The sequence below is a fragment of the Zingiber officinale genome, chromosome 8B (genome assembly GCF_018446385.1).
Source record: "Zingiber officinale cultivar Zhangliang chromosome 8B, Zo_v1.1, whole genome shotgun sequence".
Classification (NCBI taxonomy): Eukaryota; Viridiplantae; Streptophyta; class Magnoliopsida; order Zingiberales; family Zingiberaceae; genus Zingiber; species Zingiber officinale.
In genome coordinates, this window is record NC_056001.1 from 83,095,876 (window position 1) to 83,167,964 (window position 72,089).

Sequence of the window (72,089 nt, forward strand, 5' to 3'; positions counted from 1 at the left end):
TGTAGTTTCAGCAAAAGAACTCAAAATGAGTCCATGACTCCACTACACTGATGGTCTAAGAATCAGCATCCTCAGCATGCTTGGGAGGGTCCTAGGTCAAGAACCGAGCCAGATTGAGCGTGGTCATGTAGAAGAGCATCTTCTGCTGCCACCTCATGAAGTTTAGTCTACTGAACTTCTCTGGCTTTTCCCTATGATTGATTGACAGAGTTTCAATCAGGGCGGAGGGGCCTACATGTGTTGAGTCTATTGCACCTCAACATTTTGTTTTGTAGCCATCTCAATAGAAGCAAATCTGTTTCAAGATTGTTAGACAAACAATCTGTCGCCGGAAATATTTGGGACTTTGTCGAATATAAATTACATGAAATTAAATCTAACTTATCTGTTGAGATGACTTGAACTGATAATGTAAGATACAGTTAATTTAATCATAAGCGTTATTGGAGAATTAACCTAATTAAAATTTTTAAGAAATTTTAGAAAATTTTCAGGATTTAAACGAAGGTCATATGACACGTTTTAGGGTAGTGTGATTAAGCTTAGAGAAAGTCTGTTTGGAATACTCATTTTTAGTTGGGAGTTGATTGGAGTATGAACTTAGGGTTTGATTGACTTACCCTAAGTTTTATTAATTAACCTATATATATAACCTCTTCACCTCCTCGTGCCACCATGGCTCGACACCGGTCGTTGGTCGCCGCACACCGCCTCTTCTCCCGATCCATTTCATCATCACCGAATCTCCTCTTCCCCTATCTCGTCAACACCCTTTTTTCTTGATCTCATTGTGTTGCCCTATACTCAATGCCACAGCCACCTCCTGATTGTAGATCCTAACCACCCTCTTGCGATCTAGTTGCCAACCATGGGAGAGCAGGGAGGGTAGCTTGCCGACAAGCACCTCTTCCTTCTTCCCCGATTCCATCTTCTACCGATCTCATGCATTTGCGTCACCTGACTCCTAACTGATCTCACTAGCGCATCACCTCTCGATCATTGATCCGTCCACTAAGTGTTGATGCGTTTGGTGGAACTAGCATTAGGGCTACCATCAGGGAGTTATTGCTTCCTCTTCTTCATTTGCAGGACCTGTGTCACCGCTGCCCAGCTCGCCATTACCTCTTGCAGCATCTACCTTGTTGTCATCTTAGAGGTAATCATTTAACCCTAATAGATGTTTGAGTGATTGATCTATGATTTAGGGTTATTTGATTTGGAGGGCAGCACCTTCACCTTGCTCCGGTCATCACTATGCGTTGGTGATCCATAGCTTGGGCCACCATTTCTGGCAACAAGACCTTTGGCCGTGAGATAACAGGGCATATTAAGGTAAGATATGTATGGATATTTAAAGGTGATTTCATTTCTACATTGGTTTGGATTAGTAGTGATGGATTGTAGAAATTGATTTAAGTTGTATTGGATTGATTAATGGATTATAGATTATGTTTGGAAAGATTGAAGGATTTGTGATGAGATTTGATTAGTGATTTATTTGTGAGAATTAAGGAATTAATCGGTGGATTAAGGATGGACTTGTTATCTAATTGGATTTGGATTATTAGGTGGAATTAAACATGGTTACCTAATCGAATTAGGATTGAGTTTTGGATTTAGCTAGTTGTATATGTGATTAGCTAAAGTGTATATCATGTGATTTGTAGGATGTTGATTTGAGATGAGCATCTCGACATGAGATTGTTTATCACGATTGACAAATAAAGGTGGGTATTTCTTTCTTGGCCTCTTTAGTTCTTTGTATTTAGTGCATGGTTATTTTTGATTGATGGATTAGGTTGCTTTCTTAAATGTATCCGTATTGTTATCCTTCTTGATACTTGTACATGACCTTTAAGATGATTTATTTATTTCAGATACAGTCTTAGCTTTTGAATATCTATACTCTGCGGTGTATATACATGTAGAGTATGTATAGTAGGTGACATCTTTTGACTAAGTCAACATGTTGATTATGCATACGTTGTTGAGTGTACACATGTTTAGTATGTGCTATAGGAGTTACCTTGTTGACTATCCATTTGCATGTTGGGTGAGTCATGTGTTTGGTATGACTATTAGAGGTTTCTTGTTAATTATACCTATGTGATTGTGTGTACATGTGTCTGATGTATACTATTGGAGGAATCATGTTGATAGTGTCTATGTTGGTGGGGTGCATAGGTGCATGTTGTGTACGTGTCTGGTATTGCTACTTATTATGTTTGTTATTCAGTAAACACCAGTTGGTTCTATCCATATCTATAAATATAGGTGTTAGATGGATCATTGTACTGGAAGTAGTTATGATGTTTTGGAGGTTTCTTTGATGAAATCATGTTGGTATCATGATTACTACATCAGGCTCATCATTGCACTGCATGTTGACGACTATTGCTCCCTTGTGGTATGAGCTAGTTGATAGTCATATATACATATGCATGATGACGACCATTGCTTCCATGTGGCATGGGTTGGTTCTTCGACCATTGCTCCCTTTCAATATGGGCTAGTTGTCAGTCATGTTAGCTACCCATTCGGCCACTATGGGAGAGTGGTAGCTTGGATTAGAGATAGTCCTGTCGTGGCACCCGACCACTCAGTGGGGAGTGATATCCGACGTTGTGAGCAGTCAGGAACCCTGATGCTATGTAGTTAGATAACTACTTAGCGAACTGCCCGTCTCGACCGCTATATAGTGGCTAGAGGGTAGTACAGTTGTCACGGACCCAAGCCTCTCAACTATATAGGGGTCGTGGTGTCTTGAGAGGTGGCGGGGTTGACCATGTGGCATGCATGCACATTTGCATATGATGCGTGGTGCATCTGTAGAGATATATTTACATTCATGTCTAGTAGAAACTAGTTACATGTGATTGTGATATGTTGCGCTTGTTTGAGCTATGATTGTTGCATATGCTTCATACATGTCATCTATTATACATATATATGTTGTTGGTTATATTGCTCAGGTGTTACGAGAAGATCTGTTGCTGATCCTTGGTGAGTTTAAGGAACGGGAGCTCAAGGCAGAGCTTAACATAACAATAGCTCAAGCATCTGATGCTCCTTTACCTGAGCCTTCTACATAACCAACGCTTGCTTCTAGTTCTCATATCACTTCTGGGGAGGCATCCACAAGTTTACCTCCGAGGGACACTGATAACCATGATTTTACTGCATTATTTTGATTCATATATGCATGGTTTGATGTTGATTTCATAGGTTAAAATCATGGTTACATCACATTTTGTGCATTGTGTGTATTTTTGGACTTAATTACAAATTACTTTATTTTTATATTATTTGATACTAATATTTGATTCTTATTTTGTAGGCATCAAAGGATCTTGAATTTGGACCTATTTGGACCGAAATTGGGCTCGAATCAGAGTTGAAACAAGAAGATCAAGCTTTGGGTCGATTTGGGCCATTCATCAAGAATAGGAGAGATCTGGACCATCCGTTGAAGATCTGGTCGATCCAACCTAATGGGGAGCAGATATGAGCCATTGATGAAGATCCAGAAGTTTTGATCCAGATCTGAGTTCATCTAGCCATTGATCCAGGGCGAAACAATATGGGCCGTTCATTGAAGACTGGGTAGATCTGGGCCATCCAGTGATGATTTGATCGATCCGACCTACGGGAGGGTAGATCCAGACCCTAGATCAACATCAGTACCTTTGGATCGGATTTTGGATGACCTTTCACCGTTGATTTAGCCCGAAATGATCTCAGCCGTCCGATCAGATCCAGATCTGTTTAAATGAGAAGCTACAGTGTTCTAGCTTCTTCGTCGATCTCCACAGCGCTGTTCTTCTTCGTCCCACGGCGTTTCTCCGGATTTCGGCCCCGATTCTTCCAACAATCAATCTATCAAGCTTCAACTTCATTGTAGAGTTTCACGGCAACTCATCCCGATCATCTGGAGCCTCCGGCGGGTGTTCCCTCCGGCGATTTCTGCGTTTCTGTCCTTCTCTGTTCCCGCGCCGATTTGGAGGTGGTCTTTCAATCGGCGACTCAGATTCCCATCAGCGACGTTCGGCGGTGGTCCCCCGACGTTCCTGAGCTCCATCCGACATCACACCAACATTCATAGCATCATTCCAGATTCAGAGTTGGGAGGTTGCAGAAATCCAGATTTTCGGCCATTCTTGGGGTTTTGGGTTGTTTTAGCTCGCCGGGGGTGGTCCGTCGGTGTAGCTGAGCCTTCCTTGAGCTGAGACGCAGCTGAGATTCTCCACTGAGGTCCGAAATTGGGTGGTTTCGATTTCGGCCTCTTGTGTGACGGCAAGAGTGTGAAACTTGTATGGATTGGTTGTGAGATTGGATTGGTTTACCTTTTTAGTTGATTTTATTACTGTTTTACAGCTTAGAACAGATTCTTTTAATGTTTTGTTATATTTTTATGCAAGTAGTTAGCATTTCTTTCCTTGTTGAAGCTTTGTTTAATTTTAATTTGTTGCTTGGTTAAGTGTTTAGAGTTTAAATTCAAGCTAGGGTTTTAATTGGTGTTGTAGATCAGATTTATTTGCATCTTGTATTTCATTCCTTAGTTTAAGAGTGTGTCAATGATTTAATCTCAATATAGGAGTGACAATGCGTTAAGGTTTGATTGTTGGCACATAGGTAGGTTTTAGTTATGCTTTAGATTAATTTCTTTACTGCTGTGTTTTCCTTTGTTAGATTTAGATTCAAAGCTTTTAAACCCCCAACTCCATTTTTATATCGAAAACCCCAAAAATAGGAATAAAAAGACAATCCTAGATTACATCATACTGTTGATTCCTCGGATCGATCCTGGGCTCGTTACTACGACATTATTGTTTAATTAAGGGGTTCAGTGGAAAATACATTTGTACAATTAGATTAGCGGATGTGACAGATTCGCCTTATCAAATTTTGGCGCCGTTGCCGGGGAAATTTTAATATTCAATGTTTGGTAATTTTAGGATTGTTTTGATTGCTTTTATGTTTATATATCCATGTGGTTGATTTTATTTGTTCCTGAGTCTTCTGATTTTATTTGCTAGTGTTTTAGTGTAAGAACAGGAAATTCTATTTGACCATGGATCCATATTATTAGTATTTTGGAGATGGGATGGAGAATTATTATTTTCAGCCTCAGACTCAATTTTATCAGCTTGGATATCATCCTACCTACCTATGGAGCAACGGAATAGGTATGAGGATGCACAAGAACAAATTGAAGAATCAATGTGGAAATGCAATGAAGTTATGCAACAAATGAGAGAGCATCAAGAGCAACAATTTGCAAGAATACAGAACATTCAGAGTCAATTAGATCAGATTGCATCATCCATTAATCAGTTACAAAAACAAAACGTCAGTGAAGAGGTGGATTGTGGAGCGCTTGTCAGGCCTGACCCTACTTCCATTTCTTCGCAAGATTTTTCTAATATTATTTGTGATGATGATGTAATTGTTCAAATTGTTGATTCTACTAATGTTGTTGCTCTAGATGTTGTGAATGATGCAGGTATTGTTGCAAAAGATGATTTAAGTGTAGGGGATTGCTTACTGGAAGCAATACCTCAAGGATCACCTGACTTTGATGATGATGATGAAGATGTAAGTGTAGGGACTTGTGCTATGGAGCCAAACACCCAAGAATCACTACATGAAGTTGAACATTCACCTGAACTGGAGTCTGAGCATTTATTTGATGAAAAAGAGGTAACAATCACCACTCCAGGTACCTCTCAAGATGACAAGGTGAGTATTTTGTGTAATTTTTCAGAGAATTTTATAGAGGTACCATTTGTTAATTTTATTAGTTGTGATTCATTTCTTAAAATATCTTTAAACCACACTGATATTCTCCTATTTTCTTTTTGCCCCACATGTGTGTGGGATGTGTTTTGTTTTATTGATGTTATAGGAGAACATAAGCTTCCGGAGTGGGTATTAAAACTGAACCGTCTACGACCTCCGGAAAAATTTTTCAAGGGAAAAAGGATGAAAGGGGAGTTGGTTCCAATTTTGTTTTCTTTTGCATTTTAATTCATGCTTTGTTAATAAATTCTTTTTATGCATTTCTTTAGTTACATACTTTGCAATTGCACTTTGTTTTTACATTTTGCATTTTATTTCCACATTTGTTTCCATACTTTGCATTTAGTTTGGTATACATAGCATGTCATTTGAATAAAATTCTCCATGAATTTTTCTAGTAATACTTTTAAGATGGTAAAAGCTTCTTAAATTTGACCATCAATTTTAGGTCATTTAACATGATTGGATGCCTTTCTTACATGATATTGGTTAAATGGTAGTGAATTCCAATTTGATTGATTTAGCTTGATTGTATGAAAATATCTAGAGAGGACCACTTCAAGCCTATACTCTATTATTTTCTTTGTGTGACATGTACTTACAACAATTGAAACTCTAGAACTTGCTTTGCTTCTTTTCAAAGTCACAAAAGCATATGTATGCGTGGTAATGAAGGATTTTGTCATTCTTGTGCAATCATAATTTCCAATTTCTTTCTCCACAATTTTCTTGAAACATTCTCATCAAGCTCTTGATAACTTTGCTTTGCCTTCATTCTATTGGGAGTGTTGGTTGAATTTTTTGATGAGTTTGATCAACAAGATGGATTAAGGTTTAAGTGTGGGGGAGGGTTGCTTATGCTTGAGGTTTATGGAAATTTCTTATTACTAATTGGCTGGAAATTCTGAAATGGTGAAATTAATTCAGAATGAATTGTGTTTCCACTGAAATTCTGTCAATTGGCGAGGCACTGGTCTATTGGAATTTGGAACTAAGTAAGGTTAATTGTTTACTAAATTGATAGGCACATTACAGTGAATATGTGTAGCTTGCTGGTGCCAATTTCTGTGGCTATTGCATTTTCTGTGTAGCAATTCCAGAATTCAGAAGTTGGTATGCATTCTAAGCTAGTTGGAAGTGGAGAATCCAGACTTGCAATTTCTGCAACATCTGCAGAAATGAAACCTAAGCATCAACAAGTTCATGTGTAGTGCAAAACCTCTATGTTGTTTTTGATTGGAAGTAGCATCATGAACTCATTATCTTGTCATTCCAGTATCAATTGATACCTTCAGCCCAGATGCATTCTATATGATTTGAATTTAAGCTACCTTAGGCTGCCAATTTTGAAACTTAAAGTTTCAATTCTGGAAATTCTAATTTCTGGTTTTATAAGCTGAAACTCTGCAATGTCATATTATGTAAAGCAAGAAAGATCTACATAATCCAAAATTCAGAATCAGATATGCAGATGCTGTTAATGAAATTTGATGCATAATCTGAATTCAGACTTGTGCTGTTTATCAAGGAATTTTGGAAGTTGATACTATGGTGATACACTCAACATCTTAGGAACTTTTTGAATGCTGTAATCTTGTTTGCAGAACTAAATGCAGGAATTGAAGCAAGTGGACTGTTACTGAATCTGTGAAAGAATGAGTGAAATTCCTCTGTAGAAGCAGTAATGTGGATCTGCTGGAAATCTACTTAGATATGCAAAGTAGTATTCTGGAACAGGAGATGTGCAAGTATGTGCCAAACTTAACCATTATTTGAGCTTGATCATGTTAAGAGCCCAATGTGAATTGGAACTGAATTCTGAATCAGAAAAATCTGCAAAAATTGCAATCTTTTACAGTATAGTCTATTCCTGAAATTGAAGTATTATCTTGGACTATTGTGAGCTATTTATATGAAATATCTGCACAAAGATAATTTCTGAATCTGAGTTTTGAATAAATGTTTCTGAATTATTAAATTGAAAGGGAGTTTGTGAACTCTAAGAGTGCAACCAAAACATCAAATTCCAGCCATAGACAGTGTTGAATTCTAAACAACCTGCACATTCGAATTCTGAAATTCAGGAATTCTGTTTGGTGAAATTTCTGTATGCTATTTTTTTGAATTATTTCTGTATGCTAGTCAAATTAAACAGAAATCTGTTTCTATGTAAAAGTAGAAACACCTTTTAAAAGATTGAGGAAACAAGAGCTAGTACAAGAGCAAGTAAGTCCAGTGAATCCACAATCTGAAAGCTTCAAATCTGTGATAGGCTGAAAGTGTGAAAAAAATCATCTATAAAGGAATCTGAATGATGATGTTGTTTCTGATATGTGGAAAAGTTGGAAACTCTGATTTCTGAAAATGGAACCCAGCAGTTTAAAAAAAAAAAAGAGCAGAATTTATTAGTGTGCTGAACTTGTCATGTGAAATTCTGTTAAGAGTTGTTCCTTGTTCTTGTGGTGCTATTGCTGAGGAAGGATATCATTCATTTGAATATCAACCTTATTCTAAATTGAAATGCAGAGAAATGAGCTATAGAAAAGGGATATCAAGTGTACCAGTCTGAAAATTCAGATTTCTGTAAAAGTTGAGGGCTGTGAAAATTCAAATAGTTTGGAATGAGTGGTGTATCAGGAATTTAGAAACAGTATCAAGTAAGGGAGAAGCTCAGAAGGTGGAATCAAAGAGCATACAAGGTGTTAATTGTTTATGCCAAATGACAAGGTGAATTCTGAATGGAGGCAGCAAGGACTCAGCTTCCTAATGTGTCATTACTAAATGAGGACTTTTGTTACATTGAATTCTTCATAATGGAAGGAGGAATTACTTTAACTTTGAATATTGAAACTAAGTCCAAGGATCTGATATATGTAAGTGGATGAAGATTAAGTGTGGGGGGGATGTTCATTCTTTGATTGAGTTCTTGTGTACTTGAATTCTGCAGAAAAGAAGAAGCAGTGGAAGTTATTGGCTGTGCGTGTGTTTTTGTTCCAATTATTGATACATTTGATTTTAAGAAGGAGTATTGGATCAGATTGGAAATCTGCAGAAATTCAAGAGATTGGAAATGGGCAGAGTTGAAATTTTGTATCAGTTTGTATCAAAATTCAGAATGCAAGATTTAAATGAGTGTAGCTTAGTTGAAATTTGAGAAGATGTTGAAACAAATGCTGCGGACTAAGCACTTGAATTGAGTATCAATTACCTTTGGTACCTTTGATGGTGAGGATAATGCTGGAATCAGTATAGAGTTTACATGATTTCAAGAGTGTGTAATCTTTTTGTTATCAGCTTTGAAACCCTTGAGAATGAATTGAAATTCCTTTATTTCTAGCAGCAAATTTTGTTTACTTCCTTTCTATTCTTTACAAATGAAAACTGAATTGTGAAGTTGCAGTAACTTGCTGAAATTCTGGATTTTCAATAACTTTATAAGTGATGTTATTGACTAAAACAAGATGGGAATTCAAGTTATCATTTGATTTAATTGTTAGTTAGAGCCCTAGAGCCAATCATTTGATGATTGTATGGACTCATGTATATCATATTCTTGTATATTAATAAAGGCATTAGTTTGGTTATTATACTTAATTGTATTAGTGTCAAATAGACTAAGTATAATAGCGTCCTTGAGTAGAAGGTCATACCTATATCAATCGATTAGTTGAATCGATAGTGAGATGATATAGGGAACACTACTATAAATCATTCCTAGTCGAGTATTAACATTCAGGGACAATGTTAATGCAATAAGACTAGCATGTAGGTCAGCTCGATGACTTGATCTCACAAGTCATGGATATGGAGATATCAAGTTGACACATGGGTATGCATTGGAGAATGTATACTGAATGACCCGCCATGAGAAAGTATCATGGATCGTTATATGAGTGTCATATACTTTCTCATGTGGCTATTAGTATGACTATTAGTCCTTAGACCTGAAGTCACCATGGATCCCTACATAAGGAGTTATGTACTTTAGCTTCGTCAAACGTCACCCGTGGACTATAAAGGCGATTACTGGGTATGTAACGAATTATGCAGAGGGATGTGAGTGATGTAGATGGGATCTATCCCTCCCATATGACGGGAGCGACATCGCTATTCTTGATAGAGTGAGACCACTAAGTGCATGGCCATGCCCAAATGAGTCAACATTAGATGTTGAGCTCATTTGATCGAGTGAGTCTACTTGGAGTTCAAGATTTAGATTGATTAGAGGATGACACGGTCTATGCCTCACATTGATCAATCTAGATGTCTAGGATAGAAGGACATTTGTCACATATTGTGAGGAGTCACAATTAGTAGTCACAAGGTGATGTTGGATCTCAACATTCTTGTAACTTGGGTAGTAATGATGTGTTGCTAGATACCACTCATTACTTATGCTCCTAAATGGGTTTAGGGCATTGCCAACGTTACAAGAACCTATAGGGTCACACACTTAGGACAATTAGATGGAGATTTGGTTCATATGATGAACCAAGAGGATTAGATTCATTTGATGAATCATATTGGATTAAGAGTAATCCAAATTGGGCTAATTGAGTTGGACTCAAGTTGATTCATGTTTAAATCAACTTAATTTAATGAATTAGATTCATTATATTAAGTTGGCTTGAATCATATGGTTGGATTAGATCAACCATGAGAGAGATTTGATCAAGTTTGACTTGATTTGAGAGGAAGAGAAAAAGTCATGTTTGACTTGACTTTTTGCCACATCACTAGTGAGTTGGCAAGATGTGGACCAATAGGATTGCTCCACATCATCAATGTGTGCCACCTCATGGAGGTTACAAGCCTCCATAGCATTTAATGTGGCCGGCCCACATTAAATGAGGAGGTTACACATGTTGCCATGTCATTTAGTGAGGTGGCAATATGTGGACCAATGGTGTTGATCCACATCATCCTAGAGTGCCACCTCATGGGGGTTACAACTCTTAATGGTTTCATATTAATTGCAATTAATGCAATTAATTTGGTGGTTTTACCATGGAGAGTGGCCGGCCACTTTGGGGGTGAAGGAGAATTTGATTTTTCATTCAAGTGTTGCATCTTCTTCCTCCTTCCTCTCAAGCTCTCCCTCTCCCTCTCCTCCTTACTTGGCCGAACCTTACCAAGGTGCTAGCACACCTTTGTGTGAGGTTTTCTCCACCTAAGTTGTCCGTGTGGATACTTCTAGAGGACCGGCGCTTGACGGTCTTGAGATCCGGCAACACCTTGGAAGAGCAGGATTTGCGTAGGGCGCGCATCAAGGGTAAACACTTTTTCCTCATAGATCTAAGTAGTAGATCAGTTTTTGAACTCGTACAAGAAATGGTTTTTCGAATTTTGTATACGAATCTTTGCACGGATCTACGGCTTTGGGTCCTTGGGGTTTCCGCGACGCGAAAAAGCGATTTTCGCGGCTCGAAGAACCCAACAGTGGTATCAGAGCCACGTGCAAAGACTTGTACGAGTTAGTTTTTGGTTTTTTGAAAACAAAAAAAGCTTCTGTGATTTTCTGTAAAAATTCAATTTTTATGTTTTTATGGGTAATTTTTCCTTATAGGCGAAGCACAAGTGTCTCGGCACTTGTAGGCTTCGGCTATCGGGAAGAATTTTCCCAAACGGCTTCGTTTCGACCCAAAATATTTTGGGACAGCGGACTCGGGTGCCTTTAGATCCCAACGGAGCAACTCACGATGGTTAGATCGTGGGTAGGGGCGCTGCCCCTAACCCCGCAAGGGGATTTGCTCCGCGATCGCACCTGAAATCGCTAAAAACGAACCCGCCGGGAAGATTTTTCCGAAACGGCAATGTCTCGGCCCAAATCGTTTTGGGACAGCGGGTTTAGGCGTTGTTGGATCGCAAAGGAACCCTCGCGATGGTTAGATCACGGGTAGGGGCGCTGCCCCTGGGCCCCGCAAGGGGATCCGTTCCGCGATTAACCGCTAAACGGGACCGCCGGGAAATTTTACTTGTAAAATTGTAAAAATTAATTTTAAAATTATATAAAATTATGAAAATATATAATTTTGAATTATATATATTAATTTGTGATAGTCATGGCCCAAATCCCAATATGATTGGTTGTGTTGTAATTCATAATACGGCCTGCGTGCCGTGATGTGTTTTCGCGTGTTGTATTTATTTTATTATTCGCGACCTGCGCGTCCTGCCTCATCTTTTATTCTTGTTGTAAATTAGATTTAGACTCGAATGTAACTCGAGTTTCAAATTGTAATGTACAAATTGGAGTGGTGGAGGGTCCACACGAGACGGAGTTCCGAGGCGGGCACGAGCAACACAAGGTGGTCAAAGGGAGGAGCTTGGAGAAGCTGTTGACCCTAGGTTGACAATTCGATCTTCTCATTGGCTTGAGAAGATCGTAGTAGGGCCATGACTAAATCACAAATAGATTAATTAATTAATTATTATGTATCTGATGCATGTTTAATAGTTAATTAATTAATTAGTGCCTTAACGATTAGATTAGATCTAAGTCGTGCACATGATGCACCCTTGCGATTAGATTAGATCTAAGTCATGCACAAGATGCATCCTTCTCGATTAGATTAGATCTAGATCGAACCAACTCTAAATGCCTAACCGTGCCGTGATACCTATCACTACCTCGATCACATGTATTGTTGAATCTGCCAAAGCAGAGCAATACATATTATCTTGGTAGGGTACGGAGGGACAATCTTGGTCCCGCCTATCAACGCATGGGTGAATACGAACTCAATTAGATTGAGTATTCCTAGTTACTCGGTTGGATCGAGTCAACTATAGGCATTATTCCAACGGTTGGAAAAGATAGGTCAAAATCACATCTATATTATCTCTCGGGCGTATTAGCCAAAGCTAACTCGAGTTTTAATATAAATGCGGATATTGATTCTATAAACAAGAGTTGCATAGAGATGTAATTGGTAATCGTTACCTACCGATCATACTAAGCCTTGATTAGCCAAAGCTAACTCAAGGGTTAGTATGATGTGGATCTTGTCCCACAAGAATTATAGAATTCAGTGGGAGCATCATTTAATTAAAAGGCCTAATTAAATGATTTTTAAAGAATATGATATTTATTTCTGCAAATTTTTCTGTTGTAGATAACCATGACGTCGAACACGAATTCCTTCTCCCTGCGATCTGTCCTTGAGAAGGACAAGCTCAACGGAGCGAATTTCCTGGACTGGTACAGGAACTTGAGAATAGTTCTCACCCAGGAGCGTAAGCTGTACGTTCTGGAGCAGCCCATTCCGGAGGCTCCTCCTGCCAATGCCCCGCAAGCCGACAAAGATGCTTACAAGAAGCATCAAGACGACGCATTAGATGTGTCCTGTCTAATGCTCGCGACCATGAACTCAGAGCTTCAGAAGCAACATGCGTTGATGGGCGCTTTTGATATGGTTGAGCATCTTCGCCAACTATATCAGGGACAAGCGAGGCATGAGAGATTTGAGATCTCGAAGGCACTGTTTCAGTGCAAGATGTCAGACGGGTCTCCTGTAGGTCCTTATGTACTCAAGATAATTGGGTACATAGAGAACCTATAAAGACTGGGGTTCCCACTTGGCCAAGAGTTGGCCACTGACTTGATCTTGCAGTCCTTGCCAGATAGCTATAGTCAATTCGTTCTGAACTATAACATGAACGAGATTGACAAGCCACTGCCCGAGCTACTTAGTATGTTACGAACTACTGAGATTAACCTTAAGAAGGTTAAGCCCATTCTGATGGTTCAGAAGCACAAGGGCAAAGGCAAGGGCAAGCCCAAAGGTAAGGGAAAGTCCCAAACCAAGGGCAAAGGCAAGGCACTGAAGCCTGAAGGAGGGGTCGCCAAGGATGCTACCTGCTTCCACTGCGGTCAGACCGGGCACTGGAAGAGGAACTGCAAGGTATACTTGGAGGATCTTAAGAAGAAGCGAAGTGACACTTCCACTTCAGGTATATATGTTATAGAAGTCAATCTATCTATTTCTACATCTTGGGTATTAGATACTGGATGTGCTTCTCACATTTGTATTGATGTGCAGGCACTGAGAAATAGCAGAGCATTGACAAAGGGCGAGGTGGACCTACGAGAAGGCAATAGAGCACGGGTTGCTGCTGTTGCTGTAGGGATTTACTTTCTATCTCTTCCCTCTGGGCTTGTACTAGAGTTAGTCGATTGTTGTTATGTGCCTGCTCTTACTAAGAACATAGTTTCAGTTTCTAGTTTAGACAAGAAAGGATACTCTTTTATAATAAAAGACAAATGTTGTTCTGTTTATTTGAAAGATATGTTCTATTGTAGTGCACCACTAATAAACGGACTCTATATTCTAGACCTTGAGAGCCCTATCTATAACATTAGTACCAATTGGTTCAAGTCAAATGACATGAACCAAATATACCTCTGGCACTATCGCTTAGGTCATATAAATGACAAGCGCTTATCCCAGCTCCATAAGGATGGTATGCTGGACTCATTTGATTTAGAATCATATGAGATATGCGAGTCATGCCTACGAGGCAAGATGACCAAGACCCCTTTAGTGGGCATAGCGAGAGAGCAACTGATTTGTTAGGACTCATACATAGTGATGTATGTGGCCCTTTCAATGTCGCTGCTAGAGGCGGTTATAGATACTTCATCACATTTACTGATGACTTCAGTAGATATGGTTATGTGTACTTGATGACACATAAGTCTGAATCCTTTGAAAAGTTCAAAGAATTCAAGAATGAAGTATAGAACCAGCTTGGCAAGAGTATTAAGATACTTCGATCAGATCGAGGTGGAGAATACCTTATCCATGAGTTTCGTGACTACCTAGCTGAGTGTGGGATTCTATCCCAACTCACTCCTCCTAGAACACCACAGTGGAATGGTGTATCCGAAAGGAGGAATCGTACCCTATTAGATATGGTACGATCTATGATGAGTCACACAGATCTTCCGACATATCTATGGGGATATGCTCTAGACATGGCAGCTTTCATACTCAACCGAGTTCCATCAAAGGTCATGATAAAGACACCATATAGGATATGGACTGGGAGAGATGCCCAGGTGTCTTTCATGAGGATTTGGGGCTGTGAGGCTTACGTACGACGTCAAGTCTCAGACAAATTAGGACCCAAATCCGACAAGTGCTATTTCATCGGATATCCCAAGGAAACTAAGGGATATTACTTCTACATTCCCAGTCAGCACAAGGTAGTTGTGGCAAAGACTGGGGTCTTTCTAGAAAGGGATTTTGTTTCTAGAAAGACTAGTGGGAGCACGTTCGATCTTGAAGAAGTTCAAGATGCGAACATTAGCAATAATGTCTCGATGGAAATTGACCTGGAACCACAAAGTGTTGTGGATGATGTTGTTCCACAAGGAGTTGAGGAACAACAACCAGTTCAAGTAGACATACCTCTTCGCAGGTCTGATAGGGTACGTCGTCAGCCTGAGAGATATTCATTTCTCGTGTCTGACCATGATGACGTTGTGCTCATAGAGGATGAGCCTAACACCTATCAGGAAGCTGTGATGAGACCAGATTCCAAGATATGGCGGATGGATATCAAAAACCACGTTTCTGATTGGAAACATACTCGAGGATGTGTACATGACACAACCTGAGGGTTTTTGTAGTTCCACAGCCATAGGATCTATCATGTATGCCATGTTATGTACTCGACCTAATGTCTCGTATGCTATGAGCATAACGAGCAGATACCAGTCAGATCCAGGTGAAAGTCACTGGATAGCGGTCAAGAATATTCTTATGTACTTGAGAAAGACTAAAGAATATTTCTTTATATATGGAGATGATGATGAGCTAGCTGTAAAGAGTTACAGTGATGCTAACTTCCAGACCGACCAGGATGATTAAAAATCGCAGTCGAGGTTCGTGTTTTGCTTGAATGGTAGTGCTATGAGCTAGCAGAGTTCACAGCAGTTCTACAACGTTTCCATCTCATTCGAGAGATTATCGATAGAGGAGATGTGAAGATTTGCGGAGTACCTACAGAGGCTAACATTGTAGATCCCTTGACCAAGGCTTTGGCAAAGAGAAAGCATGATGGTCACACTAGGTCTTTAGGCTTTAGAGCCTATACTGATTGCCACTAGTGCTAGTGGGAGATTGTTAGTTAGAGCCCTAGAGACAATCATTTAATGATTGTATGGACTCATGTATATCATATTCTTGTATATTAATAAAGGCATTTGTTTGGTTATTATACTTAATTGTATTAGTGTCAAATAGACTAAGTATAATAGTGTCCTTGAGTAGAAGGTTCATACCTATATCAATCGATTAGTTGAATCGATAGTGAGATGATATAGGGAACACTACTCTAAATCATTCCTAGTCGAGTATTAACATTCAGGGACAATGTTAATACAATAAGACTAGCATGTAGGTTAGCTCGATGACTTGATCTCACAAGTCATGGATATGGAGATATCAAGTTGACACATGGGTATGCATTGGAGAATGTATACTGAATGACCCGCCATGAGAAAGTATCATGGATCGTTATATGAGTGTCATATACTTTCTCATGTGGCTATTAGTATGACTATTAGTCCTTAGACCTGAAGTCACCATGGATCCCTACATAAGGAGTTATGTACTTTAGTTTCGTCAAACGTCACCCGTAACTGGGTGGACTATAAAGGCGATTACTGGGTATGTAACGAATTATGCAGAGGGATGTGAGTGATGTAGATGGGATCTATCCCTCCCATATGACGGGAGCGACATCGCTATTCTTGATAGAGTGAGACCACTAAGTGCATGGCCATGCCCAAATGAGTCAACATTAGATGTTGAGCTCATTTGATCGAGTGTGTCTACTTGGAGTTCAAGATTTAGATTGATTAGAGGATGACACGGTCTATGCCTCACATTGATCAATCTAGATGTCTAGGATAGAAGGACATTTGTCACATATTGTGAGGAGTCACAATTAGTAGTCACAAGGTGATGTTGGATCTCAACATTCTTATAACTTGGGTAGTAATGATGTGTTGCTAGATACCACTCATTACTTATGCTCCTAAATGGGTTTAGGGCATTGCCAACGTTACAAGAACCTATAGGGTCACACACTTAGGACAATTAGATGGAGACTTGGTTCATATGATGAACCAAGAGGATTAGATTCATTTGATGAATCATATTGGATTAAGAGTAATCCAAATTGGGCTAATTGAGTTGGACTCTAGTTGATTCATGTTTAAATCAACTTAATTTAATGAATTAGATTCATTATATTAAGTTGGCTTGAATCATATGGTTGGATTAGATCAACCATGAGAGAGATTTGATCAAGTTTGACTTGATTTGAGAGGAAGAGAAAAAGTCATGTTTGACTTGACTTTTTGCCACATCACTAGTGAGTTGGCAAGATGTGGACCAATAGGATTGCTCCACATCATCAATGTGTGCCACCTCATGGAGGTTACAAGCCTCCATAGCATTTAATGTGGCCGGCCCACATTAAATGAGGAGGTTACACATGTTGCCATGTCATTTAGTGAGGTGGCAATATGTGGACCAATGGTGTTGATCCACATCATCCTAGAGTGCCACCTCATGGGGGTTACAACTCTTAATGGTTTCATATTAATTGCAATTAATGCAATTAATTTGGTGGTTTTACCATGGAGAGTGGCCGGCCACTTTGGGGGTGAAGGAGAATTTGATTTTTCATTCAAGTGTTGCATCTTCTTCCTCCTTCCTCTCAAGCTCTCCCTCTCCCTCTCCTCCTTACTTGGCCGAACCTTACCAAGGTGCTAGCACACCTTTGTGTGAGGTTTTCTCCACCTAAGTTGTCCGTGTGGATACTTCTAGAGGACCGGCGCTTGACGGTCTTGAGATCCGGCAACACCTTGGAAGAGCGGGATTCGCGTAGGGCGCGCATCAAGGGTAAACACTTTTTCCTCGTAGATCTAAGTAGTAGATCAGTTTTTGAACTCGTACAAGAAATAGTTTTTCGAATTTTGTATACGAATCTTTGCATGGATCTACGGCTTTGGGTCCTTCGGGGTTTCCGCGACGCGAAAAAGCGGTTTTCGCGGCTCGAAGAACCCAACATTAATGATTGTTAAGTTCTTGGGAAATAAATTGTTGAAGCTTGAAGTGATAAGGCAATAACATCAGATGAGTTATTAAGTTATCAAGTTGAAATTCAGAATTCTGAGAGAAAAAAATGCAGAAATCAGCAGGAATCTGTTTTAAAAAAATTATGCAGGAATTTGTTGAAGATGCAGGATTTTGTGCCAAGGAGTATCGATTACAAGAAATTGAATTGCTGAATATTGGAACTAACTTGAATGCTAGCTGGATTAATTTCAGAGAAAATGCAACTTGAAGAAGGGAATGCTGAAAATGCTGTTATGAACAAAGTGCTCTTAAAATTGTATGCTAGATGTATCCAATTCCTGAATTTAATCATGTTAAGAGCAATCTCCAATAGCTTTGAATTTTGGATTTTGTTGCTATGGTGATACTAAATTGAAGAATGATATGGAATATTAATGCATGCAAATGTTTCCAAGCTGTTTAATCTGGAATGATGCTATGCAGTAGATTTAGAATGTGCAGAATTTGATCTGGATCCTCACTGGAAATTGCTAAACTGGAAATTGACAGAGAACAGAATGTGCAGCAGAATGTAAGTTGATACATTGGACTTGAGAATTAACTACCGAGCTATATTTTCTGGAACTTTAAGTTGATTCTGTAAACAGAATAGTTCAGATTCTGTGAGTTTCAAGAGAAGATTCTGGAATTGATTGAAGCAATGCCATGGAAGGTAGAATACAGAAGCTATCTTTGAGTTGAGTTAGACCAGGAATTTTTGTGCAGAATTTTTAGGAAAAAAAGTGAAGTAATGCAAAATAGAAACTTAAGAAGAGTTGGAAGTTGAGCTGTGAATTGGATTTGCAAACTGTTTATGCCAATTCCAATATGTGTACACTGTTTGTGCTAAGTTTAATTTCATATTTAATGCTGATTTTGAATAGGGATAATGCAGTGAGTTTGGAAATTGCAGTGCTGAATTCTATTATGAAAATGCAGTGTTGGATGATGAATTTTGAAGAGTTTGAAATTTCTTTCACTTTGTTACCTGAACCAGAATGTAGAAGCTGTTGATTTCTGGAATTTGATAGTTGCACTTCAGTAGAATTCATTTTGAATGCTGATGGAAGAAGTTTGTATTTCCCTGGTTTGTTGAAAATGAGCTAAAGATTTCAATATCTAGTTTCATTGAATCTGAGTATTAGTCATTCTTTGCTGCTTAACTTCTGCAATTTTGAATTTTTTCTACTGCAATGGTGAGAAACTTGTAACTGCAAAGCACCACAGGAACAGAGGAAGAGAAAAATCAGAACCTGCAGCAGAAGAGAAAATCATAACAGTGTTCAGAGAGTGTTAAGAATTGGAAAGCATGATATTGCCCGAGACGGCCAATGCTTTAAGTGTGGGGGAGGGTGCTAATTTCCATTAGCTAATTGATGGAGTGGAAGTGAAAAATCCAGTGAAAACAGAAGAAATTTTTGAAAAATGGCACAAGTAAGAAAGTATCAAGTGTGAAGATAGAGTATCAAGATTCTTTGTTTGCCATCAAATTGAATGAGAGGGTAGCTTGATACTTTGAATTGGTAATGACAAATGGTTTACAACTCTTTTCACATCAAAATGGTCAACTCATCAAGTATACTCCTCCAATACTCTCATCTTCTCATTTTCTTCATATTAGCCTTTTCTTTTGCCTATTTCATCCATTTCAATTGTTCTTTTTGCTTCAATTTCAATTCTTCATGATATTATCCTTTTGATTCATGTATGCTATGTTTATAGTGGTGGAGAATTAGAAAATAAGCAAGCTTATGGTAGTGAAATGTTGTGAGTTGCATTGAGTTGAACTCCACTAATATGCATGTTTGAGTGTGAGGGCTAGAATAGGTAAATCCCTTGTGAGATGCAAGTTGCTTTATTTTTCAATTGGATTGAAACTACCATACCTACTGATTATTGTTTGGATTATATTCATGATTGTTGGTGATCTTTAGATGGTCTTAGTTAAATTCTTTTTACTATCTTCTAGGTATTGCTAGGGAATTTTTATGGAGATGATTTTGAGTTTTTTTTACTTTCACGGGAGGTTCAAGACTAAGTGTGGGGGATTTGATAACCATGATTTTAATGCATTATTTTGATTCATATATGCATGGTTTGATGTTGATTTCATAGGTTAAAATCATGGTTACATCACATTTTGTGCATTGTGTGTATTTTTGGACTTAATTACAAATTACTTTATTTTTATATTATTTGATACTAATATTTGATTCTTATTTTGTAGGCATCAAAGGATCTTGAATTTGGACCTATTTGGACCGAAATTGGGCTCGAATCAGAGTTGAAACAAGAAGATCAAGTTTTGGGTCGATTTGGGTCATTCATCAAGAATAGGAGTGATCTGGACCATCCGTTGAAGATCTGGTCGATCCAACCTAATGGGGAGCAGATATGAGCCATTGATGAAGATCCAGAAGTTTTGATCCAGATCTGAGTTCATCTAGCCATTGATCCAGGCCGAAACAATATGGGCCGTTCATTGAAGACTGGGCAGATATGGGCCATCCAGTGATGATTTGATCGATCCGACCTACGGGAGGGTAGATCCAGACCTTAGATCAACATCAGTACCTTCGGATCGGATTTTGGATGACCTTTCACCGTTGATTTAGCCCGGAATGATCTCAGTCGTCCGATCAGATCCAGATCTGTTTAAATGAGAAGCTACAGTGTTCCAGCTTCTTCGTCGATCTCCACAGCGCTGTTCTTCTTCGTCCCGCGGCGTTTCTCTGGATTTCGGCCCCGATTCATCCAACAATCAATCTATCAAGCTTCAACTTCATTGTAGAGTTTCACGGCAGCTCATCCCGATCATCTGGAGCCTCCGGCGGGTGTTCCCTCCGGCGATTTCTGCGTTTCTGTCCTTCTCTGTTCCCGCACCGATTTGGAGGTGGTCTTCTAATCGGCGACTCCGATTCCCATCAGCGACGTTCGGCGGTGGTCCCCCGACGTTCCTGAGCTCCATCCGACATCACACCAACATTCATAGCATCATTCCAGATTCAGAGTTGGGAGGTTGCAGAAATCCAGATTTTCGGCCATTCTTGGGATTTTGGGTTGTTTTAGCTCGCCGGGGGTGGTCCGTCGGTGTAGCTGAGCCTTCCTTGAGCTGAGACGCAGCTGAGATTCTCCACTGAGGTCCGAAATTGGGTGGTTTCGATTTCGGCCTCTTGTGTGACGGCAAGAGTGTGAAACCTGTATGGATTGGTTGTGAGATTGGATTGGTTTACCTTTTTAGTTGATTTTTTTACTGTTTTACAGCTTAGAACAGATTCTTTTAATGTTTTGTTATATTTTTATGCAAGTAGTTAGCATTTCTTTCCTTGTTGAAGCTTAGTTTAATTTTAATTTGTTGCTTGGTTAAGTGTTTAGAGTTTAAATTCAAGCTAGGGTTTTAATTGGTGTTGTAGATCAGATTTATTTGCATCTTGTATTTCATTCCTTAGTTTAAGAGTGTGTCAATGATTTAATCTCAATGTAGGAGTGACAATGCGTTAAGGTTTGATTGTTGGCACATAGGTAGGTTTTAGTTATGCTTTAGATTAATTTCTTTACTACTGTGTTTTCCTTTGTTAGATTTAGATTCAAAGCTTTTAAACCCCCAACTCCATTTTTATATCGAAAACCCCAAAAATAGGAATAAAAAGACAATCCTAGATTACATCATACTGTTGATTCCTCGGATCGATCCTGGGCTCGTTACTACGACATTATTGTTTAATTAAGGGGTTCAGTGGAAAATACATTTGTAGAATTTGATTAGCGGATGTGACAGATTCGCCTTATCAGACACCCCTGTGGAGCTACAAGAACAGGCACCAGAAACTACTCCCACAAGAAAATGCCCTAGGCGGATGTTAATATTAGCGCCCCTCCCCAAGAAACGAGTCATATCTGCTCCTGAGGATACACCTACAGGAGATATTCCACCTCCTTCTCCGGAACCTACCCTCTCTTCTTTATACCCTATGCTTGCTTCTCCACCTATTCAACCACTAGAAGATCCTTCCCTTCCAAGTGTCGGTTTGGATCTTGAGTTCATGATGACTTTCCCAGAACCAATTCCTTAACCTAACCAAGGAACTCAGGGTCCTCCTATTCTTCTTTTCTCTCCTCCTCTTCACAGTTCCTTATCGTCTTCTTCTGCACCTTCTTCTACTCTCCCAATATTTTTTTTTTTGGGGGGGGGGGGGGGGGGGTCTTTGAACATAGTGTGGGCAGAGGTATGTAAATAACTTGAAAATCTTACCTTTGTTGTTCTAGCTAAAAGGTTTTCTTTCGAGGAAACTAAGGTAACATGCCCTTCGTCCCTTTGTTTTCCCTTATTAATGCATTCTAACCATAACTTTTCTTTGTACAGCGGTGGGTATAAATATGAGTGTGACCCGCCAATTATATGATTTATCTCAAGAAAACAACACATTCAAGCAGCAAACCCTTGGAGTGTCTTCTTCTCACTCTTCTAAAGAATTAGCGGAATTATCCAATCAGCTTCAAGAGACCCGCAAACTTCTTGAGGTAGAGTCTAAAAATTCAAGAAACCCTGCAGGTGGACTTAGTCTAACATGATGATAAGGTTGAGTGGTACTACTCTTGGACTAAGATATTAATTAAAGTGAGTTGTCAGTAACTCAATTAATTAGTGGACATTCGACATCTTAAACACAGGGAGAATAACACACTCATAATAAGAAGGAGCCCAAAATATAATTTGGGATTGGTGCGGAAGTTCAATAATAATTCTTTAGTGGTATGAATTATTATTGATGAAATTAAGTTGGGTGTTCGAGGTGAACACGGGAAGCTTAATTTCATCAGGAGACCAAAACCAATTCCTCCTCTCGGTCCCTATTATAGCCTCTTATTTATAGAGTATTATACCCATCTATACCCACCTTTCTATCCACCTTAAGGTGGCTGGCCAAGCTAGCTTGGAGCCCAAGCTAGGGCCGGCCAAAGCTAAGGGTGGAGCCAATTTAAGGTGGCCGACCACTAGAAAAATAAAAGGATTTTAATTTAAAATCTTTCTTTATGTGGATGTCATGGTTTTAAAAGAGAGTTTAAAATTTAAATTTTTTCCTTTTATAGCTTTCTACAAAAGATTAAGAAAAGATTTGATATCTTTCCTTATTTGTAGATTGAAAGGAGGATTTTAATTTTGAGAAACTTTCCTTTTTTTGTAACCATGTTCATGATTTAAAAAGAGAGTTTTAAAATTATAATTTTTTTTCTTTTATAAGTTTCTACAAAAGATTAAGAAAAGATTTGATATATTTCCTTATTTGTAGATTGAAAGGAAAATTTTAATTTTGAGAAAACTTTTCTTTTTTGTAACTATGTTCATGATTTAAAAAGAGAGTTTTAAAATTAAATATTTCCTTTTATAAGTTTCTACAAAAGATTAAGAAAAGATTTGATATCTTTCCTTATTTGTATATTGAAAGGAGATTTTAATTTTAGAGAAAACTTTCTTTTTTGTAAATCATCCACATGTTTTAATAGAGAGATTTTAATTTATAAAAATTTCCTTTTATAACCAACCATGAAGGGAAAAATTATTAGAGAAATTTTATTTTAAAAATTTCTGGAAACAAATAAGGAAGTTTTAATTTTGTGTTTAAAACTTGCCTTATTTGGAGCATGAATAGTGCCCGGCCATAGAAGGGGTTAAAAGGAATTTTAATTAAATTTTCCTTATTAACCAATGGCAAGGAAAATAAAGGGAATTTATCTAAGTCCTCCCAAAACCTTGATTTGGTAGCTTCATATAATTCTACTTGTGGTGCATATACGCTAATTATGTTCATAGTTTCTTTCGCCACTATTATCTTAAGGGCTATAATTCTATCCCCTTTTCTAACTACTCCTACAACTTCATCCTTTGCCAAACTATCTAAAATAATACCCACTCCATTTCTTGCTTTACTCTTTCCAGTGTACCATAACTTAAAACCCGAGTTCTCTATCATCTTTGCTTTCTTGCATGTCCATTTTGTCTCTTGTACACACAAAATACTAATTTTTCTCCTAATCATCATATCTACTACCTCCATTGATTTACCAGTGAGAGTTCCTATATTCCATGTTCCAAATCTTAGATTATTAGTTTTCCTATCATATTTGTTCTTATTGAACATATGGTGTGAGAACTCTTGCCTATTTAACACTACACCCAAGTACTCATGGAGATGTAGCGGTCCTTGCTGAGACGTTACAGTCGGACCCTATAACGCGAACTCTTTTATATTTATAACTACACCCGAGTTCTAGAGATGTAGCGGTCCTTGCCGAGACATTACAGTCAGACCCTGCAACGCGTTCCTACCAGGGAACAACCTAGCATTAACACAATAGTTTAATGGATTCATTCATTGAATATTTGCCATAGTTTGATGCTGGCTGGCAACCTAACGCAACCCTAGGCTTGTAAACGACTCAGAGAACAAACGAAGAATAAGGGCCCAGCCGTGTGGAGTCCACACAGCCATGTCACATTCTAGAGGAGGAGAAGGCATCGACAGTATGAACCCACACGGTTGTAACACAAAGTAGAGGCAAAGTAGACCTTGGCCGTGTGATTCCACATGGCCGTGTGGAGTTTCTAGAGAAGGAACAAACCATAGCTGTGTGGATCCACACAGCGGTGTGGATTTTCAAGAGTAAGAGTTGATCTTGGTAGTGTGAATCCACACGACCATGCCACCGGACCAGAGCCCAGGCAGACCTTGGCCGTGTGGATTCCACATGGCTATGGCACGTGCCATTCCTGGCTCGTTCCCTACCCAATTTAAGGGGGCTTCTTCCTCTTCTTCAAGGGGAGGAAGATACAAAGTCATTTTCACTTCGTTCATTTTCACTTCATGGGCGGAGTTATGTTTTGATGCATATTCATGTAATTTATTTTACGCTTGATCTATGCATATTTTTACACCTCTTATTGTATTTTCTGCATAATTACCCTTCTTTGTCAGAAATTTACTCTTTGTGTATTTTTCTATTGACATGATGCGCTTTTGGAGTGACGATGAGGCTTGTAGACGACTCAGAGAACAAACGAAGAATAAGGGCCCAGCCGTGTAGAATCCACACAGCCATGTCACATTCTAGAGGAGGAGAAGGCATTAACAGTATGAACCCACACGGTTGTACCACAAAGCAGAGGAAAAACAGACCTTGGCCGTGTGATTCCACATGGCCGTGTAGATTTTCCAGAAAAGGAACAGACCATAGCTTTGTGGATCCACACAGCGGTGTGGATTTTCCAGAGTTAGAGCCGATCTTGGTAGTGTGAATCCACACGACCATGCCACCGGACCAGAGCCCAGGCAGACCTTGGCCGTGTGGATTCCACACGGCTATGGCACGTGCCATTCCTGGCTCGTTCCCTACCCTATTTAAGGGGGCTTCTTCCTGTTCTTCAAGGGGAGGAAGATACAAAGTCATTTTCACTTCGTTCATTTTCACTTCATGGGCGGAGTTATGTTTTGATGCATATTCATGTAATTTATTTTACGCTTGATCTATGCATTTCTTTACACCTCATATTGTATTTTCTGCATAATTACTCTTCTTTGTCAGAAATTTACTCTTTGTGTATTTTTCTGTTGACATGATGCGCTTTGGAGTGACGATGAGGCTTGTAGATGACTCAGAGAACAAACGAAGAATAAGGGCCCAGCCGTGTGGAATCCACACAGCCATGTCATATTCTAGAGGAGGAGAAGGCATCGACAGTATGAACCCACACGGTTGTACCACCAAGCAGAGGCAAAGCAGACCTTGGCCGTGTGATTCCACATGGCCGTGTAGATTTTCCAAAGAAGGAATAGACCATTGCTGTGTGGATCCACACAGTGGTGTGGATTTTCCAGAGTTAGAGCCGATCTTGGTAGTGTGAATCCACACGACCATGCCACCGGACCAGAGCCCAGGCAGACCTTGGTCGTGTGGATTCCACACGGCTATGGCACGTGCCATTCTTGGCTCGTTCCCTACCCTATTTAAGGGGGCTTCTTCCTCTTCTTCAAGGGGAGGAAGATACAAAGTCATTTTCACTTCGTTCATTTTCACTTCATGGGCGGAGTTATGTTTTGATGTATATTCGTGTAATTTATTTTACACTTGATCTATGCATTTTTTTACACCTCTTATTGTATTTTCTACATAATTACCCTTCTTTGTCAGAAATTTACTCTTTGTGTATTTTTCTGTTGACATGATGCACTTTTGGAGTGACGATGAGGCTTGTAGACGACTCAGAGAACAAACAAAGAATAAGGGCCCAACCGTGTGGAATCCACACAGCCATGTCACATTCTAGAGGAGGAGAAGGCATTGACAGTATGAACCCACACGGTTGTACCACAAAGCAGAGGAAAAGCATACCTTAGACGTGTGATTCCACATGGCCGTGTAGATTTTCCAGAGAAGGAACAGACCATAGCTTTGTGGATCCACACAGCGGTGTGGATTTTCCAGAGTTAGAGTCGATCTTGGTAGTGTGAATCCACACTACCATACCACCGGACCAGAGCCCAGGCAGACCTTGGCCGTGTGGATTCCACATGGCTATGGCACGTGCCATTCCTAGCTCGTTCCCTACCCTATTTATGGGCGCTTCTTCCTCTTCTTCAAGGGGAGGAAGATACATAGTCATTTTCACTTCATTCATTTTCACTTCAAGGGGACTTTTTCCCCTTTGGGAGATCCATCTTGGTTCTGATCTACACCCTCTTTGCACTCCGTTCAACGATACAAAGTCATTTTCATCATCTCATCGACTCTGAAAGTAAAAGATTGGATCCGAAGATCACCCAATGTATCTGATAGCCTTCTCCTCCTTTCTTCTTCAAGTTTGGGTTTTGATGCTTTTAATTCCAATATCTTTAGATTCTTTCCTCCATGTTATGGAGTAGATCTATTGTTCTAGGATTAAGGGAGTAATTGTGATGTAAATTGATATAAGAATTCATGGATTTGCAAATTTCCTAATAATATGACATTGATATGCTTTGTATCTATTTAATCTTATGTGTGTGTATTGTGCTTGAGCTTAATTACCATGTTTGATTGAATGTTTGTGTTTAATGTGAACCCAACGAAAAAGATATCTCAAGAACCCACAATAAATTGAAGATGGAAAGAAGGAAGGTCTAAGACAATAAGATGGATGAAAAAAAACCTCGACCCAATGCTTAGGAAAGCACGAACCTTAGGAGGTTGATAAGTCTTTGAATGCCACAAGGAGATTCCTTGATAAGTTATAGTTCAATGAAGAACTAACAAGTGAGAGTTTCACCGTACTTTAGATTGAAAAATATATCAAAGATACATGTGTGGCCGTCATCCCCATTATTTATAGCTATAGGGTGACCAAAAAACCTAAAAGACCAAAAGAAAGCCCATTTAGTAAAGGCCTATATAGACTACTTAGTCATTTTAAACTTATGACATTATTACAACCCAAATAAAGGTAGAAATTGAGTCCAAATTGAGCCTACATATCCATACTACATAGATATGAGACTTAAATGCTAATTAACTCATCTAAGGTTTGAATTAGGTTGACTAAGTTGGATGACTTGCTCTTGGTCAAACCTTCTTCGATGGTAGCTTTAGCCTTCACATCTTCAATTAGCACATTAAGTGCTTCCTTCATATTTTTAGCCCTAGCCTTCATACTTGGGCCTCCATTGAGGCATAATGGATCATCATTAATATCTAGAGTGGGTTGAGCATGATCCATATCATAAGCTTATTGCACAACTTGTCGTTCTCTTTCTTTTACTCCATCATTCCCCCTCTCAAAAGGATTCATCCTCAAATCTTGATCACCTACATCAAAAGGAGAAAGATCAAAAACATTAAATGTAGCACTCATATTATACTCACCTGGTAAGTCAAGCTTGTATGCATTATCAGTGATTCGAGCAATGACTTGAAATGAACCATCTCCTCGTGAATGCAACTGTTAGAGTGTATACTAAAAGTCTAGCTTTTTGTATAAACATATAAGAATCACATTGGTCAAATGCCTACATTTATGCTAAGTGTAGTTGTCCATTTAATTTATATTGTTGATAACTTTGTGTGAGGAGACACACAGAAGATCATCTTATCAAATCCTTATAAATTATAAATAGTTGCTCACAACCAAGATGGAATGGGACAAACCATTGGAGTGGTTGTAGTGTAATTAGGTATTAGTTTTTCTTGACTAATAAATTATACTAGTACACTATGAGTGTATTGAGCAGGACCAATTGAGGTAATATCTTTTTATACTGATTATATAAAAGAACAATACCTCTGTTATTATGGAAGTGTAACACGGGAAGCTCAAGCTCATCGGGAGACCAAAACCAATTCCTCCTCTCGGTCCCTATTGTAGCCTCTTATTAAAGTCTTATATCCACCCAAACCCAACTTCTTACCTACCTTAAGGTGGTCGGCCAAGCCAACCTTGGAGCCCAAGCTAGGGCCGGCTAAACCAAGGTTAGATGGGTTCAAGTTGTGGCCGTCCACATTGAATTCAAAAGGAAGTTTTATTTTGTAAAATCTTTCCTTTTATAGATATCCATTAAAAGGATTTAAAAGGATGATTTTAATATAAAACATTCCTTTTTTAGATCGGTCATAAAAGGAAAGGGAGTTTTTATTTTGTTGAAAACTTTTTTTTTATGTTGGTTTTAAAAGAGAGTTTTAAATTTTAAAATCTTTCCTTTTATAGCTTTCTACAAAAGAATAAAAGAGAGATTTGAAATCTTTTCTTATTTGTAGTTATCTATAATGTGAAAGAAAGATTTTAACTTTTTGATAAAACTTTTCTTTCATGAAACCATGTTTTATTTTAAATCTTATCTTTTATAGATATCCATAAAAGGATTTAAAAGAGAGAGATTTTAATTTATAAAACACTCCTTTTTGAACTATCCACAAACAGGATTTTTAAAAGAGAGATTTTAATTTTTGTTTAAAATCTTTCCTTTCTTGGAGAATAAGCATGTGGCCGACCATGACAAGAAGAAAAGGAAGTTTTATTTTTTTTTGTTTTAAAACTTTCCTTTTTAGTCATTGGCAAGGAATATAAGAAAGTTTTAATTATGTTTAAAACTTTCCTTATTTTCCAAGACCAAGGAATATAAAAGAGAGGCTAGAGGTGCCTCACCTCACAAAAAAAAAATACATCTTCTATTCCTCTCCTCTCTTCATTGGTGGTGACCGACCTGTACTCTTTCTCTCTTCTCCTTTGTTTTCCCTCTTGGTGGCTGGCGGCATATTGGTGTGGAGATCCATTGATGGTCGGTTGCTTGAAGGAGAAGAAGAAGAGAAGGAGGTTCTCTTGTCTAGCATCCCTTGGAGGAAAGTTGGTGGTCGAACTTCATCATCTCTTGGAGAAAGTTTGTGGCGCTTGGGTGGATTCTAGTCTTGGTAGATCGTCGCCAACATGACGTCCGAGATAAGAAGAGGAATACAATAGAAGATCAAGAGGTCTATAAGTTACAAGAGTAATAACTAGTTATTAGTTTCCGCATCATAATTAGTTCATCCTTTGTATAGATCTTGAAAATCCAAACACAAGAGGTTATCGATTATAATTATCATTTTTGTTATCGATTTTCATTTCGATTTTATGTTTCAATAATATGTTTCTATTGAGGTCTCTATTGTTAAACCTTGTTTACTGTGAGAAGTTTAAATATCTGATTTCTTTGAAAGGCTTTGTCTAGGTAATGGTGGATGATCCCATATCCAAGAAGGCCTAGTGCCTTGCCACGTTTGACCTGGAAGCTGATCCTTGAAATAGATATTTGATCAACTTCTGTAATATGGTTTAACTTAGGAAGATGACATCGGTTGAACTTGAAGTAAGAATGTTAAGTTTCGTTCCCAATTCAAGTTTAACTTCTAAAGGGAAAATTTGGATTAATAATGTTAAGCATCGTTTGCAATCCAAATTTAATTTTAGTAGAACACATGGGTAGCTAGGATAGTTCTATGCTTGTACAAATTTTTGTACAGGGGAACTAGGAAGCCGAACTAAGATCGTTTGCAATCCAAATTTAAATTTTTGTACAAATTTATCAGTACCTTATAAATTATAAACAGTTGCTCACAACCAAGATAGAATGGGACAACCCATTGGAGTCGTTGTAGTGTAATTAGGTATTAGTTTATCTTGTCTAATAAATTACACTAGTACACTATGAGTGTATTGAGCAGGACCATTTGAGGTAGTATTTTTTTATACTGACTATATAAAAGAACAATACCTCTGTTATTATGGAAGTGTGTACTCTTAATCATGATATAATAACAATTGGTGGTAAAGGCGAATACGCTCGCCCCTGCCAACCCGTCCCAGGGCCAACACGAAGGAGGTAAATCATGGGCGGCAACTAGCCTTTGGAATAGTGACTAGCACATAAGGGAGGCATTTACCTCGGCTTTGCCGAGATTTGAACCCCAGACCTAATTGGTGGTAACACCTCATGTGCTAGCCACTAGACCCATCCGAGGGGACATCATGATATAATAACAAGCACATATACTTAATATTTATTTCTTTAATTTATCAAAGGGTGTGATTTAGCTTGTAAAATCAATAGGCCCGATAGCAATTTAGCTCGTAAAATCAATAGGCCCAATAAGTTGGGAAATGATATTATTTATATGGTGTGTTGTTGATTATAGAATAAAATTGTGTCCTAGTAATCTAGGTTGATGATGCCCCCTTGAAGAGCTCATAAGGATTGTCATGTAACCCCTGTAGGTGGACTTAGTCCAACATGACGATAAGGTTGAGTGGTACTACTCTTGGAGCTAGATATTAATTAAGTGAGTTGTCAGTAACTCATTTGATTAGTGAGCATTCAATATCTTAAACACAGGGAGACTAACACACTCATGATAAGAAGGAGCTCATATAGTATATGGGATTGGTGTGGTAGTATAATAATAACTCTTTAGTGGAATGAGGTATTATAGATAAACTTGAGTTGGGTGTTCAAGGCGAACACGGGAAGCTCAAGCTCATCGGGAGACCAAAACAAATTTCTCCTCTCGGTCCCTATTGTAGCCTCTTATTTATAAAGTCTTATATCCACCAAAACTCACTTTCTTACCCACCTCTAGGTAGTCGGCCAAGCCTAGCTTGGAGCCCAAGCTAGGGTCAGCCAAACCAAACAAAGAAGGGAGCCATGTTGTGGCCGGCCCTAGCTTGGAGCCCAAGGAAGGGTGGTCGGCCACATTGAAATCAAAAGGGAGTTTTAAATTTTGAAATCTTTCCTTTTGTGGAAGCCATGGTTTTAAAAGAGAGTTTTAAAATTTTAAAATCTTTCTACAAAGCATTAAGAGAAAGATTTGATATCTTTCCTTATTTGTAATTAAGAGAAAGATTTTAATTTTTGACAAAACTTTCCTTTTATGTAACCATCCATACGACGCCCAAGAGAAGTAGAGGAATACAATAGAAGATCAAGAGGTCTATAAGCTACGAAAGGTATAACTAGTTATAAGTTTCCGCATCATAACTAGTGCATCCTTTTTGTATAGATCTTGTAAAACCAAACACAAGAAGTTATCGGTTTAAGTTATCATTTTTGTTATCTATTTTATGTTTTCGATTTTATGTTTCAATAATGTGTTTCTATTGAGGTCTCTGTAGTTAAACCTAGTTTACTGTAAGAAGTTTAAATATCTGATTTCTTTGAAAGGCTTTGTCTAGACAATGGTGGATGATCCTATACCCTAGAAGGTCTAGTGCCTCGCCACGTTTGACCTGGAAGCCGATCCTGAAAATAGATATTTGATCAACTTCTGTAATATGGTTTAACTTAGGAAGATCACATCAGTTGAACTTGAAGTAAGAATGTTAAGTTTCGTTCCCAATTCAAGTTTAACTTCTAAAGGGAAAATTTGGATTATTAATGTTAAGCATTGTTTTCAATCCAAATTTAACTTTAATATAACACATGGGTAGCTAGGATAGTTCTATGCTTGTACAAATATTTGTACAAGGGAACTAGGATGGTATTCCGAGTAGCAACCAACAATTGGTATCAGAGCTAGGTTTTAACCTCTGTGTGTTTGATTTTAGTTTAATTATGCACATGTCATACATATTTTAGGCAGGATAATAGTAGGATGTGCAAATAGATTAACTCTGTGGTTGCAGGCTCCAACTATTATGGCCTATTGTGATTGTGTGTGATTGGACCCTCGGACATGTCGAGGGCATTTGATGTGTGTGTGCATGATTGTATTTATTAAATATTGCAGGAGCTTTATTGGTTTTAGGATTTTAGTTTTTGTTCGATCTAGATTACAAGTACATTCCTTTGTGGAATATAGGATCGATAAATATAAAATTCTATCTTTGTCGCGGATCGTATCTTTGCGAGGCGTAGTGCTTTTTGAGGACCAGAGGCGCAGCGGAAAAATAAGCAAGATAGATGCGACAACTAGACCCGATTGCGGTGGCTAAAGATGGCAGCAACTAGGGTTGACAGCACATTGAGGGCAGTGATGGGAAAAGGCCATAATAGTTGGAAAATTGTTTTTTCATATTTATTGCTTTTATTTGTTGTGATGTGTGTGTGTGCATGATAAAATCCTCATCTTAAATAACTAAGTGGGAGAGGGATTTATAAATAAATTCCATGGTCTTCATTACTGGTTTGTAAGTAATGCAACAAACTTGCGCGTTGGCCTTGAGTGCCTCCCTCCACATTAGATGAGTTTGTTTATGGATCACTAGATCAAATTTCCTTTATGGATGGTTATAGGAAATTGTTTAGGAGCGTGTGATCTTCTCCAACTGAACGGGCATAATCCTATTTAATGGATTTAGTATCAAGTAATGGTATACACTTAGGCGCATTTAATAGTATCCTCCACATCGGAGTCACTGCTATTATTTGTGTGACCAAAGGAATACCAACTATTAATTTTATTTGTCATAAAGTTAGGATGACAAGAATAATATTAATGGGTAAAACCTTCTCTTATAAATGTTTAAATTTGTATACGTCCACACTAACGTGGCATACAAAATTCACGGTGTTTTGAGGTGTTGGTTAATTTAAATAATATTGTTTGAGGACTCAATATTATTCTAAATTCTAAAGTCTTGACCAAAACTTATTTTGTGATTCTTAGGATGACTTTCAACCCACTGACTATTATTCTGAAAAAGAACAAACTTACTGGTCGCAATTACATACATTGGAAAAGAAACCTGGACATTGTCCTAACTGCTGAAGGCTATAAGTTTGTTCTGTTAGAGGTTTTCCCTAATGTGCCTAATAGTGATTCTAGTGAAGAGGAGATTGAGTATCATAAGAAATGGGTTAAGGAAGATGATATGGCGCGGTGTTACATTTTGGCTTAAATGTCAAATGTGCTGTAACATCAGCATCAGGACTTGCCAATTGCCTATGACATGATGAACAATCTCAAGGAACTCTTCGGACACCAGAATCGAGCTGCTAGGCAAGAGGCAATGAAAAAATTAATGATAGCCATCATGTCTGAGGGGACACCTGTAAGGGATCATATCCTTAAGATGATGGCTTACTTGAACGAGATACAAATCCTTGGAGCTGAAATCGATGGGGAAACCCAGGTCGATATTATTATCCAAACGCTACCCAAAAGTTTTGAGCAGTTCCGCCTGAACTACAATATGAATAAAAGGATTTATTTATTGGCGGAACTACTGACAGAACTTTAGGCAGCAGAAGGGATATTTCATCATAATTCTCAAATTCACTTTGCTAAAAATGTTTCTACTTCTAAGTCGAAAGGCAAGAAGAAGAAGAAGAAGAAACAAGCTGGCTCAGCAAAGAAAGTGAATCATGAATCGATCTCTAGGTACTAGACTAAAAGCAGGAGTTAAGAAGCTGAAGGGCAAGTGCTTCATTTGCAAGCAGTCTGGACATTGGAAGGCGGACTGCCCTCGTAGGAAAGAAAACAATAAAGGTATATCTTATTCTCTAGTATTTGAAACATGTTTAGCGGTGTTATCTACCAGTACTTGGTGTGTTGATACAGGAGCCACTGATGATGTCTGCAATACATTGCAGGGGTTCCAGGAAACTCGACGACTATATGAGGGAGAGATAACCGTCTACATGGGCAATGCTACGAAAGTGGCGGCGGCTGTTGCAGTGGGAGACGTATACTTATCATTCGATAGGAATAAAATTTTGATTTTGAGAAATTGTTTTTATGTACCAAGTTTTAGAAAGAATTTAATTTCATTTTCTAAACTATTTTTGGATGGATATATTGTTTCTTTTGATGACAATGTGATTGTCAAGAAAAATAGGATAATTATCTGTTCTGGTACATTAGTTGGCAATTTGTATACTCTAAATCCAATAACTCCCACAAAGCAACAAATGGAAATTAATAACGCATCCTCTAATTCTAATAAGAGAAAGGAACCTTCAAACATGAACCAAACATATCTTTGGCATCTAAGACTTGGTCATATTAACTTGAGTAGGATTCAAAGGCTAATTGCCAATGGACTTTTGGGTCCATTAGTGTTGGAAAACTTTCCAACTTGTGAATCATGCTTGGAAGGAAAAATGACCAAGAGACCTTTTAAGGCCAAGGGTATAGAACAAAAGATGTGTTGGAATTGCTTCATTCTGATTTGTGTGGACCTATAACTATCCAGGCGAGAGGTGGTTTCGAATATTTTATCTCTTTCATAGACGACTATTCGAGATATGGATATATTTACTTGTTGCGCCGCAAGTCTGAGTGCTTTAATAAGTTCAAAGAGTACAAGGCTGATGTGGAGAAACGTCACGGTAATAGTATCAAGACACTACGGTATGATCATGGTGGCGAATACCTCTCAGGAGAGTTTAAGAATTACTTATCAGAGGTTAGGATTCAATCTCAATTGTTTGCACCTGGTACACTCCAACAGAATGGTGTGGCAGAACGAAAGAATATGACTCTTATGGAAATGGTTAGATCGATGATGAGTTATTCAAAATTACTAAATTCATTCTGGGGATATGCTCTAGAAACACTAGTGTACATTTTCAACCTGGTACCTTCTAAATCAGTACCTTGTACTCCCATGGAATTATGGAATGGGCGTAAGCCTCGTCTGAGTCATATTCGGATATGGGGTAGTCCAGCACATGTGCTGAAGGGAGATACTGATAAGTTGGAATCTTGTACAGAAGTTCGCTTGTTTATAGGTTATCCCAAAGGAACAAACGGTGGTTTGTTTTATAGTCCTAAAGATCAAAAGGTCATTATTAGCACGAATGCCCGATTTTTAGAAGAGCACTATGTAATAAACCATAAGCCCATGAGTAAAATTGTTCTAAAAGAAATGAGAGAGGACACGCCTACTTTAGTACCAACAGTACAAGATGAAATATCACAAGAAACTGCAACACGTATCATAAATGATACACAACTACAAACAGTGCCTCGTCGTAATGGGAGGGTTGTGAGGCAACCTGAAAGATTCATGTTTTTGGGAGAGTCTTCAGACTTGATCCCTGATAAACATGAACCGGATCCCCGAACATATTGTTAGGATGTATACTAAAAGCCTAGCTTTTGGTACAAACATTTATCTAGAAATAAAAATCACATTGGTCAAATGTCTACATTTATGATAAATGTAGTTGTTCAATTAATTTATATTGTAGATAATATGGTGTGTGGAGTCACACACAGAGGATCATGTTATCAGTAACTTATAAATTATAAACAGTAGCTCACGACCAAGATGGAAAGGAACAAACCATTGGAAGGTCATAGTGTAATTAGACATTAGTTTATCTTAACTATATAATTACACTAGTACACTTAGAGTGTATTGAGTAGGACCATTATAGGTCGTTTCCTTTTATATTGACTTTATAAAGGAACAAAGACCTCAGTTAATATGGAAGTGTGTGCTCTTAATCCTAATATAATAACAAGCACATATATTGGATATTTATTTCTTTAATTTATCAATGGGTGAGATTTAGTTCGATAAATCAATAAGCCCGATAAGTTGGAAAATGATATCACTTATAGTGTTTGTTGTTGATTATAGAAGAAAACTGTGTCATAGTGATCTAGGTTGAAATGTCCCCAAGAGGATCTCATACGGATTGTCATGTTAAACCTTGCAGGTGGACTTAGTCCGACATGACGATGAGGTTGAGTGGTACTACTCTTGGACTAAGATATTAATTAAGTGAGTTGTCAGTAACTCATTTAATTAGTGGACATTCGACATCTTAAACACAGGGAGACTAACACACTCATAATAAGAAAGAGCCCAAAATGTAATTTGGGATTGGTGCGGTAGTTCAATAATAGTTCTTTAGTGGAATGAATTATTATTGATTAAATTAAGTTGTGTGTTCGTGGCGAACACGGGAAGCTTAATTTCATCGGGAGACCAAAACCAATTCCTCCTCTCGGTCCCTATCGTAGCCTCTTGTATATAGAGATTTATACCCACCTATACCCACTTTTCTACCCACCTTAAGGTGGCTGGCCAAGCTAGCTTGGAGCCCAAGCTAGGGCCGGCCAAAGTTATTGGTGGAGACAATTATAGGTGGCCGGCCAAAGCTTGGGTCCCAAGCTTAGGTGGTCAGCCACTAGAAAATTAAAAAAAAATTTATTAAAAATTTTTCTTATGTGGATGTCATGGTTTTAAAAGAGAGTTTAAAATTTAAATCTTTCCTTTTATAGCTTTCTACAAAAGATTAAGAAAAGACTTGAAATCCTTCCTTATTTGTAGATTGAAAGGAGATTTTAATTTTGGGAAAACTTTCCTTTTTAAACCATGTTCATGATTTAAAAGAGAGTTTAAAAATTAAATATTCTCTTTTATTAGTTTCAACAAAAGATTAAGGAAAGATTTGATATCTTTCCTTATTTGTAGATTGAAAAGAGATTTTAATTTTTAGAGATAACTTTCCTTTTTGGAAATTATCCACATGTTTAAAAGAAATATTTTAATTTATAAAATTTCCTTTTTACTAACCAATCATGAAGGGATTAAAATTATTGAAATTTTTTATAAATTTCTGGAAACAAATTAGGAAGTTTTAATTCTTGTTTTAATTAAAACTTTCCTTGTTTTGGGGAGAAAGTGGTCGACCATTGAAATTGAGAAAAGAAATTTGATTTTAATTAAGTAAATTTTTCCTTTTCATGGCAAAAGAATTAAGGAAGTTATTATTTAAATTTCCTTATTTGCCAAGACCAAGGATTATAAAAGAGGGGGTAGAGGTGCCTTCATGGCCAACGACTCTATTCTTATTCTTCCTCTCTTTTTCTTCCTTGGGGTGGCCGACCCTATTAGTTTTCTCTTCTTCATTGGCCGGATCTTGTAAACTCATGGAGCTTGAAGATGACCAGATTTTAGCATGGAGAAGAAGGAGAGAAAGGAAGCATCCCTTAGAGCTTGGTGGTGTTGGCCGAACCACATCTATTCTTGGAATATTTGTGGTGGCCGAATCTTGATTGGAGAAGAAGGTGGCTTAGGTGGATTCTCATCTCGGTAGATCGTTGCCCACACAACGTTCGAGATAAGAAGAGGAATACGGTAGAAGATCAAAAGGTCATTAAAGTTTACAAAGGAAGGTATAATTAGTAATTAATTTCCGCATCATACTAGTTGTATTTCTTTTGTATGAATTCGAAACACAAGAGGCATTAGATCTAGTATTTCGGATTTGTTTTGAAGATGTGTTTCTTTTTGTTTCATTTTTCGAATTTGTGATTCGATTGTTCTTTTTGGTTAACCTAGAGTTATTTAAGGAAATTAAATATTATCTTTCCTTAAAAGGCTTTGTCTAGGCGGTGGTGGTTGCTCCCATATCCAAGATGGCCATGTGCCTTGCCATGCAGTCTTGGAAGCCAATTTTGGAAATTAATAACATAGGTGGATTTGAATCAATAGTGTTAAGTTCCGCTTGCAATTCAAATCTAAACCATTAAGAACAAATAAGTTAAATTTGGAATCAATGATGTTAAGTTCCATCTGCGATTCCTAATTTAACTTCTAAAGAACACAATAGGTTATTTAAAGAAAGGTTCGACACTTGTACAAAAATTTTTGTATAGTGGAACTGGTACATTTTCCTAGGACTAACCAACAATTGGTATCAGAGATAGGGTTTGCCTCTGTGTGTTTAGAATTCAAATTAGGTTATGCACATGTCATACATAATTTAGGCAGGATAATAGTAGGATGTGCTAACTTTGTGGTTGCAGGCTCCAACTATTATGGCTTATAGATGTTGTGTGTGATTGGACCCTTGGACATGTCAAGGGCATTATTTTATGTGTGCATGATTGTATGTAACTAATATAGCAGGAGCTGTATTAGCCCTAGGATTTTAGAATTTTATTTTTGATCTAGATTACATGTACATTCCCTCGTGGATTATAGGATCGATATATGTAAAATTCTATTTTTGTCGCGGATCGGATTCTTGCGAGGTGTGGTACTTTTGGAGCACAGGCGCGGAAATAAGCAAGATGGATGTAGATCGACGACCGATGGCGGTGGCTAAAGATGGCGCAACTAGGGTTTGGAGAACATAGATGGAAAAGGCTAATAGTTGGAAAATAAATTTCCATATTTATTGCTTTTATTTTGTGATGTGTGTGTATGCATGTGTATGCTAGGATAGTTTAAAATTCCTCACTTTAAATAACTAAGTGGGAGAGGGATTTATTTTAATAAATTCCACGGTCTCCATTATTGGTTTGTAAGTGATGCAAACAAACTTGCGTGTTGGCTCTGTTTGCGGATCACTAGATTAAACTTCCATTTAGGATGACTATAGGAAATTAATTAAGAGCGTGTGATCTTCCCCATCGGGAGGGGCACAATCTTATTAATGACTTAGTGTCAAGTAATGGTATACACTTAGGCACGTCTAATAGTATCCTCCCCATCGGAGTCACTGCTATTATTTGTGTGACCAAAGGAAAACCAACTATTAATTTGTCAAAAAGATAAGTTGACAAGATAATAAAATTAAAACCCCCTCTTACAAATGTCGAGTTTTTATATACGTCCACACTATCGTGGCATACAAAATTCATGATGTATGAGATAATTTTATTTGTCAAGATGACAAGAAAATAAAATTAAAGGGAAAAACTCCTCTTACAAATATTTGGTTTTGTATACGCCCACACTATCGTGGCATACAAAATTCACGGTGTTTGAGGTAATTTTATTTGTCATAAAGATTTATTGACAAGATAATTAATGGGTAAAACCCTCCTCTTACAAATGTTCGAATTTGTATACGTCTACACTATCGTGGCATGTAAAATTCCCGGTGTTTGAGGTGTTGGTGAATTTAAATAATATTGTTTGAGGAATCAATGTTATTTTAAATTCAAAAGTTTTGACCAAATATTTGATCAAAGATAGACCAACTATTAATTTTATTCGTCATAAAGTTAGGATGACGAGATAATAAAATTAATGGATAAAATATCTTTTTTGATTTTGTATACGTCCACACTATTGTGGCATACAAAATTCATGGGGATTTTAAGGTGTTGGTCTTGACCAAATATTTTTGTGATTCTTAGGATTTAAAATGTTTGTCAATCCCCTAGTTGTTATACTATAGAATAGACTTAGTAGTCCCAATTGTAATGATTGGAAATAGGACTTGGACATTTAGGTAGACTGTCCTCTTAGAACTAAGAACAAAATAGGTGTATTTCATTCATTAGTTAATACATGATTAGTGGTGTTATCTGCCGGTACCTGGTGTGTAGATACGGGAGCCACTAATCATGTCTGCAATTCAATGCAGAGGTTCCAGGAAACCTGATAACTATATGAAGGGGAAGTCACCGTCTACATGGGCACTGCTGTAAAAGTGGTAGCTGTTGCAGTGGGAGATGTTTATCCTCTGATAGGAATAAAATATGGATTTTAAGAAATTATCTTTATGTACCAAGTTTAGAAAGAATTTGATTTCAGTTTCTAAACTATCAAAGAATAGATATTCTATCTATTTTGATAACAAACTTGTTATCAAGAAAATAGGAAAGATATCTATTCTAGTACGTTGGTTGACAATTTATAAATCCAATAACTCCCACAATGCAATAAATAGAAATTAATAACATATCTTCTAACTTTAATAAGAGAAAGGAACCTTCGGAAATGAACCAATCACATCCTTGGCAGTCTAAGGCTAGGTTATATTAACTTGAGTAGGATTCAAAGGATAAAAACCAATGAACTCTTAGGTTCATTGGTAGTGGAAATCTTTCCAATCCTGCGGGTCTTACTTGGAAGGAAAAATAACCAAGAAGCTTTTAAAGTCTAAGGGGTATAGAGCCGAGAATGTGTTGGAATTGATTCATTCTGATTTGTGTGGTCCTATGACTATCCAGACAAGAGGTAGTTTTGAATATTTTGTCTATTTTATAGACAACTATTTGAGATATAGATACATTTACTTGATGCACCGCAAGACTAAGTGCTTTGATTAGTTCAAAGAGTACAAGGCTGATGTGGAGAAACGTCAAAGTAAAAGTATCAAGTGACTATGGTAATATCGTAGTGGCGAGTACCTCTTGGGAGAATTTAGGAGTCACTTATCAGAAGAAAGGATTCAATCCCAAGTAACTGCACCTGGTACACCCCAACAGAATGGTGTAGTGGAAAGAAGGTATGAGACTCTTATGGAATAATTAGATCGATGATGAGTTATTCAGAAAATTACCAAATTCATTTTAAGGATATACACTGAAAACAAAAGTGAACATAACACCTTCTAAGTCAGAACTCTCTACTCCCATAGAATTGCAAAATGGGCGTAAGCCTAGTCTGAAGCATATTCGGATTTGGGTGGTCTAGCACATGAGAGACACTAATAAGTTGGGCAGGAGTTCACTTGTTTGTGAGTTATCCTAGAGAAACGAAAGGAGATTTATAGTCCTCAAAATCGGAAGGTCATTGTTAGCACCAATGCCAGGTTTCAGAAAAGAAATATACAATGAACCACAAGCCCATAAGTAAAATTGTTCTTAAAGAAAGGACACGTCTAATCTAGTACCAACTGTACAAGATGAAATATCACAAGAAACTGCAACACGTATCACAAATGATACAAAATTGTAGAAAGTGCCTCGTCGTAGTGGGAGGGTTGTTAGGCAACCTGGTGGACATGTTTTTGGAGAATTTTTGGACTTGATCCCTGGTGGACATGAACCTGATCACTGGACATATGACGAAGCACTCCAAGATAAAGATGTAGCATCTTTGCAAAGAGCAATAAATACAGAATTAGAATATATGTATTCTAATAGAGTCTAGGAGCTTATAAAATCACCAAATGGTGTAAAAGCCATTGGGTGAAAATAGGTCTACAATAGGAAAAGATGGATAGACAGGAAGGTGGAAACTTTTAAAGCAAGCTTGATAAAAAAGGAAACTTTTTCACTGGTAGCCATGCTTAAGTCTATCCAGATTCTTTTATCTATTTGGCAAGTGGATGTCAAGACAGCATTCCTTAATGGAAGTCTTGAAGAAAGCATCCATATAAAGCAACCAGAAGGGTTCATTGCAAAGGGCAAAGAGCATCTTGTGTGCAGGCTCAATCAGTCTATGGACTGAGGCAAAGCTTCAAGGTCTTGGAACATCCGGTTTATCAAAGTAATCCACACCTATGGATTTATTTAGTAACCGGATAAGTCTTGTGTATACAAAAAGTGTGATGGAAACATGGTGGTATTTCTTGTACTATACGTAGATAATATTTTTGGTAGTTGGAAACAATATCAAAGTGTTGTCAGAAGTAAGGGTATGGTTGTCCAAACAATTCGATATGAAGGATTTGGGAGAATGTATATATTCTTGGGATCAAAGTAATAAGGGATCGCAAGAAAAAAATATTTTACTTATCCCAAGCTTCATATATCAAAAAAATCCTTTCTCGTTTTAAGCATGCAAAACTCCAAGAAAAGTTTCTTACCTTTTCAGCATGGAGTAGCTTTATCTAAAAGGATGTCTCCGAAGACATCAAAGGAGATAGAAGAAATGAAGGCAGTTCCTTATGCTTCGGCTGTTGGAAGCCTAATGTATGCTATGCACAAGACCAGATATCTGTTTTACCGTGGGCATGGTTGGCAGATATCAAAGTAATCCTGAACAAGGACATTGGTCTGCGGTAAAGCATATATTAAAGTACCTAAGAGGCACTAGAGATTATATGCTAGATTACAAGGCAGATAATTTGTTCCCTGTGGGTTGCATGGATTTTGACATCCAATCGGATAGGGACAATAGTAAGTCGACCTCGGGGTTTTGTGTTTACTTTAGGAGGTAAAGTCATAACTATGGAAGAATGATAAGCAAAAGTACTTTTTCGGACTCAACCATAGAAGCTGAGTAAGTGGCAGCCTCTGAGTCAGAAGTTGAGTGACTCAGTAACCTCAAGATGGACTTAGATATGATTTCTGGTTTGTCCAAAGATTATTACAATTTATTGTAATAATAGTGGTGCAGTAACAAACTCGAAGAAACCATGAGTCTATAAGGCAAATAAACACAATAGAGCACAAGTACCACCCAATACGAGAAATCGTATAAACGAGGAGAAGTTGTTGCCGCCTAGATTGCATCAGATGATGACCTATAGATCTTTTCACTAAGGCCCTTAAGGCAAGAGCTTTTGATGGGCATGTTAAAGGGTTGGGAATCAGATGTATGGCAGCAGATATGGCAGCTTAGTATTTTAGTATAAGTGGGAGATTGTTAGGATCTATACTAAAAGCCTAGCTTTTGGTATAAACATTTATCTAGAAATAAGAATCACATTGGTCAAATGTCTACATTTATGATAAATGTAGTTGTTCAATTAATTTATATTGTAGATAGCATGGTGTGTGGAGTCACACATAGAGGATCATGTTATCAGTACTTTATAAATTATAAACAGTAGCTCACGACCAAGATGGAAAGGAACAAACCATTAGAAGGTCGTAGTGTAATTAGGCATTAGTTTAACTTAACTATATAATTAGACTAGTACACTTAGAGTGTATTGAGTAGGACCATTAGAGGTCGTTTCCTTTTATACTGACTTTATAAAGGAACAAAGACCTCAGTTATTATGGAAGTGTGTGCTCTTAATCCTAATATAATAACAAGCACATATATTTGATATGTATTTCTTTAATTTATCAATGGGTGAGATTTAGTTCGATAAATCAATAAGCCCGATAAGTTGGGAAATGATATCACTTATAGTGTGTGTTGTTGATTATAGAAGGAAACTGTGTCTTAGTGATCTAAGTTGATAATGTCCCCAAAAGGAGCTCATAAGAATTGTCATGTTAAAACCTGCAGGTGGACTTTGTCCGACATGACGATGAGGTTGAGTGGTACTACTCTTGGACTAAGATATTAATTAAGTGAGTTGTCAGTAACTCATTTAATTAGTGGACATTCGACATCTTAAACACAGGGAGACTAACACACTCATAATAAGAAGGAGCCCAAAATGTAATTTGGGATTGGTGCGGTAGTTCAATAATAGTTCTTTAGTGAAATGAATTATTATTGATGAAATTAAGTTGTGTGTTCGGGGCGAACACGGGAAGCTTAATTTCATCGGGAGACCAAAATCAATTCCTCCTCTCGGTCCCTATCGTAGCCTCTTGTATATAGAGATTTATACCCACCTGTATTTCTACCCACCTTAAGGTGGCTGGCCAAGCTAGCTTGGAGCCCAAGCTAGGGCCGACCAAAGTTATTGGTGGAGCCAATTATAGGTGGCCGACCAAAGCTTGGGTCCCAAGCTTAGGTGGCCGGCCACTAGAAAATTAAAAGAAATTTTTATTAAAATTATTTCTTATGTGGATGTCATGGTTTTAAAAGAGAGTTTAAAATTTAAATCTTTCCTTTTATAGCTTTCTACAAAAGATTAAGAAAAGATTTAAAATCCTTCCTTATTTGTAGATTGAAAGGAGATTTTAATTTTGAGAAAACTTTCCTTTTTTAACCATGTTCATGATTTAAAAGAGAGTTTAAAAATTAAATATTCTCTTTTATTAGTTTCTACAAAAGATTAAGAAAAGATTTGATATCTTTCCTTATTTGTAGTTTGAAAAAAGATTTTAATTTTTAGAGATAACTTTCATTTTTGGAAATTATCCACATGTTTAAAAGAAATATTTTAATTTATAAAATTTTCTTTTTACATGAATGGATTAAAATTATTGAAATTTTTTATAAATTTCTGGAAACAAATTAGGAAGTTTTAATTCTTGTTTTAATTAAAACTTTCCTTGTTTTGGGGAGAAAGTGGCCGGCCATTGAAATTGAGAAAAGAAATTTGATTTTAATTAATTAAAATTTTCCTTTTCATGGCAAAAGAATTAAGTTATTATTTAAATTTCCTTATTTGCCAAGACCAAGGATTATAAAAGAGGGGGTAGAGGTGCCTTCATGGCCAACGACTCTATTCTTATTCTTCCTCTCTTTTTCTTCCTTGGGGTGGTCGGCCCTATTAGTTTTCTCTTCTTCCTTTTCTTTCTTCTTCATTGGCCGGATCTTGTAAACTCATGGAGCTTGAAGATGGCCAGATTTTAGCATGGAGAATAAGGAGAGAAAGGAAGCATCCCTTAGAGCTTGGTGGTGGTGGCCGAACTGTTGGTTGCTACTCGGAAAACCTATAGGTTCCACTGTACAAAAATTTTGTACAAAGGTCTGAACCTTTTCCTAGCTACCATGTGTTCTTTTAAATTAAATTTTGGATCGCCTGCGGAACTTAACACGTTTGATCCAAAACTTAATCTATTTGTTCTTTTAGGTTTTGACTTGGATCTCCTGCGAAACTTAACACGTTCGACCCAAGTCTCCTTAAGTTATTAATTCCATTAAATATTAATTTCCATAAAAGGTTCCCAGTACTGACGTGGCGAGGCACATGGCCTTCTTGGATATGGGAGCAACCACCACCGACTAGACAAAACCTTTAATAGAAAGCTAATATTTAATTTCCTAAAATAACTTTAGGTTAACCAAAGAGAACAATCAAATCACAAGGAAAAGAAAGAAACAAAAGAACACAACTTCGAAAAAACATATTCGAAATTCTAGAACGTAAGCCTCTTGTATTTGGTATTATTTCCATAAATAACTAGCATGATGCGGAAATAAAATTTACTAGTTATACCTTGTAGAAAAACCTCTTGATCTTCTACCGTATTCCTCTTCTAACCTCGGACGTTGTGTGGGCAACGATCTTCCGAGACGAGAAACCACCAATCACCTTCTTCTCCTCCTAGCTAGGTTCGGCCAACAAAGAGGAAGCTTCACCAAGGAAGAAAATCAAAATACTAACCAAGCTCCAAGAGATGCTAGCTTTCTCTCCTTCTTCTTCTTCTTCTCCGAGTAGTATCCGGCCACCACAAGAGCTCCAATAGAAGGGTAGGGTTCGGCCACCACAAGAGGAAGAGAGGGAGAGGTTGGCCGGCCACACCAAGGAACAAAAGAGGGAGAGAAATAATAGAGGTTGTATCTCATGAAGGCACCCTCACCCCTTCTTTTATATTCCTTGGCCTAGGCAAATTAGGAAATTTAATTACAATAAAATTTCCTTAATTTCCTTGACATGATTTAATTGAGAAAATTAAATAAAATTTCCCAATTTAATCGGCCACTTCTAGAAGAAATAAATTAGACAAGTTTTAATCAACAAATTAAAACTTCCTAATTTGTTTCCGGAAATTTTAAAATAAAATTTCTCTTTAAAAATCTCTTCATGGTTGATAAAGGAAATTTCTATAATTTTAATTTTATCAACATGTGGATAATTTTAAAGAGAAAATAAAATAACTCATCAATCTACAAATAAGGAAAGAGATCTAATCTCTTTCTTTAATCTTTTGTAGATCTTTTACAAGAGAGATATTTTAATTTTAATTCTCTTTAAAAAATTATTTCTTCCACATAATAAAAACTAAAATTAAAATCCCTTTTTAATTTAATTTGGCCGGCCCCACTAGCTTGGGTTCAAGCTAGGCCGGCCCTAGCTTGGTTCCCAAGCTAGCTTGGCCGGCCCCTTATTAGTGGGTATAGAAGGTGGGTATAGGTGGGTATAAAACTTCTACAAATAAGAGGCTACGATAGGGACCGAGAGGAGGAATTGGTTTTGGTCTCCCGATAAAATTAAGCATCCCGTGTTCGCCCCGAACACAACTTAATTTTATCAATGATAATTCATTCCACTAGAGAATTATCATTGAACTACCGCACCAATCCCAAATTACATTTTTGGGCTCCTTCTTATTATGAGTGTATTAGTCTCCCTGTGTTTAAGATATCAAATGTCCACTAATTAAGTGAGTTACTGACAACTCATTTAATTAATATCTAAGTCCAAGAGTAGTACCACTCAACCTTATTATCATGTCGGACTAAGTCCACCTGCAGGGTTTAACATGACAATCTTTATGAGCTCCTCTTGAGGACATTATCAACCTAGTATCTCTAGGACACAGTTTCCTTCTATAATCAACAACACACACTATAAGTGATACCATTTCCCAACTTATCGGGTTTATTGATTCAACGAACTAAATCTCACTCATTGATAAATTAAAGAAATAAATATCAAATATATGTGCTTGTTATTACATTAGGATTAAGAGCACACACTTCCATAATAACTGAGGTCTTTGTTTCTTTATAAAGTCAGTATAAAAGAAACGACCTCAAATGGTCCTACTCAATACACTCTGAGTGTACTAGTGTAATTATATAGTCAAGATAAACTAATACCTAATTACACTACGACCTTCCAATGATTTGTTCCTTTCCATCATGGTCATGAGCTACTGTTTATAATTTATAAGCTACCGATAACATGATCTTCCGTGTGTGACACCACACACCATGTCATCTACAATATAAATTAATTGAACAACTACATTTATCATAAATGTAGACATTCAATGTGATTCTTATTTCTAGATAAATGTTTATACCAAAAGCTAGGCTTTTAGTATACACTCAACAATCTCCACTTATACTAAAAGACTAAGGTGTTATATCCATACATCCGATTCCTAACCCTTCAACATGCCCATCAAAAGCTCTTGCCTTAAGGACCTCAGTGGAAGGATCAATAGGTCATCACCTGATGCAATCTAGGCGGCAACAACTTCTCCTCGTTTATACGATTTCTCGTATTGCGCTCTATTGTGTTTACTTGCCTTATAGACTTATGGTTTCTTCGAGTTTGCTCACCAACATTATTACAATAAATTGTAATAATCTTTGGACAAACCAGAAATCATATCTAAGTCTATCTTGAGGTTATTGAGTCATACGACTTTTAATGGCTACCTCAGAGGCTTGCCATATACTAAGCTTCTATGGTGGAGTCCAAAACACCTATGCTTATCACTCTTCCATAGTTATGACTTTAGCTCCTAAAATAAACACAAAAACCCGAGGTTGACTTATTATTGTCCCTATCCGATTGAGGTCAAAATCCATACAACCCATAGGAACTAAATTAAGCCTTGTAAGCTAGCATATAATCTTTAGTGCCTCTAAGGTACTTTAATATATACTTTTGCAGTCCAATGTCCTTGTCTAGGGTTACTTGATATCTGCTAACTATGGCAAAACAGATTTCGATCTCGTGCATAGCATACATTAGGTTGTCTAACTGCATAAAGAACTGCCTACATGTCCTCAATCTCCTTTGATGTCATCGGAGACATCTCTTTAGATAAAGACACTCCATGCTTAAAAGGTAAGAAACCTTTCTAGGAGTTTTGCATGCTTAAAACGAGCAAGGATTTTTCCGATGTATCAAGCTTGGGATAAGTAAAATATATTTTTTCTTTCGATCCCTTATTACTTTGATCTCAAAAATATATACATTCTCCCAAGTCCTTTATATCGAATTATTTGGACAACCATACCCTTACTTCTGACAACATTTTGATATTGTTTCCAACTACCAAAAATGTTATCTACGTATAGTACAAGAAATACCACCACGTTTCCATCACTTCTTTTGTATACACAAGACTTATCTGTTTACTCAATAAATCCATAGGTCTGGATTACTTTGATAAACTAGATGTTCCAAGACCTTGAAGCTTTGTATCAGTCCATAGATTGATTGAGCTTGCACACAAGATGCTCTTAGCCCTTTGCAATGAACCCTTCTGGTTGCTTTATATGGATGCTTTCTTCAAGACTTCTATTAAGGAATCTGTCTTGACATCCACTTGCCAAATAGATAAAGAATCGGATAGACTTAAGCATGGCTACCGGTGAAAAGGTTTCCTTTTCATCAAGCCTGCTTTGAAGGTTTCTACCTTCTGTCTATCCCTCTTTTCTATTATAGACCTTTACACCCAAAGGCTTTTACACCACTTGGTGGTTCTACAAGCTTCAGATTTTATTAGAATACATATATTCTAATTCTATTATTCATTACTCTTTGCCAAGATGCTTCATATTTATCTTGGAGTGCTTCGTCATATGTCCGGAGATCAGGTTCATGTCCTTCGGGGATCGAGTTCAAAACTCTCCCAAAACATGAATCTTTTAAGGTTGCTTAACAACCCTCTCACTACGACAAGGCATTTTCGCAATTGTGTATCATTTGTGATACGTGTTGCAGTTTCTTGTGGTATCTCATCTTGTACAGTTGGTACTAGATTAGACATGTCTTTTATTATTTTCTTAAGAACAAATTTACTTATGAGCACGTGGTTCATTATATAGTCCTTTTCTAAAATCATCATTGATGTTATCAATGACCTTCTGATTTTTAAGACTATAAACCTACTTTTGTTTATCTAGGATAACTTACAAACAAGTGAACTCCTATCCAACTTATCATTATCTCTCTTTAACATATATGTTGGATTACCTGAATCCGAATATGCTTCAAAATAGGCTTACGCCTATTCAGCAATTCTATATGAGTAGAGAGTTATGACTTGGAAGGCACTATGTTCACTTTCATTTTCAGAGTTTATCCTTAAAACAAATTTGGTAATTTTCTGAATAACTCATCATCTATCTAATTATTCCATAAGAGTTCTTTACCTTCTTTCTACTACACCATTCTGTTGGGGTGTACCAGATGCAGTTAGTTGGGATTGAAATCAACTTCTGATAAGTGACTCCTAAAATCTCTCAAGAGGTACTTGCCACTACAATCTTCCATAGTGACTTTTTACTTTATTCCTCCACATCAACCTTGTACTCTTTGAACTAATCAAAGTACTTAGTCTTGCGGTACATTAAGTAAATTTATTTGTATCTTGAATAGTTGTCTATAAATTAGACAAAATATTCAATACTACCTCTTGTCTGGATAGTCATAGGATCACACAAATCAGAATGAACCGATTTCAACATATCTTTGACTCCATACCCCTTGGACTTAAAAGCTTCTTGGTTATTTTTCTTCCAAGTAAGACTCGCAGGTTGGAAAGATTTCCACTACCAATGAACCCAAAAGTTCATCAGCTACCAATGAATCCTACTCAAGTATAACCTAGCTTTATATGCCAAAGATATAATTGGTTCATTTCCGAAGGTTGCTTTCTCTTAAAATTAGAAGATGTGTTACTAATTTCCATTTGTTGCATCGTGGGAGTTATTGGATTATAAATTATCAACCATCATACCAGAATAGATAACTTTCCTATTTTTCTTGATAACAACTTTGTTATCAAAATAGACACAATATCTATAATAGTTTAGAAACTGAAATCATTTCTAAACTTGGTGCGTAAAGACAATTACTTAAAATCCATATTTTATTCTTATCAAAGGATAAACATCTCCCACTGCTTTACAGTAGTGCCCATGTGGACGGTGATTTACCTTTCATTTAGTTGTCGGGTTTCCTCGAACCCTGAATTGCAGACATGATTAATGGCATCTTGTATCTACACTCCAGGTTCTGGTAGATAACACCACTGGACATGTTTCAACTAATGAATTAAATACATCTAAATTGTTCTTAGTTCTAAGAAGACAGTCTACCTTAATGTCCAAGTCCTATTTCCAATCATTACAATTGGGACTAATAAGTCTTTTTCTATAGTATGACTACTAGGGATTGACAAACATCCTAAGAATCACAAAAATATTTGATCAAGATCAACTCCTTAAAATTTCCATGAATTTTGTGTATACAAAATCGAAGAGGAGATTTTATTCATTAATTTTATTATCTCGTCAACTTTACTTTATGACGAATAAAATTAATAGTTGATCTGTCTTTGATCAAATATTTGGTCAAAACTCTTTGAATTTAAAATAAAATATTGATTTCTCAAACAATATTATTTAAATTCACCAACACCTCAAACACCGTGAATTTTGCATGCCACGTTAGTGTGGACGTATACAAATTCAACATTTGTAAAAGGAGGGTTTTACCCATTAACTATCTTATCAACGTATCTTTATGACAAATAAAATTATCTCAAACACCGTTAATTTTGTATGCCACGTTAGTGTGGACGTATACAAAATCAATCATTTGTAAGAGGGGTTTTAACCCTTTAATTTTATTATCTTGTCAACCTAGTTTTATGACAAATTAATAGTTGGTTTCATTTGGTCACACAAATAATAGCAGTGACTCCGATGGGAGGATACTATTAGATGTGTCTAAGTGTATACCATTACTTGACACTAAGTCCATTAATAAGATTATGCCCCTTCCGTTGGGGAAGATCACACGCTCTTAATTAACTTCCTATAGTCATCCAAAAATGGAAGTCTGTTCTAGTGATCCACAAACAAGCTCATCCGTTATGGAGGAAGGCACTCAGAGCCAACGCGCAAGCTTGTTTGCATCACTTACAAACCAGAATGGAGACCATGGGATTTATTTAAATCCCACTTAGTTATTTATAAACGAGGAATTTTAACTATGCTAGCCTACTAGTCATGTATACTAACATGCACACACAGCACAATATAAAAGCAATAAATAGAAAATCTAATTTTCAACTATTATGGCTTTTATCTCTAGTTGTCCTCCGTGTGTTGTCATCCCAAGCTGCTGCCATATTTGGCCACCGCCACCGGGTCTAGCTGTCGCATCCATCTTGCTCCTAGTGTCCTTAGAAGGTTCCACGCTTTGCAAGATTCGATCCGCGACATAAATAGAATTTTACATTTTTGATCCTATATTCCATAAAAGGAATGTACATGTATCTAGATCAAAAATAAAATCCTAATAAAACTAAATACAGCTCTTGCTGTATTTTATAATACAATCATGCACACACATATAAATGCCCTTGACATGTCCAAGGGTCCAATCACACACATAATAACTAAAAGCCATAATAGTTGGATCCTGCATCCACAAAGTTAGCACATCCTACTATTAACCTGCCTAAATTATGTATGACATGTGCATAATTAAACTAATACCAAATACACAGAGGCAAAACCCTAGCTCTGATACCAATTGTTGGTTGCTACTCGGAAAACCTATAGGTTCTATTGTACAAAAATTTTGTACAAAGGTCTGAACCTTTTCCTAGCTACCATGTGTTCTTTTAAATTAAATTTTGGATCGTCTGCGGAACTTAACACGTTTGATCCAAAACTTAATCTATTTGTTCTTTTAGGTTTTGACTTGGATCTCCTGCGGAACTTAACACGTTCGACCCAAGTCTCCTTAAGTTATTAATTCCATTAAATATTAATTTCCATAAAAGGTTCCCAGTACTGACGTGGCGAGGCACATGGCCTTCTTGGATATGGGAGCAACCACCACCGACTAGACAAAACCTTTAATAGAAAGCTAATATTTAATTTCCTAAAATAACTTTAGGTTAACCAAAGAGAACAATCAAATCACAAGGAAAAGAAAGAAACAAAAGAACACAACTTCGAAAAAACATATTCGAAATTCTAGAACGTAAGCCTCTTGTATTTGGTATTATTTCCATAAATAACTAGCATGATGCGGAAATAAAATTTACTAGTTATACCTTGTAGAAAAACCTCTTGATCTTCTACCGTATTCCTCTTCTAACCTCGGACGTTGTGTGGGCAACGATCTTCCGAGACGAGAAACCACCAATCACCTTCTTCTCCTCCTAGCTAGGTTCGGCCAACAAAGAGGAAGCTTCACCAAGGAAGAAAAACAAAATACTAACCAAGCTCCAAGAGATGCTAGCTTTCTCTCCTTCTTCTTCTTCTTCTCCGAGTAGTATCCGGCCACCACAAGAGCTCCAATAGAAGGGTAGGGTTCGGCCACCACAAGAGGAAGAGAGGGAGAGGTTGGCCGGCCACACCAAGGAACAAAAGAGGGAGAGGAATAATAGATGTTGTGTCTTGTGAAGGCACCTTGGCCTAAGCAAATTAGGAAATTTAATTACAATAAAATTTCCTTAATTTCCTTGACATGATTTAATTGAGAAAATTAAATAAAATTTCCCAATTTAATCTCTAATGGCCGGCACTTCTAGAGGAAATAAATTAGACAAGTTTTAATCAACAAATTAAAACTTCCTAATTTTTTTCCGGAAATTTAAATAAAATTTCTTTAAAATCTCTTCTCGTGGTTGATAAAGGAAATTTCTATAATTTTAATTTTATCAACATGTGGATAATTTTAAAGAGAAAATAAAATAACTCATCAATCTACAAATAAGGAAAGAGATCTAATCTCTTTTCTTTTGTAGATCTTTTACAAGAGAGATATTTTAATTTTAATTCTCTTTAAATTATTTCTTCCATAATAAAAACTAAAATTAAAATCCCTTTATTTAATTTGTCAGCCACCTAGCTTGGGTCAGCTGCCGGCACCCAATATATACCTAGGCTGCCTAGCTCCCGGTAAGCCAGCCGGCGGCCTTTTATGGGTATAGAGGGTGGTAGGTGGTGGGTATAAAACTTCTACAAGGCTACTACGTCGAGAGGAGGAATTGGTTGTCTCCATAAAATTAAGCATCTGTTTCGCTAACACACAACTAATTTTATCAATGATAATTCATTCCACTAGAGAATTATCATTGAACTACCGCAATCCCAAATTACATTTTGGGCTCCTTCTTATTATGAGTGTGTTAGTCTCCCGTGTTTAAGATATCAAATGTCCACTAATTAAGTGAGTTAACGACAACTCATTTAATTAATATCTAAGTCCAAGAGTAGTACCACTCAACCTTATTATCATGTCGGACTAAGTCCACCCAAGGTTTAACATGACAATCTTTATGAGCTCCTCTTGAGGACATTATCAACCTAGTATCTCTAGGACACAGCTTTCCTTCTATAATCAACAACACACACTATAAGTGATACCATTTCCCAACTTATCGGGTTTATTGATTCAACGAACTAAATCTCACCCATTGATAAATTAAAGAAATAAATATCAAATATATGTGCTTGTTATTACATTAGGATTAAAGCAACACTTCCATAATAACCGAGGTCTTTGTTTCTTTATAAAGTCGATAAAAAGCGACCTCAAATGGTCCTACTCAATACACTCTGAGTGTACTAGTGTAATTATATAGTCAAGATAAACTAATACCTAATTACACTACGACCTTCCAATGATTTGTTCCTTTCCATCATGGTCGTGAGCTACTGTTTATAATTTATAAGCTACTGATAACATGATCTTCTGTGTGTGACACCACACACCATGTCATCTACAATATAAATTAATTGAACAACTACATTTATCATAAATGTAGACATTCGACCAATGTGATTCTTATTTCTAGATAAATGTTTATACCAAAAGCTAGGCTTTTAGTATACACTCCAACACGAACCACATCTATTCTTGGAATATTTGTGGTGGCCAAATCTTGATTGGAGAAGAAGGTGACTTAGGTGGATTCTCATCTCGGTAGATCGTTGCCCACATAATGTCCGAGATAAGAAGAGGAATACGGTAGAAGATCAAGAGGTCATTAAAGTTTACAAAGGAAGGTATAATTAATAATTAATTTCTGCATCATACTAGTTGTATTTCTTTTGTATGAATTCCAAACACAAGAGGAATTAGATCTAGTATTTCGGATTTGTTTCGAAGATGTGTTTCTTTTTGTTTTGTTTTTCGAATTTGTGATTCGATTGTTCTTTTTGGTTAACCTAAAGTTATTTAAGTAAATTAAATATTAGCTTTCCTTAAAAGGCTTTGTCTAGGCGGTGGTAGTTGCTCCCATATCCAAGATGACCATGTGCCTCGCCATGTAATCCTGGAAGCCAATTTTGGAAATTAATATTTAATGGAATTAATAACATAGGTGGATTTGAATCAATAGTGTTAAGTTCCGCTTGTGATTCAAATCTAAACCATTAAGAACAGATATGTTAAATTTAGAATCAATGATGTTAAGTTCCATCTGCGATTCCTAATTTAACTTCTAAAGAACACAATAGGTTATTTAAGGAAAGGTTCGACACTTGTACAAAAATTTTTGTACAGTGGAACCGGTACGTTTTCCTAGGACTAACCAACACATATGACGAAGCACTCTAAGATAAAGATGCAGCATCTTGGCAAAAAGCAATAAATTCAGAAATAGAATCCATGTATTCTAACAAAGTCTTGAAGCTAGTAGAACTATCAAATAGTGTAAAAGCTATTGGATGTAAATGGATCTACAAAAGGAAAAGAGGGACAGACGGGAAAGAAGAAACCTTCAAAGCAAGGCTTGTTGCGAAAGGGTATAATCAAAAAGAGGGAATCGATTATGAGGAAACCTTTTCGCCAGTAGCTATGCTTAAGTCTATCCAGATACTCTTATCTATTGCCGCTCATATGGATTATGAGGTTTGGCAAATGGATGTCAAGACAGCTTTCCTTAAAGGAAGTCTTGAAGAAAACATCCATATGAAGCAACCAGAGGGGTTTATTGCAAAGGGCAAAAAGCATCTAGTATGTAAGCTCAATCGGTCTATTTATGGACTGAAGCAAGCTTCAAGGTCTTGGAACATTCGGTTTAATGAAGTAATCCAGTCGTATGGATTTATTCAGTATCCAAGAAGTGAGTCTTGTGTATACAAGAAGTGATGGAAACGTGGTGGCATTTCTTGTACTATACGTAGATGACATTTTGTTAGTTGGAAACAATATCAAAGTGTTGTCGGAAGTAAGGGTATGGTTGTCCAAGAAATTTGATATGAAGGACTTAGGAGAATGCACACATATTCTTGGGATCAAAGTAATAAAGGATCGCAAGAAAAGAATGTTGTGCTTATTCTAAGCTTCATATATCCTAGCTCGATTTAGCATACAAGACTCCAAGAAAGATTTTCTATCTTGTAGGCATAAAGTATCTTTATCTAAAAAAATGTCTCCGAAGACATCAAAAGAGATAGAAGAAATGAAGGCAGTTCCTTATGCTTCAGCTGTAAGAAGCCTAATGTATGCTATGTTATGTACGAGACCAGATATCTGTTTTACCGTGGGCATGACTAGCAGATATCAAAGTAACCCAGGACTGTACATTGGATTGTCGTAAGGTAGATAATTTACTCCTTGTGAGTTACAAGGATTGGGACTGATAGGAACATTAGTAAGTCAACCTCGGGGTTTTGTGTTTACTTTAGAAGGTGGAGCCATAACAATGGAGGAGTGTTAAGCAGAGATGCATTTCAAACTCCACCATGGAAACTAAGTATGTGGCAGCCTCTGAGACAACCATAGAAGTTGTATGGCTCAGTAACTTCATGATGGACTTAGATGTGATTCCTGGTTTGCCCAAAATTATTTGGTGCAGTAGCAAACTCGAAGGAACCATAAGCCCATAAGGCAAGTAAACACATAGAGCATAAGTACCCCCAATACGAGACATCGTATAACGAGGAGAAGTTGTTGTCACCTAGATTGCATCAGGAGATAACCTGGATCCTTTCACTAAGGCCCTTAAGGCAAGAGCTTTTTATGGGCATGTTGAAAGGTTGGGAATCAGATGTATGGCAGAGTATATGGCAGCATAGTCTTTTAGTATAAGTGGGAGATTGTTAGAATGTATACTAAAAGTCTAGCTTTATGTAAACATTTATTTTGAAATAAGAATTACATTGGTCAAATGTCTACATTTATGCTAAGTGTAGTTGTCCATTTAATTTATATTGTAGATAACATGGTATGAGGAGACACACAGAAGTTTATGTTATCAGTACCCTATAAATTATAAATAGTTGCTCACAACGAAGATGGAATGAGACAAACCATTTGAGTGGTTATAGTGTAATTAGGTATTAGTTTATCTTGACTAATAAATTACACTAGTACACTATGAGTGTATTGAGCAGAACCATTTGAGGTAGTATGTTTTTATACTGACTATATAAAAGAACAATACCTCTGTTATTATGGAAGTGTGTACTCTTAATCATGATATAATAACAAGAACATATACTTAATATTTATTTCTTTAATTTATCAAAGGGTGTGATTTAGCTCGTTAAATCAATAGGCCCGATAAGTTGGGAAATGATATTATTTATATGGCGTGTTGTTGATTATAGAATGAAATTGTGTCCTAGTAATCCAGGTTGATGATGTCCCCTTGAGGAGCTCATAAGGATTGTCATGTAAACCCTGCAGGTGGACTTAGTCTGACATGACGATAAGGTTGAGTGGTACAACTCTTGGAGCTAGATATTAATTAAGTGAGTTGTAAGTAACTCATTTAATTAGTGGGCATTCAATATCTTAAACACAGGAAGACTAACACCATCATGATAAGAAGGAGCCCATATAGTAATATGGGATTGGTGTGGTAGTGTAATAATAACTCTTTTCTGGAATGAGATATTATAGATAAACTTGAGTTGGGTGTTCGGGGTGAACATGGGAAGCTCAAGCTCATCGGGAGACCAAAACCAATTTCTCCTCTCGGTTCCTATTGTAGCCTCTTATTTATAAAGTCTTTTATCCACCAAAACCCACTTTCTTACCCACGTCTTGGTGGTCGGCCAAGCCTAGCTTGGAGCCCAAGCTAGGGCCGACCAAACCAAACCAAGAAGGGAGCCAAGTTGTGGTCGGTCCTAGCTTGTAGCCCAAGCAAGGGTGGCCGACCACATTGAAATCAAAAGGGAGTTTTAAATTTTGAAATCTTTCCTTTTGTTGAAACCATGGTTTTAAAAGAGAGTTTTAAAATTTTAAAATATTTCTACAAAGCATTAAGAGAAAGATTTGATATCATTCCTTATTTGTAGTTAAGAGAAAGATTTTAATTTTTGATAGAACTTTCCTTTTTTGTAACCATCCACATGTTTTAAAAGAGAGATTTTAATTCATAAAATTTTCCTTTTATAAGCAACCATCAGGGGATTTAAAGAAAGAAATTTTTTAATTAAAATTTCTTACCGGAAACAAATAAGGAAGTTTTAATTTCATGTTTAAAACTTTCCTTGTTTGGATTTAAAGGGGTGGCCGGCCATGACAAGAAGAAAAGGAAGTTTTAATTTTTTGTTTTAAAACATTCCTTTTTAGTCATTGGTAAGGAATATAAGGAGGTTTTAATTATGTTTAAAACTTTCCTTATTTACCAAGACCAAGGAATATAAAAGAAAGGGTAGAGGTGCCTCGCCTAACAACACATCTATTATTCTTCGTCTCTTATTCCTTGTGGCCGACCCTTCTTATTCTCCTTCTCTTCCTCTTTGGTGGCCGGCGGCATCATCTCTTGGAGCATGGTGGTTGGCCGGATTTTGCTTGAAGGAGGAGTAGAGAAAGGAGGCATTGTTTCCTAGCATCCCTTGGAAATTGGTTGGTGGCCGAAACTCATCATCCTTTGGAGGTTGTTGGTGGTCGAAACTTGGAAGCTTGAAGAGAAGGCTCGGGTGGATTTCCTCTTGGAAGATCGTCGCCCATACGACGTCCAAGAGAAGTAGAGGAATACAATAGAAGATCAAGAGGTCTATAAGCTACGAAAGGTATAACTAGTTATAAGTTTCCGCATCATAACTAGTGCATCCTTTTTGTATAGATCTTGTAAAACCAAACACAAGAGGTTATCGGTTTAAGTTATCATTTTTGTTATCGATTTTATGTTTTTGATTTCATGTTTCGATAATGTGTTTCTATTGAGGTCTCGGTAGTTAAACCTAGTTTACTGTGAGAAGTTTAAATATCTGATTTCTTTGAAAGGCTTTGTCTAGGCGGTGGTGGATGATCTCATACCCAAGAAGGTCTATTGCCTCACCACGTTTGACCTGGAAGCCGATCCTAGAAATAGATATTTGATCAACTTCTGTAATATGGTTTAACTTAGGAAGATGACATCGGTTGAACTTGAAGTAAGAATGTTAAGTTTCGTTCCCAATTCAAGTTTAACTTCTTAAAGGGAAAATTTGGATTAATAATGTCAAGCATCGTTTGCAATCCAAATTTAACTTTAGTAGAACCCATGGGTAGCTAGGATAGTTCTATGCTTGTACAAATTTTTGTACAAGGGAACTTGGACGGTATTCCGAGTAGCAACCAACACAAGCAAAACTGGAACTGCACAAGGACTCAAACTTTCTTGAATATACCTTTTTCTCATCAACTCTTCAACTTGCTTTTGAAGCTGCTTTATCTCTATAGGATTGCTCCTATAGGCTGGTTGATTAGGAATGACTGCTCCTGGGATGAAGTCAATCTAGTGCTCTATTCCCATAAGTGGCGGCAATCCAAGAACTTCTTCTGGAAAGACAACATCAAATTCCTGCAAAAGAGATTTAACAACACTAGGCAAAGAAGGGTTAAGATTGTTAATGTTGTAATAAGCCTCCTTGTACAATCATCGGCTCTTGAGAATAAAAAACTCTCTTAACCTCTCTTTCTTTTGCATAAAAGCTCTCTTTTTTACTCCCTTGCTCTTAATTTTTTGTCTCTTTTTCATTCTTTTTTTCACTCCTCTCATCTTCACTTTTTCTTTTCTCACACTCCTTTTCTTTTCCATTCTTTTTTCTCTCACAATATTTTATTTTTTCACTCTCATTTTTGATCCTCAATTGATCTTCATATACTTGCTTAGGAGTTAATGGTACAAGAGTTACAAGTTTACCATGTATCTTAAAAGAATATTTATTTGTGAACCCATTGTACATAACCCTCCTATCAAATTGACATGGTCTACCTAAAAGCAGATGACTTGCATGCATTGGTACTACATCACAAAGAACATCATCATGATACCTACCAATGGATAATGAAACCAACACTTTCTTAGTGACCTTAACTTCCCCGCAATCATTCAACCATTGGAGTGTATAAGGTCTAGGATGTGTAGTGGTAGGTAAGCATAATTTCTCAACCAAGATAGTACTGGCCACATTAGTGCAACTTCCCCCATCTATAATCATACTACATACCTTGTCTTTGATGTGACAACGGGTATGAAATATGTTGTCTCGTTGTTCTTCATCTTCTTCCTTCATTTTCACATTTAGAGCACACCTAGTGACAAGGGCTTCACATTCGATGGGATACTCTTCTACATCACTTTCCATCAATGGTGGCACGACATTATCATCTTCGGACTCACTCTCAATTTTAATATTATCATTTTATTTCAAAATCATACTTCTTTTGTTTGGACATTGTGAAGCAATATGTCCTCTTCCCAAACACTTAAAGCATTTAATATCTCTATTTTTTGAAGATTGGATAGGTTCTTTACCTTTAACCAATGGAGAATTAGCATCTTTATTCTTCAAAAACTCAGTCTTACTCTTTGATGCAACGTTATCATTTCTTTTGTTCCAACTAGATTTCCAAGTGGATTAAATAGAACTTTGACCATGCTTGATTGAACCCTTCCTTTTAAGTTGCCTTTCAACTTTAATGGGCATATGCACCAAATCTTCTAGCTCCACATAATGTTGCAACTATATTTGCAATTTATGAATTCAAACCTTGTAAAAATCTTGCTATGGTTGCTTCTCGGTCCTGTTAGGATGTATACTAAAAACCTAGCTTTTTGTATGAACATTTATTTTGAAATAAGAATCACATTGGTCAAATGTGTAGTTTGTGTTAAATGTAATTGTCCATTTAATTTATATTGTAGATAACATGGTGTGTAGTGATACACAGAAGATCATGTTATCAGTTCCTTATAAATTATAAACAGTAGCTCACGACCAAAATAGATAGGAACAAACCATTGGAATCATCGTAGTGTGATTTAGTATTAGTTTATCTTGAATATAAAATTACACTAGTACACTCAGAGTGTATTGAGCAGAACCATTTGAGGTTGTTCTTTTTATACTGATTGCATAAAAGAACAGGACCTCTGTTATTATGGAAGTGCGTATTCTTGATCCCGATATAATGACAAACACATATATTTAGTATTTATTTCTTTAATTTATCAATGGGTGAGATTTAGTTCATTAAATCAATAGGCCCGATAAGTTGGGAAATAATAGTATTTATATGGTGTGTTGTTGATTACAGAAGAAAACTATGTCCTAATTATCTAAGTTGATGATGCCCCCTTGAGGAGCTCATAAGGATTGTCATGTAAACCTTGCAGGTGGACTTAGTCCGGCATGACAATGAAGTTGAGTAGTACTACACTTGGAGATAGATATTAATTAAGTGAGTTGTCAGTAACTCATTTAATTAGTGGACATTCGATATCTTAAACACAGGGAGATTAATGCACTCATAATAAGAAGGAGCCCATAATGTAATTTGGGATTAATGCGGTAGTTCAATAATAACTCTTTAGTGGTATGAGTTATTATTAATGAACTTGAGTTGGGTGTTCAGGGCGAACACAGGAAGCTCAAGCTCATCGGGAGAACAAAACTAATTTCTCCTCTCGGTCCTTGTTGTAGCCTCTATAAAGCCTTGTATTCACAAAGACCACTTCTTACCCAAGTAATAGGCTGGACACATCCTTGCTTGGAGCAAAAGGGGCCGACCAAGCATTATTTAGAGCCCAAGAGGTGGCCGACCCCAAGCACATCTTGGTGTCCAAGATGTGGCCAGCCACATAAGTTAAAAGGAAGTTTTAATTTTTGTTTAAAACTATCCTTTTAACGGCCACATGAAGAATAAAAGGAGTTTTTAATTTTGTATTTAAAATTTTTCTTTTATAGCCATCCTCATGGTTTTAAAAGATAGTTTTAAAATTTTAAAATCTTTCCTTTTATAGCTATCTACAAAGGATTAAAGAGAGATTTTAATTTTGTTAAAATCTTTCCTTATTTGTAGTTATCTATAATGTTTAAAAGAGAGATTTTAATTTTTGATAAAATTTTCCTTTTTTGTTACCATGATTTAAAAGAGAAGTTTTAATTTTAATCTTTCCTTTTTTGTAGACTTCTACAAAGTTTAAAAGAGAGAGATTAATTTTAAAACTTTCATTTTGTTGCCATGCATAATAGGAAATTTAAAAGAGAGAGATTTTAATTGTTGTTAAAATTTCCTTTTTTAAAGGGAGGCCACAAATAAGGAAGTTTTAATTATGTTTAAAACTTTCCTTTTTTGCCATGACCAAGGATTATAAAAGAGAAGGAGAGGGTGTCTTATGAGATAGACAACCTAAGCCTTGCCTCCTCTCTTCTCTTCCTTGTGGTCGGCCCTCTCCCTTCCTCTTCTCACTTTGTTTCTTCTCTTAGGCCGGCGACACCATCTTCTTCTCTTCCCTTTCTTCTTTCTAAGGTCGACACCTATCTCATATTGGTGGCCAAAACTTGAAAAGAAAAGAAGAGATCCTTGGTGGCCGGTTGTTTAGAGGGGAAGACGACGAAGAAGAAAATTTCCTATTTTGACATTCCTTGATGGCTCGGTTTTCTTGGAGGCAAAGAAGTGGTTCGGGTGGAGTTATCTTGGTAGATCGTCGTCCACACGACATCCAAGAGAAGGAGAGGAATACAATAGAAGATCAAGAGGTCATTAGCTACAAAGAAAGGTATAACTAATTAATGGTTTCCGCTTCAAATTAATTAGTTAGTTTTCTTTGCATTGATTCTAAAACACCAACACAAGAGGCTAGTGATTTTATGTTTCAATTTCGTTCTATCGATTTTGTATTTCTATTTTGCGTTTCGATCTTGTATTTCTATTGTGGTCTCTGTAGTTAAACCTAGGGTTACTGTAAGAAGTTAAATATCCAATTTCTTTGAAAGGATTTGTCTAGGAAGTGGTGGATGATCCCATAACCAAGAAGACCTAGTGCCTCACTATATTTAACCTGGAAGCTAATATTTGAAATAGATGTTTAATCAACTTCTGTAATATGGTTTAACTTAGGAAGATTATATCGGTTAAAGTTGGAGTAAAATGTTAAGTATCGTTTCCAATCCAAGTTTAACTTCTAAAGAGCAACTTGGATTAATAATGTTAAGCATCATTTGCAATCCAAGTTTAACTTCAGTAGAGCACATGGGTAGCTAGGTTAAGTTCTGTGTTTATACAAATTTTTATATAGGGGAAATAGACGGAATCCAGGTGTAGCAACCAATAGGTCCTCCTCCACATTGGCTCGAATCATGGCAATCTCCATCTCTTTGTGGTATTCCTCCATGGTCTTGGATCCTTGGATTAGACTTTGTAGCTGTTGGTATAAATCTCAATAGTAATGTGATGGAATGAGCCTCTTTCTAATAATTGATATCATCTCTTCCCAAGTGCCAACGTGATGGAGTAAAAGAAGGAGAACAACAAGTTGCGTAACAAACTTATGATATGGATCATGCTCAACCCACTCTAGATATTAATGATGATCTATTATGCATCAATGGAGGCCCAATTACAAGGGCTAGGGATAAAAATATGAAGGTAGCACTTAATGTGCTAATTGAAGATGTGAAGGCCAAAGCTACCATTGAAGAAGGTTTGACCAAGAGCAAGTCATCCGGCTTAGAAAACCTAATTCAAGCCTTAGATGAGCTGAATTAGCATTCAAGTCTCATATCTATGTAGTATGGATATGTAGGCTCAATTTTGACTCAATTATTACCTTTATTTGGATTGTAATAATGCCATAAAGCACGGTGACCTTATATGCCATAAAGCCATATAGACTACTTAAAATGGCTAACTAGTCTATATAGGGCTTTACTAAATGGGTTTTCTTTTGGCCTTTTAGGATTTTTTGGTAACCCTATAGCTATAAATAAAGGGGGTGATGGCCACACATGAATTTTTGACATATTTTTCAATCAAAAGCACGGTGAGACTCTCGCTTGTTGGTTCTTCATTGAACTAAAACTTATCAAGGCATCTCCTTGTGGCGTTCAAAGACTTATCAACCTCAATCCCAAGGTTGTGGCATCTCCCATCTTCTATACCAAGGTTCGTTCTTTCCTAAGCATTGGGTCGAGGCTTCATTCCATCCATCTTCTTAGACCTTCTTTCTGTCTTCAATTTGTTGTTGGTTCTTGAGATATCTTTCCGTTGGGTTCACATCATTTGGTATCAGAACTTTGGTTTTTCTAAATCGATTTGGTTATCCTTTTTCTGTGTACTTATCATTATCATCTCGATCTTAGTGAGTTTTATTCATCTTGTTGCTATCAAATTATTTTCAACAAAAAAAAGAGTTCAAAATTCAAAAAAATCTTTTCGACAAAAAAAAGGCCAAAATTCCAAAAAAAACAAAAATATTTTCTGAAAAATTGAAAAAATGAAACAAAAAAAGGTGAGTGTAGAGAATTGTTATTTCTATACTTGTACTTTCCAATTCCACATTTCCTTTAAAATTTTGTCTATTATACTTGCACTTTCCAATTCCGCATTTCCTTTAAAGTTTTGCCTAGTATATTTGCACTTTCCAATTCTGCATTTCCTTTAAAATTTAGCTTATTATACTTGCACTTTCCACTTTCACATTTCCTTTAAAGTTTTGCCTAGTATATTTGCACTTTCCAATTCCTTAATCCCAAGGTTGTGGCGTCTGCCATCTTGTATACCAAGGTTCATGCTTTTCTAAGCATTGGGTCGAGGTTTCTTTTCATCCATCTTATATTCTTAGACCTTCCTTCTTTCTGTCTTCAATTCATTGTGGGTTCTTGAGATATCTTTCTTGTTGGGTTCACATCACAACGGGTCTCTCATTGTTTCTTCTCCTGCTTAGAATAACTTGATCCCACCAAATAATAGCATAATCAATAAATTCGACAGCAACAAGTTTTACCTTATGCTCTTCAGAGTAATTGTGACAATCAAATAATAATTCCACTTTCTTTTCCCACTCTAAATATGTGTCTGGATCACTTTTACCTTGAAAGGAAGGAATCTTCATTTTGATATTTCCCAAGTTTATATCAACATAATCACTCATCCTTCCCCTTCTACCACCAATTATGATACCACCAGATCTGCCACTAGAAGCTCTATCATCAATGTCCTCAGAAATGCCATCATCATCATCATCATCATTGTTATCTTCATGGTTATATTGCCTTGAACTTTGTGTAAGGACTCTACCATCTTTGCTATTTTGCAATTCAGTAATTACAGCATCTTGTCTCTCCAATCTATCGAGGATTTGATTGAATCTGATTTCCATGTGTTCCAAGTGTTGTCTCAAGGCATGTTGTTCAAGTGTTTCTCTAGGTCTTGCTTCTTCTCCACTTGTCGCCATTAATGCAAATCCTTGTAAACGATCATTGACTGATTAAAAATCCCAAGGGTATTAGGATAAAAGAAAGGAATTGATAGAAGAATGTAAATTATAGAATTGAAAACGTAAATTAAGTTCAAAAAGAAAATTTACCAGAATTGAATCTAGGCAAAACTTATGAGTGATAGATCGATAAAGTGCGATAGAGGGGGGTGAATATCGCGCTCTTTTTAAAAACTTTTCTTTTCATATTTTAAAACAATTCGAGTAAGCAGCGGAAAATATAAAGAGACAAGTTCGTTTACTTCGTTCGAAGTCTAATTCGACTCCTACTCGAAGGCTCGCAGTCCTTGACTACACCAATGAGCAATCCACTAAGATTCTTCTTCCCGAAAACCTCGGAAAGAAGTAATGCGTATAAAATATAATAATATAAGATAGTAACAAGCCTACTATCTTATATGAGTTTAAGTGCAATACAAAAGTAAAGTATACCGACAGTATGTGAAAGTTGAAGCTCGGTCGGCACTTGCTTGCGTGTAGAAGAGTTGTAGAGCAGTAGCACGAACAATAGCAGCTAGCACAAAGATTGACTTCGAACCCGAATAGTCTACCTAAGCCCTGGAACTCGAGCTCTCTTTTATAAGAACCTTCGACGTTCGGTCGACCGATCCTTGGGTTCGGTCGACCGAACCCGCTCCATTCCTTTTGTGCTGAGATTCGCTGAGATCTGATCTTCGAGCATTAACTGATCTTTAATGGTTCGATCGACCGATAACCTTGTTCGGTCGACCGAACGGTGAATTTCCCTTCTCGCCGAGATTCGCACTTAATGCTCCATTAATGCTTTTATTGGTTCGGTCGACCGAACCTCATTTTCGGTCGACCGGTCATGCTGTGATACCATGTTTGTGAGCCTGATCTATTTTTCCATTTTTGCCTGTTCGGTAGACCGAACCTTTTTTCGGTCGACTGATAAAATGCCTTGATCTGTCGACTGAACCTCCTGTTCAATTGACTGAACCCTTGGCAAATTGAAGGTTTCTGAGTGCTGGTCGCGTGGCCGCTGACAGAGCCTAATTCTGAGTTCTGAGTCAAAAGTTATGACCATTTGAAGTCCAAGGGGTCATATGATTCTGCAACACAAAGTTAGTTCGATATAACAATAATATTCCTGCAAAACAAAGTTAGCACAGTTATAATACATGAATAGTAATATGCATGAATATAACAGTTAGGATTGTCTTGATCTCAACTTGGAAACCTTCCCGATTTCTTCAGTTGGATCAGCGACCTTAGGTTGTTCCCTTCAGGAACCCGACCTCACTGTCGCTCCTCCAATTATTTACCTCAACCTACCTGCCAAACGTTAGGTCCTCCAGATCTGTTTGGACTTTACTGTCTGGTCATGACTAGGGCTTTCCTGATTGAGTAAATGGCCTGCACACTTAGCCAAATCATCAGATCATAACAAGACTTAACTTGAACTTTTGACAACATCAAAACTCAGGTTTGATTCTGGTGCACCTTGCACGAACAATCTCCCCCTTTTTGATGTTTGGCAACCTAGGTTCATAGTTAAGTTTAAAATATGCAGAGTTAAGTAAACAAACATTTAACTCTCCCCCTAAGTTCAATAACTCCCCCTAAATTTACTATCTCTCCCCCTTTGACACACATCAAAAATAGGGGTAATACCAAACAACATGTTTGAAGTAGTTTAAGAGAAAAACTAAGTTTGAGTTAGAAAACTCATTTGAAAATTTTTGAAATCAAGGTTCTCTAAGTATAAGTTAGAAGTTATTCGTTTGATAATAATAGTAAAAAAGGTTTTTTTAAAAAAAAATTCCATAGAATATCTAAGATTTGAATTATTAAGTTAAAACTATTTGAAAATGTATTTTTGAAAAATTATCGAAGAAAAACATTGGAAGTTAGAATATTTTTTAAGAGAAAATAGTGAACTAAGTTTTTAAATTAATCTTTAGATTTTTTTTTTAAAAATCTAAGTCAAATTTTGAAGCAAAAAAATATTTTTAATCAAGAACATTTATACTTTTTAAGGAAAATAAGTATATAATTTTTGAAATATTTTGAAAAGAGAATTTTGAAATATATTTTAAAATCCATAAGTCTAAAAGAAATAAGTTTTAAAAATATGAATTTTGAAAAATTCTAGGAAAGATTGGTTTTGAAATGATGTTGATGCTCCCCTTAATTAAATAATCTAAAGTCCAAGTGAGATATGAAAAATATATGTTAGACCAACGTTTTGGAGTAATTTAGTTAATTATTTAAGTTAAACTTAATTAAGGTTAGTTTTGAATTGATTAAGATTAATTAATTTAGGATTAAATTTGAATTAATAAAATACGGTGATTAGTTTAAGTTGTTAATCAATTTTAGATTAATTAAAGCAACTTAATAATTAATTGATTAAAATTAATTAATGTTGATTTTTAATTAGATTAGATTAAGATTATTTAAACATGAATTAATTTACGTATTAAATTGGAGAATTTATAAATTAATTGATTAAGTTGAGAATTAAATTTAGATTATTTTGAATTTTATGTTAATTAGATTTGTAAAGTTAATTTAATTAACTTCAAATTAATTAATGATTTAATTACTGTTTTAATTAAATTAAAATAAATTACGTTTGAGATTAAAAATTTATTGATTTATTTAATTTATAATTTATTGTATAAATTAAAGTTATTTAAAATTAAGTTAAGTTTTAATTATTTCAAGTTTATTAATATTATTATTAATAAATTTATTTATTAATTTATGTTTTAGTTTATAAATTTCAAGATTAATTGTTAAAGAAAATTAATTAATTAATTTGTGATTTCAAGTTTACTTAATTCATTTAGTTATGAATTTAGAGTTGATTTAGTTTTCCTTTAAGTTTACGATTTTAAGTTTTAATTATAATTTCAAAAATTAAGTTTTAGTTTAATTGAGTTTTAATTTAATTTTAGTTTTAATTAAGTTTTTTAATAATTTTAAATAAGTTTTAAAATCATTTAAGTTTTAAAATAATTTTAATTAAGTTTTAAAATAATTTAATTAAGTAGAAAATAATTTTAAATAAGTTTTAAAACCATTTTAATTAAGTTTTAAAATAATTATAATTAAGTTTAAATAATTTTAATTAAGTTTTTTATAATTTAAATTAAGTTTAAAAAAATTTTAATTGAGTTTAAAATTATTTTAATTAAGTTTAAAATAATTTTAATTAAGTTCAAAATAATTTTAAATAAGTTTTAAAATCATTTTATTTATGTTTTAAAATAATTTTAATTAAGTTTTGAAATAATTTTAAATATGTTTTAAAATCATTTTAATTAATTTTTAAAATAATTATAATTAAGTTTTTTAAAATAATTTTAATTAAGTTTTAATTAAGATTTAAAAATAATTTTAATTATGTTTTTAATTAAGTTTAAAATAATTTTAATTAAGATTTAAAATAATTTTAATTAAATTGAAAATGATTTTAATTAAGTTTGAAAATAATTTTAATTAAGTTTAAAATAATTTTAATTAAGTTTAAAATAATTTTAATTTAGATTTAAAATAATTTTAATTAAGTTTAAAATAATTTTAATTTAGTTGAAAATGATTTTAATTAAAATAATTTTAATTAAGTTTAAAATAATTTTAATTAAGATTTAAAATAAATTTAATTATGTTAAAAATAATTTTAATTAAGTTTAAAATAATTTTAATTATGTTTAAAATAATTTTAATTAAGTTCAAAATAATTTTAATTATGTTTTAAAATAATTTTAATTAAGTTTTAAAATAATTTTAATTAAGAGTAAAATAATTTTAATTAAGTTTTAAAATAATTTTAAATAAGTTTTAAAATCATTTTAATAATATTTAAAAAGTTTAAAATAATTATTTTAATAAGTTTTAAAAAGTTTAAAATAATTTTTTAATAAGTTTTAAAAATTTTTAAAAATTTTAAAATAATAAGTTTTAAAATAAGGTTTGATAATTAATTTTGAATTTAAGTTTGGATTAAAGTTTGATAATTAATTATGAATTTAAGTTTGAATTAGGTTTGATAATTAATTATGAATTTAAGTTTGAATTAGGTTTGATAATTAATTTTGTATTTAAGTTTGAATTAAGGTTTGGTAATTAATTATGAATTTAAATTTGAATTAGGTTTGATAATTAATTTTGAATTTAAGTTTGAATTAAATTTTGGTAATTAATTATTCGAGAAAGGTTATTGAACCCATGTTAGATTCAAAGTTAGCTTTGGGTTAATCAAGCAGGCGTCCTAAGGATAAGCTTTCAGTTTAGTGGCGAGGCATACGACCTACTTGGATATCATTAGACCACTTGCTGAAAGCTTTCCAAACTGTTCCAGCCCAAAAAGCATAATACTAAATTTTGGTCTAACTAGCCCATGTTTGACTGAGGTAGCTTCGGTCAGATCCACTAAGTCTAGTGCACCAGGTAGAATTCCATATTCAGCCTAGACATGCCTTCGACAAAGCTTCCTTGACGTACTATCATCCCAATCCATTCCGATGCTATGTTATAGGGTTTGGTAAACCTTTTTCATGTAATCGTTCTAAGCAGAAATAAACCTAGTCCTAAGTATTGAGTTTGGTTAATCAAGTTGGTTGTATTATTTTTCTACTTGCTCCCCCTGAGTCATAGCTTAGATAAGGTCTATCTAAGTAATGGATTCGACTCTTAGGGACCAAGTATAGATTTGGTTCAATTTGTTTGATTAAAAATTTTGTTTGGACCCATGCTTGGACTTGACTTCTATCTTTTTGACTAATTAAAGACAAATATGATTTGTTTGTTTGTTTAGGGTTGTAGCCAAGTCCTGATTTGTTGTGCACGACTCGTTGTGACCCAAGTACCATATTTAGACACTTGGATCCCAGTTCAAACTTTTCCAACATTTCCTTGAGTTGCTCGACTTGTCTTTTCAAGTTGGAATTTTCTTCCTCAAGTTTTGTAACTTGAGTCGAAGTTCCAACTTGAACTTGATTAGTCGAGTTACTCAAGTTAACTTGTTCCTTAAGGTGGTCTATTTCCTTAAGTAGCAAGTTATTTTGTTTTTCAGATTTTGTTAATTTTTTAAACAAGCATTTAATTACTTTCAACATTTCAGACTTCGAATTAAAAGTTACCTTATCGTGTCCTTTTGAAACTGATGCAAATCCATGGCTTATCTCAGACTCTGATTCATACTCATCTTCAGACTCGGATTCAGACTCTTCAGTCTTTGCCATAAATGCTATATGACTCAAGTGCTTTGGTTCTAGTTTTGTTCGGGGCTTAGCTTCCTTGTTTGGCCCTGCATACAAAGCTAACCCTTTCTTGGCTTGACTCAAGTTAGTCTTCTCATGAAATGTTAATTCAAAAAATAGTTCGTCTAATTTAATAATGGAAAGATCCTTCGCAAATTTATAGGCATCTATAATAGATGCCCATAAGGAGTTTCGAGGGAATGAGTTAAGTGTATACTTGATGATATCACGATTCTCGAGTTGATGGCGGAAGATATGTAGTCCATTAAGGATGTCCTTAATCCTCATGTGCAGTTGGCTACCGACTCACCATCTTGCATTTTAATATTTAGTAATGAATTTAATAAAAGATCACGCTTTATTACCTTTGTCTCTTTTGTCCCTTCATGTAGTTTGACTAAGTTATCCCACAACTCTTTTGCATTCTCGAAGGAGCCGACTCGTTTTAATTCTTCTTTTGATAATCCATATTGTAAAGTGTTGAGTACCTTTGAATCAATTTGTACTTTCTTCTTTATTTCTTCTGTCCATTCCTCTGGATTGTTGATTGGTGATGTATAGCCGCATTGGATAATGAGCCATTGATCAATGTCTGTTTTGAGAAAAACTTCCATCCTCTTTTTCCAGTATGGGAAATCGCTTCCATCGAATAGCGGAGGACGCACGGTCGAATATCCCTTAGATTGTGTCATTTGTTCTTTCACCAAAAGTTGAGAAACAAAAAAAAAGTTTCCAAGACTCTCGTCTTGGGATTAGTAGTGCGGGAAAAAAATATAAGAAAAAAATTCTGAAAGAAAAAGAAAAGGAATAAGTGAAAAGAAAAAGTTTTAAAAGTGCTATGAAAAACGGTTAAGTAATTTCAGAGCTAACGAGGCTCTGATACCAATTGATAGATCGATAAAGTGCGATAGAGGGGGGTGAATATCGCGCTCTTTTAAAAACTTTTCTTTTCGTATTTCAAAACAATTCGAGTAAGCAGCGGAAAATATAAAGAGACAAGTTCGTTTATTTCGTTCAGAGCCTAGCTCGACTCCTACTCGAAGGCTCGCAGTCCTTGACTGCACCGATCAACAATCCACTAAGATTCTTCTTCCCGAAAATCTCGGAAAGAAGTAATGCATATAAAATACAATAATATAAGATAGTAGCAAGTCTACTATCTTATATGAGTTTAAGTGCAATACAAAAGTAAAGTATACCGACAGTATGTGAAAGTTGAAGCTCGGTCGGCACTTGCTTGCGTGTAGAAGAGTTGTAGAGCAATAGCACGAACAATAGCAGCTAGCACAAAGATTGGCTTTGAACTCGAACAGTCTACCTAAGCCCTGGACCTCGAGCTCTCTTTTATAAGAACCTTCGACGTTCGATCGACCGATCCTTGGGTTTGGTCGACCAAACTCTCTCCATTCCTTCTGTGCTGAGATTCGTTGAGATATGATCTTCGAGCATTAACTGATATTTAATGGTTCGGTCGACCGATAACCTTGTTCGGTCGACCGAACGGTGAATTTCCCTTCTTACCGAGATTCGCACTTAATGCTCCATTAATGCTTTTATTGGTTCGGTCGACCAAACCTCATTTTTGGTCGATCGATCATGCTGTGATACCATGTTTGTGAGCCTGATCTGTTTTTCCATTTTTGCCTGTTCGATCGACCGAACCTTTTTTCAGTCGACTGATAAAATGCCTTGATCGGTTGACTGAACCTCCTGTTCAGTCAACTGAACCCTTGGTAAATTGAAGGTTTCTGAGTGCTGGTCGCGTGGACGCTGACAGAGCCTGATTCTGAGTTCTGAGTCAAAAGTTATGACCATTTGAAGTCCAAGGGGTCATATGATTCTACAACACAAAGTTAGTTTGATATAACAATAATATTCCTGTCAAACAAAGTTAGCACAGTTATAATACATGAATAGTAATATGCATGAGTATAACAGTTAGGACTGTCTTGATCTCAACTTGGAAACCTTCTCGATTTCTTCAGTTGGATTAACGACCTTAGGTTGTTCCCTTCAGGAACCCGACCTCACTGTCGCTCCTCCAATTATTTACCTCAACCTACCTGCCAAACATTAGGTCCTCCAGACCTGTTTGGACTTTACTGTCTGGCCATGACTAGGGCTTTCCTAATTGAGTAAATAGCCTTCACACTTAGCCAAATCATCAGATCATAACAAGACTTAACTTGAAGCTTTGACAACATCAAAACTCAGGTTTGATTCTGGTGCACCTTGCACCAACAATGAGAATACGGGACTAAAAGATAAAGAC